At 55.8% G+C, this 69971-nt stretch overlaps 1 protein-coding gene across 1 annotated transcript; it reads left to right on the top strand.

Moving 5' to 3' along the window:
* Nucleotides 1–44802: 44802 nt before the first annotated feature.
* On the top strand, nt 44803–50879 carry TMEM18 (transmembrane protein 18). The gene is made up of 5 exons (XM_045980046.1): nt 44803–44948; nt 46041–46161; nt 47731–47785; nt 50449–50542; nt 50618–50879. The coding sequence occupies exons 1-5, from the start codon at nt 44892–44894 to the stop codon at nt 50705–50707; spliced, it is 417 nt and encodes a 138-aa protein (XP_045836002.1). The 5' UTR covers nt 44803–44891; the 3' UTR covers nt 50708–50879.
* The last annotated feature ends 19092 nt before the right edge of the window (nt 50880–69971 follow it).

Here is a 69971-nt window from a genome sequence, read left to right as displayed (position 1 = left end):
GCGCTACATAGTTTCCTATCGAAGTGATTCCAAATCACAGTGTCGTCCAATACGGAGATGAGTTTTTGAATACGATGAATCTCACCCGCTCGGCGCCGTGTCTGTCCCCGTATGTCATTAGCCGCTCTCTCCCACTTCGTCTCAGTTGCTAAAACGACGTGTTCTCTACTCGGACAAGTCTTACAGGTGTGTCTTTGCCTTCTCTCCTGCGATTACTGTTTCAGTCAGTCTCCAACTCCTTAGAGAAACACAGTGGCTTTAGGTGAATATCATCCCATCATCCTACGTGCCCATTAAGAATGTTTGACGTTATAACCACATTAACATCGAAATATAAAACACGTATCTTTAATTCGTATTACATCCAGAAAGTTGAAATAGAAAAAATTTCTGAAGCTCAAGTGATTTTTTAAATAACCCTCTGGATTTTAAATGAACTGATTTCTTTTTAAAATGCCATTTATTTAGATTACAACAGCTTTTAATTATAAAACCTGGTTCTTACTGTATTTCAAATCCTAAACACAAAATCGGTTGATGGTGACTAGAGATTTTTCTAGAGCAATCGCAGGAAGTTCTCAAAGCTCAGTTCTTCAACTTCACTGGTAGGTCATATCTTTGCAGAATTAAAAAAATGTGCCATGTTTACCTCCAAATCCTGCATTCTGTTCTTACCACCGTCACCACTGTGGTAAAATACAGAATAAAAGTTGAACAACAAAATGCTTTTTTTACGCATAGATATTCACATGGAAAATGAAGGCATCTGTCCAAGAAATGAAATATTCTACATTTCCAAGTTTATTAAACCACATATTTTATCATTTTAAACTGAAAATTGAAAATGATCCAATCTTCAATACTGAATAAAAGGTATCTTAGAAAGACAGTTCTGAGCAAATTCAAAAGAGAAAAAAGTTCTTTAAAAACTTTAGTCCTCAAGAGTTACCTGATAATCAATTTCTAGATGTATTGGTATCTTTCCCATATTTAAAACTCAATTTACACATTTAAATTTTTTAAGCAAAACCCAGCTTTAGGTGCAGAAGTTAGAAATCCGACTTACTACTTGACTGCGTTATCTGCAAGCCAGGGCCTGTGTCCACGAGCGCGTGGGGGACACCTGCCTTCTCAGGTCCAGGAACCGTCCCAGCTTGCAGGGGTGACCCAAGTTTAAAACAGGCGATTCAAGGTCAGCAGGTCTCCCTCCCAATTCCTGATTTTCAATTCCTCTTGTTTCCTTTTGTTTCATGCGAGAGGACCGTTCAAAGTCCCCGCACTGAGCGGCCTCTCTGCGGGGCGCACAGAAGGGAGGCGGATGTGGACCCCAAAGAGTGGGGTCTGGGGCAGACACCCAGGCCTGCGGCCGGCGCCGGGCAGTGCGGGACCCCCTCGGAGCGGCCACCCAGAGCACTCTGCCACGCGAGCAGTCACGTGGTTCTAATGCCGGCATCCGGGCTCCGTTCTCCTGCAAACTGTGCTCTCCACGGAAGACGCTGGCTTCCCAGGGCTACAAGCTCTATGGCTTCGAGCAAGGAGCGCGTCCTGCAGGCCGTCAGCACTGGATGAGGGCGGGTGCTCGCCTGTCTCCCGGCTCGCAGGCTCGTGGCCATGTTACCCCATCTCGGCCTCCCTGTTCACCTGCCCCCCAAACTCCCTCTCCTCCCTCACACTGGACACACGCACGTCTCCTTGGGGTCCACGCAAATAACCAGAGGGAGCTCCTCCTCTCAACACCCTTCACTCAACCCCACCGTGGCCAGATAACTTTCCAGAGGTTCTCAGGGTGTGGCGCATCTCCTGGGGAACCACGGCTCAAGCAGCGACGGGGACAGCCCAGCCAGCCGGAAGACTGCCAGCAAAACCGGACTCTGTCCAGGAACCTCCTAAGGAAACTCCTCCGAGAAATGTCCCTTGCAGTCAGTCGCCACACAGCCAACTCTCGGGGCGACGACCGTGACCTTCGGGAGAAGCTGTGCTGCGTTCCCAGCCAGGAAAGGTGGGTCGTCCCGCTGCCACGGGTGCGGCTACACGGAAACACCACGTGTCACAGGGCGCTCTGCAGCTAACCGGTCCCATGAACACAAACCCCGCAAACCGGCGCAAGACCCAAGTGTGGGCCCGATGCTCTTAAGAGAGTGATGCATTAAAAAAAATTAGAAGTTGGGATGCCTTGGTGGCTCAGTGGGTTAAAGCCTCTGCCTTCTTCTCAGGTCATGATCTCAGGGTCCTGGGATCGAGCCCCGCATCGGGCTCTCTGCTCCGCAGGGAGCCTGCTTCCCTCTCTCTCTCTGCCTGCCTCTCTGTCTGCTTGTGATCTCTGTCAAATAAATAAAATATTAAAAAAAAATTAGAAGTACAAATTGTAAAGGGCATCACCATCGTACATGGTAACGGCTCACCGTGAAGGAGACCTGCCGGACCCGGGGTGAACACGTGTGCGCAGATGTTACCAACACGCCCTGTTACACACTAACACAGTCGTGTACGCACGGGGCATCCCCAGAACCCTGTAAAGAGGCTCTGTGATTCTCCCCGCCTGAGCGGTGAGACCCGAGAAGTTCGGTTACGCACGCCCGGTGACACGGCAGTTCACACACGAGCTCCAGGCCCTCCGGGGGGCCTCCCTGTGCGGACGGGTCTGCAGCTCCCCACTGGCCACCCGGAGGCTCTCCTGCACGGGGGCCAGAGTGTTCGCACCGCGGCTCTGGAGCCTGTCTGGGGACACCGAAGTAACCAATCCTGCCAACACTCGCTACGCCCTGTGACGGGCATTTCGCTTCTCCTTCCAACAGCCGTAGGGATCCGCGATCAGGTCCTGCGTGTTTACTCCCCGCAGACCCGACAACTCGGGCCAGTCTGGGAGCACATGCACGCCGGTACCCCAGGAAGGGATGCACGACGAGCCCCAGGGAGGACTCACGTCCACGGTGGCCTGCACGGGGCTTCCTGCCCGCACCTCTCGGCTCGGTCTGCCTCTCAGGTCCCCGCTCGACACCGGCCAGTAGCTGAGTGAGTGTGCACGTGTATAACCCTCCTAAGCACACGCCCGCACCAAGTGACCCTCCATTTGCCGTTCTACCAAGTGCCTGTTCCCCAAGACAACGCTTGAGGCTGGAAAACCCCTCCCGCTGCGGAGGACAGGGGCCTGGCCAGCCTTTCTGGTGACATACCCTGGTGTTTGTCATGACACATGGTGATTCGGGAATAAAACCAGGGCTGGCTTTCTTTCACCGAGTTAACACGGACTGGGTCGACGCTGCACGCCCTTCTGAAAGGCCTGTTGCCAACGCATCGGGTTCTGAGTGTCCTCAGTTGGTGGTGTGGGAAGTAATTTTCTATTTCCCAGCACATGAAGCAAACAAGATAGTTATCAGGAGCCATTTGGTAAAGGACAATTATCTGAAGAGAGATCGTTAAGGGTAACATTCAACAGGATAGAGATGAGAAGTAGAATAAATGATATTTTCCATTAATAGTTCTGCTCATTCGTAAAAATGGTATCAGACTGTAGCTATAACAGAAATAAAGAGCGGCAATTTTATTCAAATCCAAAATAACTTAATGATAAATAGAAAATAAGTTCTCGGTATAAAAGCCAGAAACAGAACTTCCTCCCTCTTGTTCACAAAATTACATCTTTTAAGGCAGATAAATACGTATGGATTCAGCGGGTACATACATGTCAGCTGTTACGTACCACGAAGGCAACTCGCCAAGTCTTACGTCTCTTTCCGAAAGGAAGGGAAATGTTCACATCCGCTCATAAGCAGCATCACTGGAGAAGCTGCAAACATGCTCTCTCTAAAGGCAATCATGGATTGGTTCAAATGTTAACCTGATGGTAGGAATGAGGCCCATATTGCCTATGAGCACTGAAAGCCAGACCAATCTGGGGCTTTTTCGGCAGGAGAGAAGATAGGAGCGGCCATCGGGGAGGCATAGGGCTGCGACGGCAGCTAGAAATTAGCCGGGTTAACGGGAGGGAGGCTGGGACCGAGGCAAGGGTGAGGATGTATGTCAGGAAGAGGAAAACAGCATGAGCAAAGGTCCTGAGGCAACCAGAAAGATCACCAGTGCATCCGAAGTTTAAGAGAGTCAGGGCTTGGAAAACGCCATGAGCTCAGTGGATGGTGCTATTCTTTGCAGACACGTAAACACACAAAGAACCAGGTCTCAGGGCTGAGATTGTGAGACTGGTTTTGGAAATGTTAACTGAACAGCCGAGCAGGGTACAGACACAGAGGTCTGAGCTGAGTGGCTGAAGGCACAGTGCAGGGGGCTGTGTGGTGCTTAACTGGAGGAGGGTGAGGTTACCTGGAGCGTAACCGAGGGTAGGCTACCCGAAGACCCCGAGGAGGGACAAGGCTATGACATTGGAGGGAGGTGAGCCCGGAGCGAGCAGGCCGTGGTTCCAACCTGCTGCCCGAAGGAGACAGGCACACTGGGTCTGGGGATGCACGGGGCCCTCATGACTCGCGGATGGAGGCTGGGGACAGGAGGCAGCTGTGGGCAGTGACCAGGCAGAGGCAGCTCAGGTGCGTCAAACTCAGGGAAGACTTGGGAAAGGGGCTCAGGTCCCCTTTCTTCTTACAGGCTCCATTTTAGAAAGGAAAGCTGGTTTCCCTCTAAGGAATGCGCCAGAGCCCTGGTATTTCACCTCCGGAAGCTTTCTCCTCCTCCAAGGTTTTGTGTGAACGTCGCTGAACATGAACTACTTATGGTCGTGGAAGATGTTATAATTTCTGATAGGAGTGACTGACAGTCACATCATACTTCATAAGCACAGATTATGTTCCTAAACACTAGCTCAGTGAACAAAAACGTTCTAACACAGATTTCGGGTGCTGTAACTAAATGGTGTTCCTCCAAATCTCAAGTGAGTCTGGTGCCTGTCGAAACCGAGGAGAGTTGGCGTCAAGTGCCAACGTGGCAGAGTCATGTTTACTCCGTCACGAGGACAAATACGGCCGTCGCCGATCCCCAGACGATCCCCAGGCCCCAGAACAGCCCGGTGAGAGTGGACATCCCTGCGGTGCTCCTGGTCTTCGGGGAAAAGCTCTCGGTTTCCCCCCATTGAGAGTGGTACTCGCGGTGGTGTCTCCTAGAAAGCTTTTTGGATATTGAGGTATGTTCCCTCTCTTCCTCCACGGTGGAGAGTTTTTATCAAGAATGGAGGCTGTCCTTTGTCCCAGGCTCTCTGTGCATCTATCGAGATGATCACACGGCTTGGGTCTTTCTCTTGTGAAAGGGGTGCGTGGCATTGGTGGGCTTGCCGGAGGGAACGTGGGTGCGGGGTGGGCAGGAGACCTGAAGACTCTTGAGAGCTCTAAACTTCCAGTGCTAAGACAAAGAGGCCCCGGAAGCCGGAACAGTGAGTGTGGGGAATGCAGTCCGTCGTACCGGACTGTCCGAACTTGGTACGGGGACAGAGGGGGGGGACACGTCTCCCGCACAGCGCTGATGAGTGGGGACAGCCGTCGAATCACTGAGTGGCACTCCCGAAGCGCGTGTACCATGGCGTGTGGACAACCCCTCAGTGGACGTGAACGACCAGAGGCTTCCTGTAGAAATCATCGCGGGTCCGTGAACGGCGACGATACAGCCGTTCCAAAGACGCTGCATCTCCGCAGACACGAGGACGATTCCTCCCACGGTCTCCAGTGTGTGTTTAAACCATTTATTTCTTAGTTATTTGAGAGAGAGAGAGCTGAGGCGGAAGGAGGCAGAGGGAGAGGGAACCTGAGGCGGACTCCAGCGGCGTCCGGGACCCAACACGGGGTCCATCTCTCCACCCATGAGATCATGACCTGAGCCAACATCTAGAGGCAAGCCTTCACCCGACAAGCCCCCCAGGCGCCCCTCTAATGTGCTCGAGGACAAAATGCACACGGACAACCCGTGGGTTGGGAGGATACTCGTGACCCTGCCGACGAAGCAGAGGGTTGCCCCGAGGGCCCCCACATAGGAGCTCAGGATGGTGGGAGGGCACCAAGTCTCCCCTTCCCACCGTGCGTGGTACCAAGTCCCTCCCGGGCAGTGAGACCTGCAGGGTGAAGGGCTCAGTGCGGACAGAACCCCGCTGACCCGCACGGATGACACGGGACCCGCCGTGGACGGAACGGTGGCGCCCCAGGGTTCCGCCGCTGCCTGGCGCCCACTCTGCTCTGTGTCCGCAGGCAGCTGGAGACGCTCGCGCTCTCTGTTCCTGGCTCTGCCACACGTTCCCTGACGCGCTCCCCCCGCGAAACCTGTGTAGACAGCAGGCGAGGCTCCCACAGCGACAGGTCACAGGTGAGTGTGAGCTGCTCCCTGTGGGCCGCTGTGGGGCCTGCGGGCTCGGGGGGGGGGGGGGAGCGGCGCGGGCCTCCAGGGCTGTGGCTGAGATCCCCGACCTGCAAGCGCTGACCCTGAGCCGCTGCGGGCAGCCTTTCCACAGCCCCGTGGAGGGCAGGCTGCCCCCCCACGCCCCCCACCCCTGGCCTCAGCCTGGGTTCCCGCCTCCTGGGCAGGGAGCCTGCACGCCCCTCCCCTCCAGGGAGCAGAAGTCCCTCCTGCTCTCCCCTCTGCCCCTCCTGGGCCAATTCCCAAGTCCCTGCCTCCAGGCTGGCGAGCCCCTTCACACTCTTGCTGGCACGTGTTCATGTGGGGGATGTCCCCTTCACGGGCTTTTCCCTGTTGTCGCGTAAGCTTGTCACATCTCAGAGTCACCTTCGATCCCCCCCAAGCCCGCAGGGACACTCGCTGGCCGGCCGTTCCATCCAGCCTCGCGCTGCCGGCCCCGGGCTCGGGGACGCCACCCCAACCATCAGGTCAGCGGTTCCCCGGAGCCTCCCGGACCCCCGTGTGCTCCTGGGTACATGGTGAAGGGTCCGTGCTCTCAGTGTGACCGCGTGCCAGGGACAGTGGCTGGGAAGGGAGTCTGGAGGTGGGAGTGCCCCGGGGAGGCAGTGCCCACGTGGGATCCGACGGCCCAGCGCGGCCCTTGGAGCCCAAGGGTTCTCTCCACTCTGGGCTCAGACACACTGGGGATCTGCCCGCTGGGAGCACACGCCTGGTTCCCTGGAGCTTCTCATGCAGGGTCCCCTTGGGATGTTTTTGGTGGGCAGCACCATGAACGAGGACCCGGAGACCCTGATGGCCTTGGAACGGGCCAACATCCTAGCCAAGTACAATCAGGTGAGGCCCACAGGGGGCCCATGGACTCTACGGGCCCCCACTGCAGGGATGGGGCCCAGAGCCAAGGATGGGCCCGTTCAGCCCAGACAAGAACCAGAGTCCTCAGGAACACGTGCAAAGCGGGGGAGGGTCCCAGCCATGGGAAGCAGCTGAGGGTCCATCGGGGATCCTAGGGGTCCGTCGTCGATGAGGTCCAGGCAGGGATCATTGGCGGCAGGCGCTCGGGAGGCCCAAGCTGGGATCCCAGACAGCGGGAGCTCGGGGAGTCCAGGTGGGGTCCTGGGCATGTGGGAGCGGGTCTGCCCCAAAGGGAGACTTCAGCAGCGAGAGCACGTATGCCCCAGGCACAGATCAGAGCCGCAGTCCCGCAGGGGAGACCAAGGGGGTGTGGTTGGCCCTAGGAGTGGGGAAACCAGGCGGGGGCATCCCTGTTTGCCCCAGGGGCGGCGGTCAGCCTGCTCCCAGAGCCCACAGGGCCTGCCTCTCATGCTGTCCCTTTTCCCAGGGTCCTGGGCTCCCTGAGGATGCGGGGAGAGAGGAGCCCTGCTGCTCCCTCCTTGCCCCCTGCCCCTGGCTCGGACGGGACCCCCACCACGGACCCTCTCTGTTTCAGGCACGCCCAACGGGGTCTCCAGGGGACGCCCGGGAAGATGCTGACCTCTCGCTGTGCAGGCTCACGGACCATCACGGCTTTCTGCGGTGAGTCCGCGGGGCCCTCCTCCGACCAGCTCAGGGGAGGGATGCATTGACAGGAACGTCTCTCGGGGGAGGCAGGACCCGTGTCCCCAGCTCAGGGCCTCGTCTGAGGCCTGGAGTCCTTGACGGCCAGACTCTGCTCCGGCTGGAGCTGAGCGACCCGGGAGGCGGACCGAGAACGTGGCAGGAATGGAGCTGGCCTTGGGCCGGGCCCCTGGGCACCCAACGGGGGCCTCCACGCCGGCTTCGTGGGGCCCGGGGCCTGCCTCCTGCAGTCCGTCTGTGGGTGAGGTCAGTGCAGCCGGGACTGCAGCGGGCTCGGGGCTCAGGGACGGTGGCGTCCTTTCTGCGGGAGGGTGGCCTGGTCTGGGACGAGGGCCGGGGGTTACTGTCGGGGACACCCCAGGCCAGGCCTGCGCAGCTCCCAACGGATTCTGGGGGACGGCTGAGGGACCCCCGCCCAGCCCACGTGCCACAGCCGCTTCTCACGCCCCAGGCGGGATGCTGCTGCCCCGCCTGAGCCACGGGCCGCTGGCAGCCCCGCCCTCCCCGGGTCAGACTTCCCTCCTGTGTCCAGGGGGCCGTGGGGCGGGGCCGGTGCTCAGGCTCTGCTTCTCCTGCCCTCCAGGGAGAAGGAGCTGCCCCGCCTCAGCGCCCTCGAGGGCGGGACACAGTGGGTGGGCATGGGGCCAGAGGACAGCAGACCCAGTTCGCAAAGCTGTCCCCAGGGCTATGTCACCAAAGCACCTGTCCCAGGAATCCACATGCGGCCGGGAATGCGCTGAGCCCCGGAGACGCGGTCAGCGGGAGTGGCCCTGTGCCTCTCCGGCCCCTCTCAGTCTCTTCCCGCGATGGCCCCGGCCCGCAGGGCATCTGGACGCTGCCCTTGGGTCGCTCTTCCCCTCTCCGCGGCTTATCCGCTGCCCCCCTTCTCCTGTTCCAGCAACATCGCCAGGAAGCCCGCAGGGCCGACACGTGGGCGAAGATGCTGCGCAACTGGGACCACTACGGGCCCAGCGAGAAGGTGGGAGCCGCGCGCCCGCAGACGGCATCTGCCCCAACGGGGGTGGGGTAAAGCCTTGCCTCCCCCGGACCCCGACCCCACGGGAGTGCCCCTCTCTGGGGACAGTCTGCTGGCAGAGCCCCAGCCTCTCCAGGCCCAAGCGGGCAGCGGAGGGAGCGACGGGTCAGGGCACCAGTCCCCTCCTCCTCGTGGGGGACGGGGCCCAGCTCCGGGGAGACCCAGCCTCTTGGGGGACACCACGGAGCCAAAGCCAGAAGCTTCCAGATGCCTCGTGCTCCCGGGGCTCGGCAGGACAGGCCTGGTTCTGGGTCCCAGCACGGCCTTCTCCCCTGCAGATGCGTCGGCGCCTGTACAAAGGGCTCCCTCCCCAGGTGAGGGGTCAGGTGTGGGCCGTCCTGCTCCGTATTGAGAAGGTGAAGTCCACCCACCAGGGGCTCTACGAGGTAAGCCCTTGCACCCTCAGCAGAGGCGTGGCCCTTGGGGGAGGCCTGGGCAGGAGCCGAGGACACCCTGCGGACAGAGGCGAGTCGGAGCCCAGCCTGGAGTTCCACCCTGGGGGACACGGCTCCATGCGGGGAAGGCGACGACCCGCGGGCTGACCCTCGGGAGAGGCCTCAGCGCCCAGGGCTGCCAAGCACGGTCCCTGACGCGGGCAACCCGGGCACGGTGGGCTCCTGGGGGGCCCCTGCCTCAGAGACCAGGGAAGGAAGGAGGTGTCCACAGGACATGGCCCGGGGCAGCTCGGAACACTCCCTGCATCGGGGGCAGTTGGTGGCAGTTGGGGTTCCGTGTCCTGATGCTGGCTCCTCTCCCCCGGTTCTGCTCCCAGGAAATGAAGGCGCGGGCCCAGCTCTTGTCCAAGGATGTCTGGCAAACCGACCTGGACGTGAACCGGACCTTCCAGAACCACGTCATGTTCTGGGACCGCTATGGCGTCGGGTGAGTCTGGGGACGAGCAGGGCTCTGGGGACCGGGTTCTCCTCAGGGGGTCAGGCCGACCCAGGGGGCTTCTGGGCGGGGGACGCGGGGTCTCTGAGGAGAGGGGAGGATGGAAGCAGACACAGTCTGGCCGCATGGTGAACGTGGGCGGGAACCAGGGGTCACTACCTTCCCCCGGGGCTGCCGCGATGGGGAAGGCCCCGGGCCAGGCCTGGCGGGGAAGCCATGTACGTGGAACCCAAAGGTCGGCGTGGAGCTGGGATGAGGGGAGCCGGGACGAGGGGAGCCGGGCAAGAGTGGGGCCGTGGGTGGGGGCACGACGGGGGGCTGGGGGCCTGGCAGCACGGACTCGGCCGGGCGAGGACACACATGGACGATCAAGGGCGCACGGTCAAGGGGACAGTCCCTCTGGGCGTGTTTCTGCGTGGACTGGCATTGTATTCTCGACAGCGGACACTTTTGTAAAGATAGCCAGGACCATGAACACCCAAATGCCACCCGGCCCCGCCCTGGGTCCCCTGCTCACCACCCGCATCCCCTGCTGCAAGTGTCCCGCCCCGAGCCTCGCTGAAGACCGTGGGCCCCGGGGCTGCTCTCTGCTCCTCGGGGGCTCCCGTGCGGCTTGGTCAGACCAGAGCCACCCACCCTGCTCTCCCCGTCCCCAGGCAGCGAGCCCTGTTCCACGTCCTCCTGGCGTATTCGGTCTACGACCCCGTGAGTGTCCCTGCCGCTAGTCCTCCTGCCCCATGGGTGCCCTTTGTCTCCAGGATGCCTGAGCAGGCGGGACTCCCAGTTGGGACTCTGGTTCCCGTGGTCCCAGAGATGCAAGGGAGGGGCCCTGGACCCTAGGACTGAGGCCGGGCCGGGGTGCAGACCTCGGTGCAGGGCAGGGACGGCCCCTGAGTCCCTGAGCGCTGGGTGCCGGGGACTCTGGCCTGCACAGCTGTGGTGCTAACGCTCGGGGCTGGTTCCTGAAGAGCCCGTGGGAGGTCGGGACCTGGGTGGGGAGGGCGGTTCCCATTGTCCTGACCTCTGCCCAGCGAGGTGGCCCCGATCCGTGGGGTGCGGCTCTTGCAGGAGGTGGGCTACTGTCAGGGGATGAGCGACATCGTGGGAATCCTGCTGATGTACTTGGGTGAGGAAGACGCCTTCTGGGCCCTGGTGCGGCTGATGAGCTTGGACACCCACGCCATGCACGGTAGGGGGCCTGCAGGGCGCCTGGGCGGGACCTGGAACCCGGGACTCCCTCCCTGCAGGACGGCCCCAGCCAACCTGCCCCCCCATCGGCAAAGGTCACGGCCTCCTCAGGACGGCTGTAGCCATGGCCATTGGCCCCAGCATGTGCAGGCCATTCTCACCTTCCCACGGGGCCTTCAGTCCCCGATCTGTCAGCCAGCTTGCCCGCCGGGGCCCCCTGGCAGCCCACGGCCAGACGAAGCCCGGGCAGTGGCATCTCCCGCTCCTGTGGGCCCTCAGCCCGGCACCCAAGCCCAGGCGTTGGGCCTGCGCACCCCCACACCCTCCCCGTGGGAGGCACATCCCGCCCCTCAGGGCTGGTGACCCCCTTGCCCCTGCCGCGACCAGCGCAGGAAGTGTGCTGGGTCCTGGGGCCTGGTGCTCAGCCCGGGCCCCACGCAGCTGGGTCTCTGTGAGGAGGAGGTCTCTGGGCCGGCCCCCAGGCCTGGATGGCTCTGCTGCTGTTGGGGCCAAGCGGGCACAGCAGGGCGGGGGGGGCTGTGGGCACACGCTCTAGTCAGGGCATGGGAGCGGGGCCCCCGGCAGACTCAGGGCCCACCTGGTGGGGAACAAGGCCCTGATGGTGGGGCGCCTGGGGCCTTCTCAGGGTTCTTCGCTCCGGGATTCCCAAAGCTGGCCCGTTTTCAGCGGCATCATGACCGCATCATGGAGAAGGAGCTCAAAGGCCTGAAGAGACACCTGGCGAGTAGACGCTCCCCGGAGGCCCTGCCCTCCTGGCCCGGGGCAGGGGTAGGGGTCCGCAGAACCTGTCCCACGCTGCCCAGAGCCCGGTGTCCGGCTCTGTCTCCTCCTGGGCCCAGGGCGCCCTCGGGGCTGAGCGGGGCCGAGGGGACTGTGTCCACATGGCTGCACGGGCCAGGGCCAGGGAGGCAGCGGCCGCGGGCTGGCCCCGAGCACTTTGTGTCCTTCACCAGGATGAGCAAGGGATGAGCACGGGGCTGTACACCACCAAGTGGTTTCTCCAATGTTTCATCGGCCGGGTAAGGCCCCTGGCAGACCCGGTCCCAGACCTGCTCCCGGCCCCGGGCCCAGGGGAAGCCCAAACTCAGCCTCACGCTCCAGACCAGCCAGGCCCGACCCAGAGGCCCTGACCTGAGTCTCTTGGTCCAGACCCGTCCTGGAGCCCCGAACAGGGCCTCTTGAGGACGTCCTGGGGACCGGCGCTGTCCGTCTCCACCTCCCCAGGAAGGCCAGGTCAGCCTGGGAGCGGACAGGCCCTCCGCCCCTTCTGCGGCCAGCCTGGAGTCCTGTTGGGTGTGTGGGCACCGAGGGTGGGGCAGCGTCTGTGGCCCCCCAGGTCTGGGGGTCCTACTGGCCCGGGCCCTTCCCGCCCAAGCTCGTCTGGAGCCCATCTTCCCCCGGAGGAGGACACCCACGGGACGGGCTGCGGGGCCCCATCTGACGCAGCCAGGGGGCGGCAGGGGCTGGGCAGGGGGGAGACCTTCGCACAGGCGGAGAAGCCCTGGACCCCCTGAGGCGGCTCCTCCCACACCCGCTCTCCCCGCAGACCCCCTTCGCGCTCACCCTGAAGCTGTGGGACGCGTACATGCTAGACGGAGAGCGCGTCCTCACAGCTATGGCCTACACCGTCCTCCGGCTGCACCGCAGTAAGGGACCCCACGGGAGCCCAGGGGTGCCCGATGCAGGTGTGGGGGGCCGGGGAGACGGCCCCTGATCCCAGGAGTGAGGAGCAGGCAGGCCTCGGTGGAGGGACACAGGCTGGCCGGTGGCTTGGGGACCCCCTGCAGAGGAGCAGCGGGCACGGGGCCTCCCCTGCCCGGCTCTGCCCGTGGTGCTCCTGGGAACAGCGGGACGCCCAACCGCTATCCCCGGGCGGGATCTGGGGACGGTGGGGAGGCGCCCCTCCGCTCTGACGAACACCCATTACCCAGAGCGCCTCCTGAAGCTGCCCCTGGAAGGGCTGCAGGGCTTCCTTCAAGACACTATGGCCCAGCCCTGGGCCCTGGCGGACGAGGCCGTCCTCAAACACCTTCGTGCCTCCATGACCCATCTGCGACGGAGGAAGTGCGACCTGCCCCCGCCAGGTGGGCTCCGGTCCCTGTCCCTTCCCGCCTCGCCCTCCTGGGGCAGCTCACAGTGGACCCAGTCCCTGGGGACCTTCCTCCCCGTCTCTGTCCCTCTGCTCTTCTGCTCCAACCTTGGGGAAGCCAGGTCAGGCCCGGGCATCGGGGCGCTCTCTGTGGGGGCGGGGCGTCCACGGCCCGGATCAGGGATGAGGGGCAGGCCAGGGTGGACACCCAGGCAGCCGGGAGCACACCCTGCGGACCCAGCCAGCTGGGCGCAAGCAGCCGGCTGGAGACGCTCACGCAGCCTGCCTCTTTGCAGCCGGCCCTGAGGAGTTCCCCACGATGCCCCTGGGCCAGGAGCAGGTGCCCCCAGCCTCGGCGGCCCTCCTCTCTTCTCCTGCCCTGGAGACGCTCTCCGGAGCGGACGGGCTGGCCTCCCCACGCCCAGCCACACACTCTGAGCAGCCGGGACCCCTTCCTGCCCAGGCCGTGCTCAAGGCCGAGCAGCCACTGTGGGAGGGAAGGTCGACGCAGCCCTTGGCTATACCCCTGCCGCCGGGAGCCCCTGGGACCCCGGTTCTGTCACGGCTGCCCCTGCAGCATTGCAGTTCCCTCCCCAACCTCCCAGGACACCAGGGGGGTGCATGCAGGGGGCCTGTGGACATGGCCTTGAGGCCACAACCGTGGGCCCCTTTCCCTTTAGCCCCTGCCTGGGCCACCCCTGTGGGCACACCCCAGACCAGGCCCCAGAACGTCTCAGGGTCTCCTGGGACGAGGTCCCCCCAGCCCAGGAAGGAGGAGGCCGTAGGGCCCAGGACAGCCTTCCTGCCCTGGGGCCTCTGCAGCTCCTGCCCCTGCATGGGCTTGGACCAGCCCAGCCAAGACGCCTGCAGGCCAGCGCTGAGCCCGCCGTCCCCGGGCCCCGCACCTGCCCGGGCCCCTCTGACTGCCTCCTCGACGGGGAACGTTGACTCCCCTAGGCCTCTGGAGAAGAGCTTGGGGGCCGAGAGGCTCTGGGCATCCAGCACGGTGCCCTGCCTCCTCAGTCTGGACTTTTTAGAAGACGCTACCCTGGCCAGGAGGTACAAGTCACTGACCTAGGGGGACCTCCGCTGGCCTGACCGCAGGCCCGCGGGAGCCGAGACGACACGCGCTCCCCCCACCACCAACGACCAGAAGGAGAACTGATGCGATCCGAGGCCCCGTGGCCTTGGCCAGTCCTGAGTTCTGACCCAAAGCTGGTGGAGTCCACGTAGAACTCTGTGTCCGCCTGGGGCCTGGGTGTGCCCCACGGGTGCATGACTCCCACCGAGGGCAGCGCTGGGGACCAAAGGTCATCCCAGCCTGGGCGCAGCAGGGACAGGCGGGTGGCCTCCGCCATCCCCTCCCCCACAGGAAGAGGCAGGGGCCACAGAGCCCGGTTCTCCAGCAGTCACCTGGCAGCCATGGGGCAGTGGCCGAGGCCAGGCAGACGTGCCGGGACCCTGTCCGGGAAGCCCGACGCCGCACCCCGGCTCAGGTCCGCGTCCTCAGCACCTGCCTCTCAAGACCCCAACTTGGGAAACATGCTGATACCCGCAGTCAGCCCAGGAGCCAAGTGGGGGACGCTGGCGCCCAGGCCTCCGTGGGATTTCCGCATTCCCCAAAGGAGAAGCAGGTGTCCGTCCCCAGGGGAAGGCAGAACCCTTGGTTCTGAGCCCCTGGCGACTGCTGTAAAGTTCAATAAAGTGTTGTCGTGGTTGAACGCAAAGCCGGCCTGTCCTGCGGTGCCCAGACTTTCTGCGAGACGCGCCACACAGACACCCAGACAGAAGAGGGCGGCTCGGCCCAGGCCGCCTCCCCAGACCCCACGGGGCTCCCCGCAGAGGGGCCTCCAGGCAGACAGCGCTGAGCGACCCGGGGCCCTTCCCCTCTCGGCCAGACCCTGAAATAATGGACTGCGACCCAGCCTGTGCCCAAAGAGCCAGGACGGGGCTGGCGGGAGAGTGACAGCGGGTGCCAGGGGCCTGAGGTCACCACAGTCCGTGCAAAGCTCATGCTTCTTCCCCTGCCCACTCAGGCTCCCACGCAAGGGGCCCTGGCCCTGCTCACCCCAGGCCTGCGTCCACCGGGCCGCTGCTCCACAGGAGGTCCCCCCCAACCCCCTCCACACCCATGGCAGGACTGGGGTCTGGCTCCCAGCTTGAACACCCCGTGTCCCACTCCCATCTGACCTACCGACCTTGTCCCCACCAGCCCACAAAAGGGGCAGGGCCAACGAGGGCCCACATGGCTCTCTGGGGACCTAGGGACCAGGGCCCCCCAAGGTCGCGGCTCGGGCCTGACTCAGCGCAGCCCTGTCCAGGGAGCTCCCCTTCTCCCTGGAGCTGGGTCAGCCCAGACCCTGAGCCCTGGGCTTCTCTGCCACCCCGCCATCCGGGGACACTTCAGCACTAGGGGCCGCTGGGTCCCGGGGGTCCCTGTGTGTCGGAGAGGGTCTGGGAGCCGGAGTCAAAGCCAACAAGGCTGCCCTGTGTGGGAGTGGAGGGGGCGGGGAGCCCTGCTGGCCGGCAGGGGCGGGGCGGGGTGGGGCGGGTCCCTGGCTCCCTGTGGGGTGCCGAGCCGCCTCACCAGGCCCGGCTTGGCCCCGGCCTCCGTGGAGGGGACGCCACCTCTGAAGGCAAGGTCCTGCCCGCCTGGACTGCACGGAGCTCGCAGCCAGAGGACGGGCTCTGCTGGGCGGGGGAAGGGACCGACAGGACACGGATGCCGTTGGTGAGGGCGGCTGTGTGGGACCCGCGTTGTTTCACTGGTTCTCGGTGACACTATTCTTACTGGCAGTTTCTAGAAAGACAGACCACACTGAACCGGTTTTTCAAAGGACATAAAGGGTACTAAGGTTCCAGGGAACCTGGATGTGTTCACATGGGCGGGACGTTGTTGGAGACGTCACTCACGGACTCTCGCCCCGATTCCTGAGCCTCAGCGTGGCATGGACTAGGATCCAGGCTGTTAGGGGTGACTGTCTCCCGTCACACCGAATCTGCCGACCCCTTTCTTCTTGCCTCATGGAAGCCGAAAGGAGTCTTCGAGCCACCGGCCGATCCATAGCCAAGGGCTCCAAACCTCGTTCTCCCGATGACACAACAGGACGGCAGGATTTGGAGTCCCTGGGGGCCCTGCCGGTGAAACGTCTGCCTTCAGCTCAGGTCATGGTCCTGGAGTCTCAGGATGGAGCCCTGCTTTGGGCTCCCTGCTCAGCCTGCTGCCTGCTTGCCGGCCGCCCGCTTCCTCGGCAGGGTCCGTGAGTCTGTGTGCAAAAGCCCCGAAGGCCCCTAGAGCCCCTGGCGCCTCTCTGTCCCACGGTGTGACGGTCGCATGCGTGCAGACGCCTCGGGTCAGCCCGCCCTGCTTGTCTCTGCGGGGGGACGGCCTTTCCTAGGGCCTGCTGCGCTGCTCCCGAAGGCAGGAACTCACTGTCCTGTGCTGCTTTCGCCGGACGGCTTCACCGCCTCCCGGGAAATGTCTGACTCCTTGCATAGGCGCTTGGTGCCCACCTTCATTCCCCGTCAGCGGCTCGATCCCCAGTCCCGGGGGCCAGGGAGGAACACACTGTGGACGTCACAGGCCAACTCTCACGGAGGGTCGGAGCCTCCAGAACACTCAAGAGGAGGGCTTCCCGGTTGGTGAACCACATGCCGGGCCCCTGCGCCCCAAGCTCTGTGAGGCGCAAGGGACCAGGGACCCTTGCCGACCTCCCTCTCTGCATCTCTGGATCTGGCGGTTCATTCTGTTCCTCGAGCACCCTGTGGCCGAAGTCCGTAGTCAACTCTGTCCACGGGTCTCGCCGTTCCGTGAGCCGCTCTCGCCAATGAATGGACCCGGAGGAGGGGGTCGTGGTCAGCAGCAGCACGGGACACGGCCGGATCGCTGTCTCCACCGGGGGCCGTCTTCTGGGCCGGGGTCCTCCATGGTGCTCTCCTCAGGCAGGTCCAGTCAGAATGGAGTTCCTGTGGTGGGCCACATGGTCATGCCAGTGAGAACCGAGTGCATTCCTAGAAGATGTGGACACACACACACACACACACACACACACGCTAAGGAGGGTTCTAATTATCTCTTGCCTTTTGAGGTGATTGCAAGCGTGTGGCTTTGAGGAACTCTTCCACGTCCTTGGCGAGGTCCAGTTTACGCGTGTCGAGGTGTCTGCCGTTTCCCTTCTTCCTCTTTGCACGTGTTCATGCACCGGAATGATTTCCTCTCTTTCCTCATCTTGCCACATGCTGTCTCCTTTCTTTTTGTCTTTCCGTCTTGCTAGCCGTTTCTCACCGTGCTGAGAAAAAGCGACTTGTGGAAGGACATACGCAGGGCACCCTTTCTCCAGGGTTCACAACATGCAGAATAGCCTTTGCTCCCCTTGGAATGCAAACCTATGTGACCGAAAACCTGTGGGAACAAGGGGCCTTGGAGAATTCGTTGTGAGACTGTCATCCACTCCGATGGATTGGAAAAGCTTCCGAAGGATAAGGATCAATTCTTTCACGTGGGGTATAATTTCGTGTGGGGCTGACCAGTGGAGACCAGAGTTCCGGGGGAGCTTGGAAGGGGACGATGGGTGCTTGAGCCCCAGGATGCTAACCTGTCCAGTGCTGTCCTCTTGTTTGCTGGGAGAGTTTTGTCACTAGTTTCGATTTCTCTTTGTTGTGGTTGTGGGTCTATTCAGGTGTTCTCTCTCTTTTTTGGTTTCAGATTTGGAAGTTTCTATGTTTCTAGGGATGCATCCATTTCTTCCAGATGGCCTAATTGTTGGCCTATTGTTGCTCATAATATGTTCTTAGAATTGCTTGTATTTCTGTGATGCTGGTTGTGATTTCTTGTCTCTCAATCAGGACTTTATCAATTTGGGTCTTCTTCTTTCCTTTTTGATACATCTGGCTACGGTTTCATTGATCTTATGAATCCTTCCAAGAATCAGCTCTTTGTTTTGTCGATCTGTTGAACTGGGTTTGTTTGTTTGTTTGTTTGTTTTTTGGTGGGGGTGGGAGTCAACCTACTCATTTATTCCTCCAGCCTGTATTCCTGCTCTTCTCCTGCTGGGTTTCAGCTTTAGTTGCTGTTCTTCCTCTGACTCCTTTAGGTGGGAGGGGAGGTTGTGTATTTCAGAGTTTTCTTGTTTCTTCTGATAGCCTTGCATGGGTCTGTGCTTCCCTCTGAGGACGGCCTTTGCTGCACCCCAAAGGTTTGGGAGAGTTGTTTTCATTTTCATTGGTCTCCATGAATTTTTTACTGCTTCGTTCATTTTCTGCTTCATCCATTCATTCTTTACTAGGATGCTCTTCAACCTCCGACCTTTTTGTGTTCCTTCCGCATTTTCTCTTATGGTTCAGTTCAAATTTCAAAGCACTGTGGTCTGAGAAGATACAGAGGATAATCACAAACTTCTGGCCATGGCAGAGACCTGATTTGTGACCCCGTAGGGGCCTATTCTGGAGAATGTTCCATGTGCACTGGAGAACAATCTGTCTTCTGTTGCTTTAGGATGGAACGGTCTGACTCTCTCTGTGAAGTCCCTCTTCTTCAGGGTGTCATTTACAGCCCTTGTTTCCTTGTTGATCTTTTGCTTAGATGATCTCTCCATTGCCGTGAGTGGGCTCTTCAATCCCCCATGATCATGGGATATTCTCAAATTTTTTCTTTTATTTTGATATTCATGGGTTGATCTAATCAGCTGCTCTGAATGTGGAGGCGTATAGACTTACAAATTTCTCTTTGTCTCTGACAGTTGCAAGCTTCGAGGTCCTATGTTGAGGCGTTCACCTCATTATTGACTTTGAAAGGGATCTCCATGCCTCCTGGGCTTGGATGCCTGTTTCCTTCCCTATATCAGGGAAGTTCTCAGCTACAATTGCCTTAAATATCCCTCCTGTTCCCCTTGCTCTCTCCTCTTCCTCTCAGAGCCCAGTTATTCTAACATGGTTTTGCTTGATGTTACTCCTTGTCTCTCGAATTCTCCCTTCCTGTTCCGGGAGTCTGAGTCTCCAAGGAAGACATGCAAATGATTAGATTTTAGTTATTTTATTTCTCCAGAAAGGACTCTCTTGTGTCTTCTGGGATTTTCTCAAGCCCAGGTAGTCTCTTTAGAATCAGGATTCTGAATTCCAGTTCTGACACCTAACTTGTATCCACACGGATTAAGTCTCTGGCAGTAAGTACCATGCTCTCATGTAAAAATCGTAACGACACTAAATGGCAAGCTTGGCCGGCTTGTAGAAAAGAGGTCGGAAAACAAACTGGAGGACTCTGCTCTTGCTGCCAACACCCTCCACCGTACGCGCAGCACACAGGGACCCACCCGGCATGCTCTCCTGCGGCGCTGGGCTCTCTCGACAGCCTCGAGGATGTGACAGTGAGTCCACTGTGCCTGTGCCCTCAGGGGGAGGTGCCGTCCTGCTGGAGGTTCAGCGGCTCCTCTCTCAGCCCCTGTGTCTGCAGCAAGTATTTCTCACGTCACATGGCTTGGCTTTCCAACCCTTGGTGGTACTTTTTGATCAACAGATGAGCTTGATATCACCACAGTCAAGCCTGGTCATCTCGTCCTTGAAGTTTATTGATTTTCCATCTTATTTAGGGAAGATGTTTTCCTAGAGGAAGGAGGTGAAGACCATTTCTCACATCATCTTCCAACGTCCTGAGCCTTGCACCTTGCTGTGTAGACACTCCCTGTTCTAGTTTCGGAGTATGATGAAAAACATTCATCTACTCTCCTTACTTCCTGCTCAGAGAGCTTGTGCTCACAGTGACAGTTCACCAAAGCGCCCATCTATTTGCATTTTCCTACAGCATCCTTTCTCAGAAATCCATAACCTCTCCCACCCGTATTAAAGAAAGTCTTGATAGATTTTGGGGGAATGTTACAAAAATTAAAAAAAAAACACCTTTGTGATTTCTTTGCACTATAGTATATTCTTGGGGCGCCCGCTGGCTCAGTCGTGGAGCGTCAGGCTCTTGACCCGAGGGTCATGTGTTTGAGCCCCATGTTGGGTGCGGAGATGACTCAGAGGAATTAAAAAAATAAATAAGTAAAACTTTAAACGCTATTGTTGAACTATGCAGTTTGGTTTTTCAGCTCCTTTGTCGTGCATTTGGTTGGAAGAAGGCCTTCCTTGGACAATATTCCAATCCCTTCATACTTTCTTCTGTTCGTAGGGCTTTTCGCATCCTGCTTGAAGGCCCACTTCCTCCCCAAAGTCGTAACTGTCCTGTCACATAGTGCCTTCTCAAAGCTCTGGGGCTTTGCATGTCACGTGTAGACATACGATCTTCTTGGTACTGAATCTTTGTGTGGGGGACAAGAGCTGCATTGTGTTGTTTTGAAAAATGATTGATTGCTTATTATTTGAAAGAAAGAGAACATGCGGGGAGGGGCTGAAGGCAGTGGGGAGAGAGGACTGCAAGGAGACTCCCTGCTGAGCATAGAGGCTTACATGTGGCTCGGTCCCAGGATCCCGAGATCACGACCTGAGCTGAAACCAAGAGTCAGGTGCTTAACAGACCGAGCCACCCAGGCACCCCTGCATTGTGTTTTTCTCTGTGGATGCCCAGGGTCCTGGCACCATGCACAAAGAGCGTGCCCTATCTGCCTGTACTTGCTCCTTAAGCAAGTCTGGTTGAGAACCAGCGTTCCATGCATTGGTCAGGTTTTTTATGTTACCAATAACCCGCGCCGTCTCAGCCTCGGTGTCCATTGGCTGACAAAGGTATAAGTAGATGAGGTATAGATGGGGAGGACAGGGATAATGGGTGTCAGAGGGGACAAACTCATCTGAAGGCGAGCAGTCCTGCAGATCGGATGCCCAGCTTTGGGATGAGAGCCAGCGGTACTGGACCAGACGCTTCAAGGTTCCCAAGACGAGCTGCAAAGGGACCCTACATATTCACGGAAGTAGAGTTCATTAGAAATTGGAGGAAAATTTTGAAAAAAAAATTACTGTCCGCTAGTAACAGATCCAAATTGATCAAGTGTGAACATGCTTAAAACTGACACCATTTCATATCATAAAAATAAAATAGATATTACTATGCCCATTGTCTGCTATATGGAAGACTTTCCTAACTATACCTGAAAACACACACGCCATCCAATAAAAGACGGATCAGTTCAAAATATATAAAAAGGCTCTACACCCCAAGAATAATAATAATAAAAAGTGAAGCCCAACACTAATGAAGAAGGTGGGCATGTTATTGGCACGTCCGGGCACCCACTTGCAGGGAACTGTTGCCATCGCTGAACAGTGTGAGCTCTGGATCCTTTCTGGCTTGATCCCTTACGTCTGACGGCGCGGGTCAGCATCACCAGTGACTTGGGAGCGTTCACGGTCTGCTTCCCCTTCTTCCGTGGAGAAAGGTTGCTGGGATTAATGTCTTTCCTGTGTTGACGGTGACCTGTGAACTTTGGCAGAGGAGCCCTGCCCTTGGGGTTGTGCTAGGCGAGAGTTGGAAAAGAAGTGGTGGCCCTGTGTGTTCCCAGGGGTCACAACCGCACGAGGGACCTTGACCTTCAGCTCTTGTCCCAGGCTGAGCTTGTCTGCCTCCGTGATGCGTCACACTGCAGCCGCTAGCGTCCTGAGACACGGTGGCCATCCTGTTGCCACGGGGTCCAGCTTCTTGGACGGACCTGCAGCTGGATGCTGCCGGGGTCCCACAGTCCGGGTGAGTATCTTTTCGTTCTCGGGTATGAAGAGATTGCAGGGTGTCTCTACATCTGGTAGGCCCAGGGCCAGAGCCCTTCCCAGGGCACCCTTTATCTCTGTGAAGGTGGTTTCTCCTTCCTTAGTCCAGAGAGGGGGCTTCCGATCTGGACTTCCTAAGAGATCCTACAGAGTTTCTGCTATTGCTGAGAACTCTGGGATCCAGATGTGGCAGAACCCTGCAGCCCCAGGAATTCCTACAGGCCTTTTCTGGTCCAAGGCCGAGGCAAAGAGATGATGACTTTCTTTCTCTCCAGCCCTAATTCTCTCTTCCCTCGGGTAAGGAGGAAACCGAGCTATGGGGCCCTGTCCTTGGCAGATCTGCACTCTCTTCCATGAGCCCCTGAATCCCGAGCCTGTCAGGAGCTGTAGGAGCCTTCGTGCCTTCTGTGCCACCTTCTTCCGTGTCACTGGTGAGGACGAGGTCACCCACATACCGGAGGAGGGTACATCGTGTGGCCTTTCTTGGGAAGCTGGTGAGGTCTGCAGCCGGTGCTTCCCCAAAGACAGTCGGTGCATCCTTGAACCCTCGAGGGAGGCACGTCCAGGTTGTTTGCTTCTGACACCCCGTGTCGTGTCTGGTCCATTCAAAGGTAAAGATTGGCTGGCTCTGGGGAGCCAGGCGGAGACAGAAGAAGGCATCCTAGAAGTCCAGGCGAGCAAACCATCTGGCTGATCCTCGGATGTGGCTGAGGAGGGGGCATGGATTTGGGGCCATGGGGTGCAGAGACATGGTCACTGTATTGTTGGCCTGTAGGTCCTCAACTAGTCGGTGTCCCCCTTCTGGTCTCTTGGCTGGCAAGAGTGGGGTGTTCTAGGCTGAAGCACACTTGGCCAGGATGCCTACGTCTTTGAGTTCGGTCAGGTGTTCTTGGAGGCCGGTCGTAGCTTCTCACGGAAGGGGGTATTGTCTTTGTCTTTGGGGTAGTGCTCTTGGGATCAGTTTGACAAGGATAGGGGCCCAATTCTGGGCCAATCCGGATGGGCTGTCCTCGGCCCATAGTGCAGGGAAAACGAGTCTGAATTCCGGCGGGCTCTTCGGTTGGGCCTGAGCACCACGTAGCCTCCATTCTTCTACTCTGGGTGTGGTGACCGCTAGTCCCACAGACCCTGCCTCTTCTCGTCTTGGGTGTAATCGGAGGCTAGTATGCCCGGTGGGTTCAAAATGTATTTGAGGCCTGAGCTTGGGGAGTAGGTCTGGGCCCAGGGGGGTACTGGCACGATCAGGCCAATCAAGGACCTCGTGTGGGACCTTGCGGCCCCTGAGATCCCATGTCGTGTTTGGCAGAAGGGTTGCTGCATTCCTTTCCTCCCGGATGCCCCAAGGATGGTCCCTGTTCTTGTGCTGATGGGGGCCGTCGGGGAGGAGACAACAGAGAGTTCGGCCCCAATGCCAACCATCAAAGTCATTGATCAGCCCCGTACTTTCGTTCTGATCATGGGCTCACGGGCCCGAGGAGGAGGAAGCCCAGCCCCCCTCAGTCTGAATCTCTGTGTGCCAGGCCTAGGAGGTCTCTTCCTTGAGGTTCTTGGAGCGCCTGGGCTCTGGAGCCCTTCCCCGCGTGCGACGCTCGCTTTCCCAGGGCCCCTTTTCCCTACCGTAGACACATTGGTCTTTTGCCAGGGGTTCTCTGCTGACCCTTTTGCAGTGGTCAGAGGCTTCCTGCTTCTTCATCGTCCTGTTTCCTCAGGGCAGCGGCAAGGAGGCTGACTTTTTGCTTCGTTTTCTTTTTGGTTTTCCTCGTGGCTGTGACCTCCCTCTTCATGTAGACCTGAGAGCAAACTCTCTTTGTCGGGGTGGGGGGTTTCATCCCTGCAAACCCTCCAGTTTCTGGAGTTTCTTCCTGATGTCTGGGGGAGCTTGAGCCACGAAGGGGGTGTTTTCTGTGTGTCGGCCGTCCTGTGCCTCGGGGTCGAATGGAGTGTACACAAGATAGGCTCTGCCCAGTCTTTCTTAGTAGTCCGTGGGGCGCTCCCCTGGTTGTCGAGTGACGGTGGCTACCTTGGCCATGTTCATGGGTTTCTTTGCTCCTGCTCGGATTCCCCGGAGGAGGGCCTCTTGGTATCGGGGGACGGGGGCCTGTCCTTCATCGGTGGGGAGGTCCCATGTGGGGTGCTCCTCGGGTGCTGTTGTTCTCGCCCGGGCAGCAGGGTCGGTAACTCCCGCCGGTGTGTGCTTCTCTAGGTAGGAGGTAGGGCCTTTTTTCTCTCGTCCTTCTTCTCTTTGGCTCCATGTTGAACAGGGTGCAGGGCAACTGCTGGCCATCCTCCCAGGTTGGCCGATCGGTCTGGAGAAACGATTCCATAAGGTCTATCATAGCTGGTGGCTTTTCGCTGTGAGATGGGGGGGGGGGTCTATAAAGAACTCCTCAAACTCAACACACACGAAACAGATAATCACGTCACAAAATGGGCAGCAGACATGATCAGACACGTCTCCAGTGAAGACATCCAAATGGCTATCAGACTCGTGAAAAAATGTTCATCATCACCGGCCATCAGGGAGATTCACATCAAAACCACATTGATATCGAAGAGGTTACTGCCTGTGTTCTCCTCTAGGATTCTGATAGATTCCTGTCTCCCGTTGAGGTCTTTTATCCACTTCGAGTTTATCTTTGTGTACGGTGTAAGAGAATGGTCGAGTTTCATTCCTCTACATATCGCTGTCCAGTTTTCCCAGCACCATTTATTGAAGAGACTGTCTTTTTTCCATTGAATATTTTTTCCTGTTTTGTCGAAGATTATTTCACCATAGAGTTGAGGGTCCATATCTGGGCTCTCCACTCTGTTCCACTGGTCTATGTGTCTGTTTTTATGCCAGTACCACGCTGTCTTGGTGATCACAGCTTTGTAGTAAAGCTTGAAATCGGGTAACGTGATGCCGCCAGTTTTGTTTTTGTTTTTCAACATTTCCTTAGCAATTCGGTGTCTCTTCTGGTTCCATACAAATTTTAGGATCATTTGCTCCAGCTCTTTGAAAAATATCGGTGGAATTTTGATCGAAATGGCATTGAAAGCATAGATTGCTCTAGGCAGTATAGACATTTTAACAATGTTTATTCTTCCAATCCAAGAGCATGGAACGGTCTTCCATCTTTTTGTGTCTTCTTCAGTTTCTTTCATGAGTGCTCTGTAGTTCCTCGGTAGAGATCCTTTACTTCTTTGGTTAGGTTTGTTCCCAGGGATCTTATGGTTCTGGTGCTGAGAAGTGAGTTTGCTATCACGGCCACCACATACAGCCATACGTGGTGGCTCAGACCACGCAAGCGGAGGAGCCGGCGGCTGTCCAGGCCTGAAGCTGAGCTGCCCGCGGGCCCCAGGGGCCTGGGGGACAGAGCCCAGATGTCTGCAGCTGTGGGGCCGACGCAGTCACAGATGGGCGAGGGCAGACCCGGCTTCTGGAGGGCCTTCCTCCGTCTGCACGTCTCTCCTCCTGGGGATACTTGTCCCCTGTCTCTGAGGCCCTCGGAGCTGATGTGGATTCACGGGTGCCACGGCACCCCCCACCAGTACTCTGCAATGTTCTCCCATCACAGGGCCACAGCTGGAAAGCCCCTTCTGCCACGTGAGTCAGCACATTCACAGCGTCTGGAGATGGGGGCGGCCACGTCTGCGGGGCTGCGTTCCGCCTACAACACACTGCTCACACTGATTTCTACTCATTTATTCGTGAGATCTCTAGGTATGTCTTGTCGAAACCACTCTTCTTGTTCCATATTTTAAGAATACTTTCTATGAGACTATCAATATTTGTTTTTGTCTCTATCACAAGAATTTTTAATTTTTGAAAGTATTTTATTTATTTGACACAGAGAGAGAGAGCTCAAGCAGGGAGAGGAAGGCAGAGGGAGAAGCAGGCTTCCTGCTAAGCACAGAGCCTGATGTGGGTCTTGATCCCAGAACCCTGGGATCATGACCTGAGGCGAAGGCAGACACTTAACTCATTGAGCCCCCCAGGCGCCCCAATTTTTAATTTTTTTAAGTGACATGTGTTATAGTTCTTAATGACTTATTTGGTTTTATTTCACATTCAGGGAAGTCATAATCACTTAAAAGTTTTTCAGTGTTATTCTATTTTTCATAGAATTTTAATAATTCTGTTTTGTTTTTACATTTAGAGGTTTGCTCATTCTGAGACTACAGTTGTGAAAGATTTAAAGTAGAATTCTACTTTACTTTTCCCGCAGTTTTCAGGTCAAGACTGCTCCAACGAAGCACATTCCCGTAAGGACCTGTCTGTGGAACGGACCCGGCTGAAGCTGGGCTAACCAGACTGTGTCTGTAGCCCGAGGCCATGGGACTGGCCACGCTTTGTGTTAACAGCCTGATCTGTGGTGAATGTGTTTTTGACGCGGGAGTTGGGGGTCTGAGCAGCTGAGGTTAGTCTCTGAGACACTGCAACCCTAGGTGTCTGAGCCCCTGATGTGTCTTCCTAATCGAGAGTCAGAATTCAGCGTGACCCCGAGCGTCCCCTGGGAGGAGTCACCGGAGAGCTCCACCTGGTCTCTCCTGCCCTTCCCAGGCACCTGCTCCCTTTGCCGACATTAACCTTTACTCTCTGACTTGCCAAGGCTTAGCGGTGAGCATCAGGGCCATGGGGTCCTTCGGTCCTCCTGGTGAGCCATTCTCAGGGTGTCCTTGGGGACCCCAACACACGCTACATAGAGTTATCCCAGTGACACTGACTAGTAAACGAACATCCCTCAACTGATTAAACTGTCCTTTAACATACATCCCGAATTTACGCTGGATTTTTAAAATTGTGAAATGAATTTCAATTCAGTCAAAATAGAACAAAACCACCCAAATCACCAAAATTAACTAAGAATCCTGAAGCTGTGGTGATCTACAATAAGCATAAGAGAGAAAAATCACACAAAATTCCCAGGTGGGGGGTGTTGGGCACAGGGGTCTCTGCTCCCAATCACCTAGCGTTTCAGCTACAAGGGCCGTCCTGGTGCGTCCAGCCCACAGAGCCTTCCAGAAGGATCCGGGACTGTCTTGGAGCCACAGGTCATTCTAGAGCCTCCCCAGGGCTGGGTGCAGGTCAGGCTCGGGCTCCAGTCCCCTGTGTGTCTCTGACTTCTCGGCTTTGTCCACGGTAATCTGTGGTTTCAGGGTAGAAGGCTGTGTGTCTTTTATTTGGACTTACTTCCACCCGTCCGAGGCTTTTGCGTGATGAGCAGTATCTTCTAAATGTCGCCTTCTCCATGGTTCTGTTGCTAGAGTAGGAAGAGAAGCAAGTCCAGCAGCATCGAGGGATTCCCGGGCTGGTTCTGGTCCTCCATGCCCCTCGGCAGGGCTGGCGACATCTCACCTCTAGTGTGGGGTTATTTACCAGTGGGTCTTTGGGGCTGGAGTTCATGTGCACGTGTGCATTCACACCGAGATGTGTCTAGAGGATATCGTCCGACACGTGGTTTGATTGCGCTGTTTCCGTTCCCATCAGTTGTCCGTGGATTTTCGTCTACATTTTCAGAATCATCTCCACAGAGTATTTCAGAATATCCTCTCTTTACTTTTTTAATGTCTGTGGAATCTGTGGTGATGTCACTGATCTCACTGACCTCATTAATTTGTGTTTTCTCTACTCCCATTTTTAGGTTAATCCTTCAGAGGATTGATGAATTTAACTTAAAATAGTCAAATATTATTTTGTCTTGCTATTTTTAATGTTACAGACATTTTCCAATACAGGCAACTTTGAGTATAATATCACATCATACATTATACATTGTAGCAAAATACATTTGTAGTCAAATAAAAGTTAATTACAATTATAAGATAAAAAATAGTTCCTCCAGAATTATTTTTTTTCCCATTTTATTTATTTTTTCAGCGTAACAGTATTCATTCTTTTTGCACAACACCCAGTGCTCCATGCAAAACGTGCCCTCCCCATACCCACCACCTGTTCCCCCAACCTCCCACCCCTGACCCTTCAAAACCCTCAGGTTGTTTTTCAGAGTCCATAGTCTCTTATGGTTCGCCTCCCCCTTCCAAATTTTTTTTTTTAATAAACATATAATGTATTTTTATCCCCAGGGGTACAGGTCTGTGAATCGCCAGGTTTACACACTTCACAGCACTCACGATAGCACATACCCTCCCCAATGTCCATAGCCCCCTCCCTCTCTCCCAATCCCACCTCCCCCCAGCAACCCCCAGTTTGTTTTGTGAGATTAAGAGTCATTTATGGTTTGTCTCCCTCCCAATCCCATCTGGTTTCATTTATTCTTCTCCTATCCCCCTAACCCCCCATGTTGCTTCTCCATGTCCTCATATCAGGGAGATCATATGATAGTTGTCTTTCTCCGATTGACTTATTTCACTAAGCATGATACGCTCTAGTTCCATCCACGTCATCGCAAATGGCAAGATTTCATTTCTTTTGATGGCTGCATAGTATTCCATTGTGTATATATACCACATCTTCTTGATCCATTCATCTGTTGATGGACATCTAGGTTCTTTCCATAGTTTGGCTATTGTAGACATTGCTGCTATAAACATTCGGGTGCACGTGCCCCTTCGGATCACTATGTTTGTATCTTCAGGGTAAATACCCAGTAGTGCAATTGCTGGGTCATAGGGTAGTTCTATTTTCAACATTTTGAGGAACCTCCATGCTGTTTTCCAGAGTGGTTGCACCAGCTTGCATTCCCACCAACAGTGTAGGAGGGTTCCCCTTTCTCTGCATCCTCGCCAGCATCTGTCATTTCCTGACTTGTTAATTTTAGCCATTCTGACTGGTGTGAGGTGATACCTCATTGTGGTTTTGATTTGTATTTCCCTGATGCCGAGTGACGTGGAGCACTTTTTCATGGGTCTGTTGGCCATCTGGATGTCTTCTTTGCAGAAATGTCTGTTCATGTCCTCTGCCCATTTCTTGATTGGATTGTTTGTTCTTTGGGTGTTGAGTTTGCTAAGTTCCTTATAGATTTTGGATACTAGCCCTTTATCTGATATGTCGTTTGCAAATATCTTCTCCCATTCTGTCAGTTGTCTTTTGGTTTTGTTAACTGTTTCCTTTGCTGTGCAAAAGCTTTTGATCTTGATGAAATCCCAATAGTTCATGTTTGCCCTTGCTTCCCTTGCCTTTGCCGTTGTTCCTAGGAAGATGTTGCTGCGGCTGAGGTCGAAGAGGTTGCTGCCTGTGCTCTCCTCAAGGATTTTGATGGATTCCTTTCTCACATTGAGGTCCTTCATCCATTTGGAGTCTATTTTCGTGTGTGGTGTAAGGAAGTGGTCCGATTTCATTTTTCTGCATGTGGCTGTCCAATTTTCCCAGCACCATTTATTGAAGAGGCTGTCTTTTTTCCATTGGACATTCTTTCCTGCTTTGTCGAAGATTAGTTGACCATAGAGTTGAGGGTCGATTTCTGGGCTCTCCATTCTGTTCCACTGATCTATGTGTCTGTTTTTGTGCCAGTACCATGCTGTCTTGATGATGACAGCTTTGTAATAGAGCTTGAAGTCCGGAATTGTGATGCCACTAACTTTGGCTTTCTTTTTCAATATTCCTTTGGCTATTCGAGGTCTTTTCTGCTTCCATATAAATTTTAGGATTATTTGTTCCATTTCTTTGAAAAAAATGGATGGTATTTTGATAGGGATTGCATTAAATGTGTAGATTGCTTTAGGTAGCATAGACATTTTCACAATATTTATTCTTCCAATCCAGGAGCATGGAATATTTTTCCATTTTTTTGTGTCTTCCTCAATTTCTTTCATGAGTACTTTATAATTTTCTGTGTATAGATTCTTAGCCTCTTTGGTTAGGTTTATTCCTAGGTATCTTATAGTTTTGGGTACAATTGTAAATGGGATTGACTCCTTAATTTCTCTTTCTTCAGTCTTGTTGTTGGTGTACAGAAATGCAACTGATTTCTGTGCATTGATTTTATATCCTGACACTTTACTGAATTCCTGTACAAGTTCTAGCAGTTTTGGAGTGGAGTCTTTTGGGTTTTCCACATATAGTATCATATCATCTGCGAAGAGTGATAGTTTGACTTCTTCTTTACCAATTTGGATGCCTTTAATTTCCTTTTGTTGTCTGATTGCTGAGGCTAGGACTTCTAGTACTATGTTGAATAGCAGTGGTGATAATGGACATCCCTGCCGTGTTCCTGACCTTAACGGAAAAGCTTTCAGTTTTTCTCCATTGAGAATGATATTTGCGGTGGGTTTTTCATAGATGGCTTTGATAATATTGAGGTATGTGCCCTCTATCCCCACATATTGAAGAGTTTTGATCAGGAAGGGATGCTGTACTTTGTCAAATGCTTTTTCAGCATCTATTGAGAGTATCATATGGTTCTTGTTCTTTCTTTTATTAATGTGTTCTATCACATTGATTGATTTGCGGATGTTGAACCAACCCTGCAGCCCTGGAATAAATCCCACTTGATCGTGGTGAATAATCCTTTTAATGTACTGTTGAATCCTATTGGCTAGTATTTTGGCGAGAATTTTTGCGTCTGTGTTCATCAAGGATATTGGTCTGTAGTTCTCTTTTTTGGTGGGATCCTTGTCTGGTTTTGGGATCAAGGTGAGGCTGGCCTCATAAAATGAGTTTGGAAGTTTTCCTTCCATTTCTATTTTTTTGGAACAGTTTCAGGAGAATAGGAATTAGTTCTTCTTTAAATGTTTGGTAGAATTCCCCTGGGAAGCCGTCTGGCCCTGGGCTTTTGTTTGTTTGGAGATTTTTGATGACTGTTTCAATCTCCTTACTGGTTATGGGCCTGTTCAGGTTTTCTATTTCTTCCTGGTTCAGTTGTGGTAGTTTATATGTCTCTAGGAATGCATCCATTTCTTCCAGATTGTCAAATTTGTTGGCGTAGAGTTGCTCATAGTATGTTCTTATAATTGTCTGTATTTCTTTGGTGTTAGTTGTGATCTCTCCTCTTTCATTCATGATTTTATTGATTTGGGTCCTTTCTCTTTTCTTTTTGATGAGTCTGGCCAGGGGTTTATCAATCTTATTGATTCTTTCAAAGAACCAGCTCCTAGTTTCATTGATTTTTTCTATTGTTTTTTTGTTTTCTATTTCATTGATTTCTGCTCTGATCTTTATGATTTCTCTTCTCCTGCTGGGTTTAGGGTTTCTTTCTTGTTCTTTCTCCAGCTCCTTTACGTGTAGGGTTAGGTTGTGTACTTGAGACCTTTCTTGTTTCTTGAGAAAGGCTTGTACCACTATATATTTTCCTCTCAAGACTGCCTTTGCTGTGTCCCACAGATTTTGAACTGTTGTGTTTTCATTATCATTTGTTTCCATGAATTTTTTCAGTTCTTCTTTAATTTCCTGGTTGACCCATTCATTCTTTAGAAGGATGCTGTTTAGTCTCCATGTATTTGGGTTCTTTCCAGCTTTCCTCTTGTGATTGAGTTCTAGCTTCAGAGCATTGTGGTCTGAAAATATGCAGGGAATAATCCCAATCTTTTGATACCGGTTGAGATGTGATTTGTGACCCAGGATGTGATCTATTCTGGAGAAGGTTCCATGTGCACTAGAGAAGAATGTGTATTCTGTTGCTTTGGGATGAAATGTTCTGAATATATCTGTGATGTCCATCCGGTCCAGTGTGTCATTTAAGGCCTTTATTTCCTTGTTGATCTTTGGCTTGGATGATCTGTCCCTTTCAGTGAGGGGAGTGTTAAAGTCCCCTACTATTATTGTATTATTATCGATGTGTTTCTTTGATTTTGTTATTAATTGGTTGATATAGTTGGCTGCTCCCACGTTAGGGGCATAGATATTTAAAATTGTTAGATCTTCTTGTTGGACAGACCCTTTGAGTAGGATATAGTGTCCTTCCTCATCTCTTATTATAGTCTTTGGCTTAAAATCTAATTGATCTGATATAAGGATTGCCACCCCAGCTTTCTTCTGATGCCCATTAGCATGGTAAATTGTTTTCCACCCCCTCACTTTAAATCTGGAGGTGTCTTTGCGTCTAAAATGAGTTTCTTGTAGGCAACATACTGATGGGTTTTGTTTTTTTATCCATTCTGATACCCTGTGTCTTTTGATTGGGGCGTTTAGCCCATTAACATTCAGAGTAACTATTGAGAGATATGAATTTAGTGTCATTATTAGCCTGTAAGGTGACTGTTACTGTATATTGTCTCTGTACCTTTCTGATCTACTACTTTCAGGCTCTCTCTTTGCTTAGAGGACCCCTTTCAATATTTCCTGTAGAGCTGATTTGGTGTTTGCAAATTCTTTCAGTTTTTGTTTGTCCTGGAAGCTTTTTATCTCTCCTTCTATTTTCAATGATAGCCTAGCTGGATAGAGTATTCTTGACTGCATGTTTTTCTCGTTGAGTGCTCTGAATATATCATGCCAGCTCTTTCTGGCCTGCCAGGTCTCTGTGGATAAGTCTGCCGCCAATCTAATATTTTTACCATTGTATGTTACAGACTTCTTTTCTCGGGCTGCTTTCAGGATTTTCTCTTTGTCACCAAGACTTGTAAATTTTACTATTAGGTGACGGGGTGTGGACCTATTCTTGTTGACTTTGAGGGGGGTTCTCTGCATCTCCTGGATTTTGATGCTTGTTCCCTTTGCCATATTAGGGAAATTCTCTCCAATGATTCACTCCAATAGACCTTCTGCTCCCCTCTCTGTTTCTTCTTCTTCTGGAATCCCAATTATTCTAATGTTGTTTCATCTTATGGTGTCACTTATCTCTCGAATTCTCCCCTCATGGTCCAGTAGCTGTTTGTCCCTCTTTTGCTCGGCTTCCTTATTCTCTGTCATTTGGTCTTCTATATCATTAATTCTTTCTTCTGCCTCATTTATCCTCGCAGTGAGAGCCTCCATTTTTGATTGCACCTCATTAATAGCTTTTTTGATTTCAACTTGGTTAGATTTTAGTTCTTTAATTTCTCCAGAAAGGGCTTTAATATCTCCAGAGAGGGTTTCTCTAATATCTTCCATGCCTTTTTCAAGCCCGGCTAGAATGTTCAGAATCGTCATTCTGAACTCTTGATCTGACATATTACCCATGTCTGTGTTGATTAGGTCCCTAGCCTTTGGTACTGTCTCTTGTTCTTTTGTTTGTGGTGATTTTTTCCGCCTTGTCATTTTGTCCAGATAAGAGGATATGAAGGAGCAAATAACCTACTAAAAGGGTGGCATAGACCCCGGAAAAATGCGCTGTAACCAAATCAGAAGAGACCCCAAATTGTGGGGGGGAGAAAGGGGATAAAAACAGCTTCTGAAAAAAAAAGAAAAAAAAAGGAAAAAAAATTTAAAAAATAAAACAAATAAAAAAATATAAAAAAGAAAGAAAAAATATATATATTTAGATGAACTAGTCAAAAAACGTTAAAAAAGAAAAGGGTAAAAGTTTTAAAAAATTTAGCAGACGAAGAAAAAAGAAAAAAGAATTGAAAAAAGAAAAAAAAACTGAAGTAGCCACAAGACTAAAGAATCATGGGGAGAAAGCCATGTTCCGTGCTTTGCTTTCTCCTCCTCTGGAATTGCTCTGCTGTCTTAGGAATTGAACCTGCTTTCTCCTTGATAGATGAACTTCGTCCTGGCTGGATATTTTGTTGATCTTCTGGGGGAGGGGCCTGTTGTAGTGACTCTCAAGTGTCTTTGCCCGAGGCGGGATTGCACCGCCCTTACCCGCCGCCGGACTGAGTAATCGGCTCGGGTTCGCTTTTGGGAGCTTCTGTTCCCTGAACGCTTTCCGTAGAGTTCCGGAGGACGGGAATGAAAATGGCGGCCTCCCAGTCTCCGGCCCGGTGGAGCCGAGAGCCTGGGGCCCCACTCCTCAGTGCGCCCCCAGAGGACAGCACCCAATCACTCCCGTATCCCCAGCCTCTAGCCGCGCTCCGAGCTCACCCAGCCCGCGACCAGTTCAAGGTAACCCCGAGCTGAGAGTTCAGCCCTCGGCTCTGTCTTTGCAGCCGGTTTCTCCGTTCTAATACCTGCGAGCTCTCCGACACTCCGACACCCCCGATCCTTCTGTGACCCTGCGGGACCTGGGGCCACGCTGACCCCGCGTGGGCTTCACCCTGGGTTAGCCTCCGGAGCAATGTCCCTCAGTGGAACAGACTTTTAAAAGTCCTGATTTTGTGCTCCGTTGCTCCGCCGCTTGCCGGGAGCCGGCCCCTCCCCCCGCGGTCTATCTTCCCGTCGTTTTAGATTCACTTCTCCGCCAGTCCTACCTTTCAGAAAGTGGTTGATTTTCTGTTTCTAGAATTGCTGTTCTTCTTCTCTTCGCTCTCCCGTTGGATTTGTAGGTGTTTGCAATGTTTAGATAAGCTATCGAGCTGATCTCCTGCTACCTGATGTAGTCTCAGCCTGCTACTTCTCCGCCATCTTGACTCCTCCCCCCTCCTCCAGAATTATTAATGAGATGACACAATCCTGTAGATGTTCTAGTGATTTACTATTATCTTATAAACCAAATAAGTTAAGTCAGTTAGGTATTTGGTAAATACTGCTCAATACTTGAGTTGACATTTTTATGACAGAACCTTAAAGAGATCATGTTTTAACCATCAAAAATCAACTTAGGTTGAGATTTGTGCGTGTTCCATCAGACTTCACCAGGGCGCGTTGAGCGGGGTACGCGTGGACTGCCTGTCGTCGGGTCCATAACAGGTCGCATAGGAACCACACAAAGCTGGAGAGGCCGAGGTTGTGTCTTTATCCTAAAAGCCCACCCTGTGTTTGGAAAGTCTTCACTGCGTGCGTTAATATTCTGCACTCAAAATTTATTGACCTGCATTAGCCTTCGTTTCCTTTGTGTTTTCTTACTGGAATAAGAGGATATGAAACACCAATAGGTCTGTTTCAACTCTCCTTTTCAGAAGTTGATTTCTGATTGAAAAGGACGCTGACCAGCCCCTGAACCGTAGGTAGCGAGGCGCCTCGGTCCAGACCCCGGCAAGGCCATCACCGTAACTGTGAGAGGCAGCCTCTCAGTTCAATGTCAGGCCTTGAAGAGACTGTTTTCATTTGCAATTTTCAGACATTTTTGTTGTGGTGTAGCCTGTATCTGCAAGAGAACAGTGATTTACAAAATGAACGTTCATGTAGACACAGACAGAGAGCCTCCATGTCTGTCTGCCCACCCTTACGAGACCCCTGCCTGGCGTCTGAGTCAGGTGCCGCTTCTTTGTGGAAGGGGCGTGAGGGCTGGCTGCTCGCGGGGTCTGCCCTTGTGAAAGATGACTTTTGCAGATGCGTCTCCCAGGAGAAAGCTTTGGCCACAGGGGGGTGATGGTCGGCGGTGCCGAGGAGTCCAGGAAACCTCTCAGCTGGAGCGTCGGGCTGATGGAAAAGACCGTGAGCAGATGATCGTGTGTGTGACCCACAAGGCTCTCCCATCTTCGTCCTCCCATGTGATATTCTCCTGGCAAGTCCTGCCCATGTGACAGGCTGTGTTCCCAGAAGGTGTCCTGTCCTGGGCAGGCTAAGTGTCTTTCTGGACCCAGCAGCTCTTACCAGCCTTACTTCCTTCTTGTCTTTGCATGTTTCTTGGTGACAGGTGCTGGAATTTATTCATCTTCACAATGGTACCTTTCCAGGTACCATTTCCAGAGGCAAACACTAATCAAAGGATAATTACATGAATGTATAAAAATGAATATTCACAACTTTCATTGGTGGTGTCAATTTCAGGAAACAATGTAGCTCAGTTGTGAGAACCTTCCCATCCCATGGGACGGGGGACAGGCAGGAGGTGATGGTTCCCAGCATGTCTGGGCTGTTGGGCCTCGGGAGGAAAGCCCATGGTGGCAGGAACAGAGGCTGTGCTTGAACCCAATCACACAAGGTCCTTCTGCCGCCCCTAAAGGCCCCCCACTAGCATGGAGGCTGGTGGTGAGTCCTGCCTCCCCCCCACAAGGTCAGCCAGCCTCCGGAACTCTGCCCTTCCCGCGGGGACAGCCCAGGCTCCTGGCAGTAGAGGCGGGTCTCCGGACAGCGCAGGTCGGCCCACCTGGGGGCAGACGGAATGACACACAGTCGTGCTGCTCCTGCTCGCGCTTGTCCCCACGGGGCTCTGTAAGAGCCACACATGCACCTGATTTCAAAGACCATCTACGTATATAATGGATATGTTGAAGGTGACTGCATACTCAGGTGACACGTGTTTTGAAACATTGGATTAAAATATATTATTAAATTATTAAAATTATTATATATTATTAAATTATTAAAATTAATTAAATTATTAAAATTCATCCACCTGATTCTTTTGGCCTTATAAAGGTGACTATCGGAGCATTTATAATCATATGTGTGGCTTGGTTTAGATTTTTACCGGGCAAGTGTTATCCCAAGAGATACAAACACTTTGTGCCATGAAGGGGGATTGATGCCAAACAGTGCAGAGAAAGCAATATGTAAAATGCCATCTGTTTATCTGTAGTACAAGCCGTGCTGTGTGTGCGATATTATGTAACAAGCCATGCTGTATGTGCGATATTATGTAACACGCCGTGCTGTGTGTGCGATATTATGTAACACGCCGTGCTGTGTGTGCGATATTATGTAACACGCCGTGCTGTGTGTGCGATATTATGTAACACGCCGTGCTGTGTGTGCGATATTATGTAACACGCCGTGCTGTGTGTGCGATATTATGTAACAAGCCGTGCTGTATGTGCGATATTATGTAACAAGCCGTGCTGTGTGTGTGATATTATGTAACAAGCCGTGCTGTGTGTGATATTATGTAACAAGCCGTGCTGTGTGTGCGATATTATGTAACAAGCCGTGCTGTGTGTGCGATATTATGTAACAAACTGTGCTGTGTGTGCGATATTATGTAACAAGCCGAGCTGTGTGTGATATTATGTAACAAGCCGTGCTGTGTGTGCGATATTATGTAACACACCGTGCTGTGTGCGATATTATGTAACACACCGTGCTGTGTGTGATATTATGTAACAAGCCATGCTGTGTGTGCGATATTATGGAACAAGCAGTGCTGTGTGTGCGATATTATGTAACAAGCCGTGCTGTGTGTGCTATTATGTAACAAACACCTGCAATGTGGCAACATCACAGGGTCTCTCCCATCAACTCCAGTCAGAGAGGGGCTTGGGATCCAGCCCTGTGACTTTAAAAGAAAAAAAAAAGATTAAGCAAATACAATGCAAGTTACAGGTTGTTTATTTATTATTATTATTTTTTTTTAGTTTACTGTTTTTTGTTGGTTTGTTTGTTTTCTTTTCAGCGTAACAGTATTCATTGTTTTTGCACAACACCCAGTGCTCCATGCAATTCGTGCCCTCCCTATTACCCACCACTTGGTTCTCCCAACCTCCCACCCCCCACTCCTTCAAAACCCTCAGGTTGTTTTTCAGAGTCCATAGTTTCTCATGGTTCATCTCCCCTTCCACTTTCCCTCAACTCCATTCTCCTCTCCATCTCCCCATGTCCACCATGTTCTTTGTTATGCTCCACAAATAAGTGAAACCATATGATACTTGACTCTCTCTGCTTGACTTATTTCACTCAGCATAATCTCCTCCAGTCCCGTCCATGTTGCTACAAAAGTTGGGTATTCATCCTTTCTGATGGAGGCATAATACTCCATCGTGTATATGGACCACATCTTCCTTATCCATTCACTCTTGAAGGGCATCTTGGTTCTTTCCACAGTTTGGAGACCATGGCCATTGCTGCTCTGAACATTGGGGTGTATGTGCCCCTTCTTTTCACTACCTCTGTACCTTTGGGGCAAATACCCAGTAGTGCAATTGTAGAGTCATAGGGTAGCTCCATTTTTAACTTTTTGAGGAACCTCCATACTATTTTCCAAAGTGGCTGCACCAACTTGCATTCCCAACAGTATGAGAGGATTCCCCTTTCTCCACATCCTCTCCATCTTCTTGTTTCCTGCCTAGTTGATTTTGGCCATTCTAACTGGTTTAAAGTGGTATCTCCATGTGGTTTTGATTTGAATCTCTCTGCTGGCTAATGCTGATGAACATTTTTTCATGTGTCTGTTAGCCATTTGTATGTCTTCTCTGGAGAAGTGTCTGTTCATGTCTTCTGCCCATCTTTTGATGCACTTATCTGTTTTTTGGGTTATTGTTGCTTTTTAACTGGTCTTCTGTGGATTTCATCATGAAAGTTCTAAGGACCCAGGATCTTGTATGGCTTTGCTCATCCAGTCCCTTCAACTCTGCACAACCTGCTGCCCAGTCCCCAGAGGTGAGGGTCTTGCCATCAGTCTATGTCCACAGGCTCCTGTGCAGCTATGTTCAAGGACATCGTAAGACATGTTGCCGCTTGTGGGCATCACAGAGGTTTTCTATCCTTTGTGGGGAAAGTGCGAGAAGCATGATCAAAGGGGAGCGTTAGCAAAAATGCACCAATCACAAATCTGGCTATTTTCACATACTGGACATCCCTGCACCTGACACCTGAACGGGGAACCACTGGGGGAAATTCACACCGAAAGCTGAATGAAAGGTTAATGTTTTCCAGGACACATTTCAAAACCTAGCTTTCATTCAGGAAGGAGGAACAAGCCTACCAAATTAAGTGCCTTAATAAATACTTAGAAATGTCCTTTTTGAATATACCGTTTAAAACAGCTGCTTAAAATACAGCTAAGGGGGGCGCCTGGGTGGCTCAGTGGATTAAGCTGCTGCCTTCGGCTCAGGTCATGATCTCAGGGTCCTGGGATCGAGTCCCACATCGGGCTCTCTGCTCTGCGGGGAGCCTGCTTCCTCCTCTCTCTCTGCCTGCCTCTCTGCCTACTTGTGATCTCTCTCTCTGTCAAATAAATAAATAAAATCTTTAAAAAAAATAAAATAAAATACATCTAAGGGATCATTAAGTAAAATCTTTTCAAAGAGATGAATGAATGTGATCTTATGGGATAGGGGAAGAAATACCTAATTCTCCATTTGCAGTTTAAAGTCCCATATTCTGAGTTCCAGGTGTTAAAACAATTCTAAAATTTTGTTTAAAAAACAAAAAACAGAACAGATGGCCAGGCAAGAAGCACGTGATGTGGGAGAGAAATCAGCACAGGCAGGCGTGGTGGGGTCCGTGTGGACGGAGCTACCGTGAGCACCTTCGAACTCTGGGCAGTGAAAATGCCGGGGCCTAAAAAATGTCTCAAATTGCAGAAGATAAGAAAGAGTTTGACACAAATGAATCAAGTGACTGGACAATACTGTCTCCTTTTTATCGATCTGCTCAATCTTGCGTTGTAGTAAAGCCTCCCAAGAAGGATCCTGCAGTCATGCCATGAAAGTACTAGAAGGAGTAAGGGTCTCCTTTTAGCGACTTGACCGCGGGGTGCACCTGGGTCACCCACGCCCTCGGTGGCCCTGCCCCACGGTGAAGGTGTGTGTGGGATGGCGCCGAGGCTGTCCCCACAGGGCAGCGAGCAGTGGTGAGGACGCCGCATGTCCCCCGGAGCCCCGTGCCCAGACCCCAGCGACGTCAGTGCCGGCGAGCGTCAGGGCCACAGACAAGCAGGCAGGATGCGGCCGGGTCTGCCTCCAGTCCACTCCGAAATCCACGTGCACCCTGCAGAGGGTTCTGAGTTAGTCACCGTGTCCATGACAAGGGACATGTCTCCTTTCCTAGAGCAGGGACCTCTTCCAGCCACTCCTTCCTCTCCCCGTCCTGGGGGTGGTCTCTGACTGCCCTTCCCTTGAGCTAATCCAGCAGAAACTCCCTGGAGCAAATATACACATGTGCAGACAACACACACACACACACAAGCACACACACACGCACACACACACACACACACGGGCGTGCACAGGCTCATACAGAAACACACGGGCACAGCCCCCCCCCCCCCCCAGGCTGTTCTCTCCTCCCCGTGCGGCTCTGTCCTGAAAGAGGAAACAGCTGCTGCCAGAGGCGTCCGTGTCCCGAGCTGGTGACGGCTCATGTCACAGCCTCGATGTTAGAGACCGGAGAACATTGTCTCTACCATGCTTCTCCCTCTCTCTCCGCCTGCCTCTCTGCCTGCTTGTGATCTCTGTCAAATAAATAAATAAAATCTTAAAAAAAAAAAAAGACGCACTTCACTCAGTCACGGAGACGCACACTGTTGGGGGCTGAGAAGCAGCCCCACGCCACAGCCCCCGGGTCCTGGCTTCCTGTGCTCCGGTCGGAGCTGTGGGGCTGGGGGCCTGGAGGCCGCCCCTGCCAAGCCCACAAGTCTCCCTGAGCCCTGAGGTCGGGCTGGGTCTAGGCAGCCACCTGCTGTCCTTCCCAGCTCTGGCTTCCACTTCCCGACCCCCGTGTCACCAACCCTACTGCCTATGAAAGTCTCTGAACGTGTGTTTTCTTCCCTGGTGCGGCGGCGGTAAAGGGCCACCGGCTGCAACAAGTGTGTGGTGCCCGGCCAGGCTCCTCCGGGGGCATCCAGACACCAAGCGAGACCGCCAGGCGCTGGGAGGTCGTGCAGCGAAGGCCCCCCACCCCCGCCGCCATTCTTGCCCAGTCTCCTCTGCACCTCGCAAGCTCCAAGCTCTTGCTGTAATCCTGGCGTTTGGCTCCGGGCCAGAGAGAACACCCAGGTGGGCGCCGTGTGCCGTCTGCACTGCGGAGGGCAAGTGCATTGAGAGCCTCGCTTCCCAGCCCGCTCAGACCGCGCCCCTGCAGAGGTGCTTCGCTTCCCAGCCCGCTCAGACCGCGCCCCTGCAGAGGTGCTCTCACCCAACACCAGAGTCGGCGGAGGAGCTGCCCAGTGCAACTCTAGGCACGCACACCCCCTGCTCCGCTCGGGAGGCGGGCCGCACCCCCTTCTGGCACGCACCCTTCCTCCTCCCTCCTGTCCTGGCTTTAAGTCCCAAGGGTTGAGAAACAGGCTGAGACATCACTCACATGCTGGGAGGCTCCCTCTACCCTCAGAACTCCCTCTAAAGAAGTAACGCTGTGGGAGACAGGAGAGAGGGATGTGCCCCAACCCCGTATGCACGTGGCTCCGCGCCTGTAATGCGGGGCTGCAGGGACACGTTTCCAAACACACAACTCAGTGGAGAACGGGAACGTGCGGCTTTCGGGTTGTGGTCACGCATCTCCCGACAGGACACTTGCCTACGGCTGCTTCTTAACTTACATAGATGTGACGACGTAACTTACACTCCCTTCGTGATCACGTGAAAACCTCCACCTGGCTCTGTGAGTCGAGACGCACGGACGTTGTTAATACGCTTCGCTAGATTAAGAGAAAGAGAGGAGGCCCTCCGAGTGTGCGTCTGGCGACAGCAGAGCCCAGGCCAGCCTTGCCTTCGTGGCCGGCTCGGAGTGGGCCAGGGCTGGCGGAGAGGAGCGAAGTGAGACTGCGCTCGGCCGAGCCCCTCTGTTCCCCGCCATGCAGAGCGGGGCGTGTGCCCTCCTGCTCCGCAAACTTGCCGTGGAATGCGTCCTTACTTGATGGATTCTGGCCCAAAACTGCCTTGGAGCTGCCTCAAAATGCAATGTGACTTTGACCAAATGACAGACTCAGCCTCAAAAAGCCGGGAGGTTGGGACTGACCATTGCACATCCCTCTCCCAGGGTCTGGATCCTCCGCAGAAAGGGTTCAGCCGGTAATGACCACAGATACCAACGCCCCGGTCACACCCGCATGTCCCGTGGTTGGGAGACACAGCTGGACACAGCCCCTGCGTTCCGCACCCCTCCTGAGGGTGACCTCGACTGGGGTCACGTGGGAGCACCTCACAGCCCCCTTGCAGGCCCCCGGGGGCTGCTTCCCCACCAGGAAGTCAGCTGCGGTCATGGGACGGACGCCTGATGCATTTCCAGCACATGGGACACTTGATCGTGATCTGTTCTGGGGCATCACGAAGGCACAAGAAGCTCCAAGAATCACTGCGGGGACTGGGGTGTCGTAGACAGTGTCCAGGAACGGAGGGGAAGATGTGGGTCCTGACAGGTGAGGACAGAGAGAATTCGGGCCAGGGGCCACCCGCCATCTAGTGGCCGGACCTGGGGGCGGGCGACTCTGCAAGGACGGTGGGCGTCACCAGACCGGGTCCTGGAGTGGCAGAGACTCCAGTTACCAACGCAAACCTTAAGCCAGGTGCAGACAGCAAACCTAGGGGCATCAGAGAGCAAGGACAGGCTGAGGGGGACGGAATAAATAACGAGCAATCGCGCTGTGCCCCTTCTGTCTGAGCCCATGGAAGCCGGCATGACCTGTGGCGGGACGGGGCTCGGTCAGTCAGTGCATCGCGCTGGGCAAACGGGTGACCGGGATGGAGGGAGGGAAGTGCTTGCCCACCGTCACTGAGCGCTGCGGGAGGTAACCGCAGGCCCAGCAGGGCGCACGGCCGTGGCCCCGCTGACCAGACCAACACGGCCTCTTCAAGACCCAGAACGCCTCAAGATCTCCACGGTGGGGGCCATGGGCCGCCACCCCAAGGCGGGACACTTGGCATGAAGCCATGTGCAGCGGAAAAGCAATCTGGACCCTGCAAACTGAGCAAAACCCTTCACCTCCCCTTCACCTGCCTGAAGAGTTCAGACGGAGGACCCGGCCCGGGAACGGAGTGGTCACCACACGGGCATGTGAACTGGGTGTCTGGACAGGCAGGAACCTGGCCAGACCTGTGGGATCACAGTCCTCTCTGTGCCCCATTGCTCCTGAGAGGCCACGAAAACTGTTTCATCCCCCTGTGAACGGCGTCCCTTCCATCTGAAGTCCCAGAGCCCTACCCCCGCTTGTCCTGAATGACGTGTACCTCTTTCTGTCGACTGTCTTTGGAATTGCCCTATCTGTGTCCCTTTGCTTTACACAGGCTATCACGCTGGCCTTGGCCCAGTGACTGCCCTGAGCAGAAGAGAAGGCCAACCAGGAGGGGCAGGACCGCAGGGCCAGAGCGTGGCCCGAGGCCTCTGTGATCTGAGGACCCCCACGGGCCCTGTCATGCACCAGATGCTGGAGGAGACAGGAAGGACCCCACTAGAGCCCGGAGAGGGAGTGTGGCCCTGCGGCACCTTGATTTTGGACTTCTGGCCCCGCAGTCAAGAGGGAAGAGACTCGTACTGTTGTAGGAGATATTTAGGCTCTGTGGGCATGGCCTTCAATGCCTTTCTGCCCTGAGTCCAGCTTTTTTTCGTGGAGTCACTGTGTTCTGGTATTACACTCTACGTGGGTCTTGTGCCCTCCACACGCTGAGTGCAGAATGAGCAGAGGGACGACGGGTCAGTGCCCTGGGGAGGCTCAGTCAGAGAGAAAGAGAAACGGATCACCCCAAGTGGCACAATGCCACGTGTGGTGTGGCCCCGTGGTCACCACGCGGAGAGAGCACCAAGGTTGGGATCCGTTCCTGGGTTGCAGGAGACAGAGAGGAGCGGCACTTGGGCAGGCAGTCGCGGGAGCGCTGGACGGCTGGTTTCGGATCAGGTCACGACCTCAGGGTCCTGAGAGGCTGCAGCATCCCTGGGCTCCCGCTCAGCTGCCTCTCCCTCTCCCACCGTTCACGCACTCTCTCCCCGTCTCCCCCTCTCTCATGAGTAAGTGCATCTTTTCTTTTTTAAACAGAAAACATAAAGCGAGGCCGAGATACTAGAGTTGTTGGGTTTAATCCGGGAAACTTGCATGTCCCGGGATTACGGAGGTTCCCACAAGCCCACGTTGAAACGGCTGCGATTCCGCAACAGCAAAAATAGCCCAAAGTAACGGATCTGACTCCCCGTGAGGCTCGGAGAAAACATTCCTCCAACCAGGAGGAAACAGTGTAGCGAGAGCCTCTGCACCTGACACTCCCTTCGCCGCGCGTGGAACCAGGCACGAAGGGTCCCCAGGCCGGGCCGGAGGCGGGGCGCGGGCTGCCACCTGCCGGCGCCCAGCCGAGCCGCGGTTGGGGCCGAGTCGGCCCCGCGGCCCTGCCCGCCCCGCAGCTTTCCCCGGCGGCCCCGGGGCCTGATCAGCAGCTCCGGTCGGGCGCACACGGGCCCCACCTCCGGGTCCGGCTGCGCGTGGATTTTCCCCGCGGGGGAGGCAAGGCCGACCAGGGCGCCCGACCCCGGAAACGGTCCCTCGTGCGGGAAACGTGCACGACGAGGCCAGAGGGGTCGCGGGGGCGCGGGCGTGGGGCGCAGGGAGGACGCGCCAGCAGCAGGGTCAGGTGTCCAAAGCGGGGCTTTCCGCGGTCCCGGCGGGACGGAGCGCGGCAGGGGCGCGCGGGGGTCCCCGAGGGCGCAGACCCCAGGCGCCCCTGCGGCCGAGCGTCTGCTGGACGCCGCAGCCGAGCCGCCCGTCCTTCCGCCCTCCTGCCCCGCCGAGTGCCCCGGAGGCCGGGCTCCCCCCCCCGCCCCGGCGCGTCCTGCCTCCGCGGTCCCCGGACGCGGGCTGTGCCGCCCGCGGAAGCACGTGGGCCTCCGTGAGAGCCCGCAGGGGCCGCACACACGCGTCTCACCCGCCCGAGGGCGCGCGGCGGAGGTGGTCAGCCCGGGGTCCGCACTCAGTGCCGGGGTCCCGGGACGCCGGCCACGCCGGGTGCCCCGAAGGCACCTGCGAGCCGAGGCAGGGGACCCCCGGGAGCCTGTTCCCGACTGCGGCCGCCCCGGGACGACCTCGCACCTGTGCTTGCGGGACTGAACCTCCGGCCCCGCCCGGGTGCCCAGACCGCGGCCACCTAGTGCCCGTGATGTGCCTGCGCCCTCGGGCTATGTGCCAGATGGGTCCCTCCCAGACCCCGCGTGGCCCCGGAGCGCGGCCGCTGTCCCCCGCGGCCCCCCGGGTTGGGGTCGGAGGCTGGCGGGGACGCCCAGCTGCCCCTGGCTCCGCCGCCGGGTACGGGAGGCGACGCGCTCAGCCCTCCTCTCCGGCGCGGGCGGGCGAACACCCGGAAGCCTACTCTCGCGGTCAGGGGCACAGCCCTTTAAGGCCGTAGAATACCGCGAGATGTGGACGCGGAACCGGGCCCACAGGGAGATATCGCGAGATGTCTGGGAGCGGGCGCGTTTCGCGACAAGGGAAATCCCGCGAGAGGAGACGCCGGAGGCGTTCCCCGTGCGATCCGACTGGGGCGGGGACAGCGAGACGGCGGTGGTGAGGGTGGGCTTTTCCGGGCACGATGCCCTCCGCCTTCTCAGTCAGCTCTTTCCCCGTCAGCATTCCTGCCGTGATCACGGTAACTGGCTGCCTTCCTGACCATCGGTTCGGGCGATGGCACTTGGGGCCACTCGGGGTTTGCCTGCATCCGCGATCCACACCGGAAGGGGGTGGGCGGGAGGCTCGTGGGCGGGGCTTCGTGGTGAGCGGCACCTTCCGGGGCGGAGCTAGGCAGTGGGCGGGACGTCCAGGGGCGGGGCCCGGCGGTGGGCGGGGCGCTGGTGGGCGGGACGTCCCGGGGCTGTGTGGACCGAGGGCGGGTGCAGTTGGCCAGTTGTGGGGCGGTGTGAACTGCAGAAGGTGCCCTTGCCTGGTCCACGCCCTCTGCTCCGCCTTTCTCTTCCGCCCCCTCTGCGCGTTGGTGGGGAACAGGTGGTGGTGGCCAGTTTTCCGTGCACAGCGGCCGGGGACACTTAGAGTCCCGAGGGCTCTGCGGGACCGGAGGCAGGTCCGGCCTGGTCTGCTGGACAGAAGGGCAGGGCAGGGCATGGGTGTGCGCTTGCATCGGGAGGTCTGACGTTGCGGGGGGATCTGAGCACTGGGGGGACCGAGCATCCGGGCATCTGGGTGGGGGGATTGGACCCTGTCGGGTGCGGACCCTCCGAGCGTCTCTGGGTGTGGACCGGCCGGTGGTGAAGTTGAGGAAACCCCCATCCACTTGGAAGGTTGCCAGAAAGCTTGGAGAAAATAAATTGTGGAATCGGGAGCCTCCGATCTCCCAAGCCCTAAAGTGTGAGTCTGAGGGAGTTCAGAGTAGTTCTTGTTTCGCGTCTTCGGGTACCAGGGGCCTCCCCTGGATGGGACACTCGGTCTGCTCAAGTCCTCAGAAACCCACAGATGTGACTCTGTTCAGTATAGGGGCAAGCCCACGGCGCCTCCGCTGGGAGGTGCCCGCGCAGTGGACGGGGACGCTTCTCTGTCCGGCCTCTGGACCAAGGTTGCAGCGTAGTTTCCCTCCCCAACCCCCCTTCTCTAACTCCTGTTTCCGCAAGGCCGGTGGGGACGGCTCCGGTGTGAGGGGCCGCTGCCCTCCCTGACCCAGGAGGCGTGAAGCCCGGCCCCCTCATGAGCTGCGGACGACGAGGTGGTGATTCTGGTGCTTGTCTTGCAGCAGACAGACTGGACCGAGCCATGGCTCCTGGGACTGGCCGTCTTCCACGTGCTGTGCCTGCTGCTCACGTGTCTGTCCTCCCAGAGGCACAGCCTGCAGGTCGGACATTTCCTGTGCTTGGGTGAGTAGAACAAGCAACACTGCTGTGACGCCGGTCACCGTGATGTGGCCCGCGCCAGGCGGCATCTCAGCAGGAGCTTGACTTAGCACGAGTGAGGCAGCGAGTGTGTGTTGCACAAGCAGCCGTGTGCGGCGAGTGATGGGTAGAGTCCGCGCTGCCTTCCTGCCCCGGAGGGCTGCCGTCAGCTGCGGCCCCGGGCCCGGAAGAGCTTGGTGGGCAGCGCCAGCGTTCACGAAGTCCTCCCGCACCTGGTTGCCAGTGCTCCCAGCTGTGGTGAGTACGGGGGCCGACGGAGGGGCCCCGGCTGCACCGTGAAGGGCCTGGGCAGGCTGCGCAGGAGACTGACCCTGGCGTGGGCAGGGCCTGCGGCGGGAGTCACGCAGCCTGTGTGTGGCGTGGGGCCCCGGAAGAGCACTCCCTGTGGCGAGCGTGGTCTGGGCTCGGAGGAGGGTGACGGCCTGACCAGGTGCGCTGACAGGTTAGAGACAGCCTGTGACCCTAACAGCTCTGTGGGAGAGAAGAGGGCTGAGTTTGCCCCCTGTGTACAAGGGATAGGGGATGCTCTGCACGTGCATGCGTGTTCTGTGACTCCGGAGCCGTCCCACCAGCCCGACGCTATTTCGTCCCGTGCAGCATCGTTTGCCGCATTTTTATGGATGAAACACAGAGAGGTTCCCTAACTGCCCACTCAGCGCCCGGCTGGCTCAGCGGAGATCCTGGCACTGTCGGGTGTGGGAGTTGTGCTCTGCTGCATGCCTTCTGGGTCTCAGCCCGTCTCTTCCCCTCTTCTCGATCTCTTCTGGGCTCTGTTGGTGCCGCTTGGGTCCATTCATGGAGGAAAGCGTTGGGAGATTGCAAAGCCTGATGCTGTCTGCTCTGTGACTTGGGTCAAGAACAGGAAGTTTTGCACGTTAATTAGTTAATTTCTGCAAGAAATGAAAGCACTGGGCGCTCACAGCTGCTGTTCGCCGTGGTGCACCGTGTCCTGTCGTCTGGAGGTCCGTGTCTGAGCCCCATGTGCTCGGCAGGTTCTGGGTCAGGGCTGCAGCAACTGCCCGCTTCTGACCGCAGGGTTCAGGAGGGCCGTAGCCTCCGGGACCAACGGGCCGGTGTCCGCAGTCACCTCTCTGCGTCCCTGGCAGGAGGGAGCACGAGGGAGGAGAGCAGTTCACTTCGCACACTGGGTCTCACAGCCCCGGGCGTTCTGTGCAGCATCTGGATGAGGACCCAAGACCGGGCCGGTGGGAGGGCAGGCGGAGGGTCGTGCATGGGCGATGGCTGTCAGGCACCAGCCTGGGGCGCTCGCGGCTTCGCGCTGTTCCGTGGAGATGTGGAGACCGTCCTGTATCTTGAGCGTCATCTTTTCTCTGTTACAGGGATGCGTCCTACAAGTTAAATATTCTCTGAATTTGACCTCACACTCTATCTAAAATGGAAGTTATGTTTCTCATCAAGGTCTTGCTTCTCTGTGATATCTATGTTAAACGTATCATTGCAGAGAGAACGCATAATTCTGTTACGAAGAGTAATCAGTCATCCGAGTCCCGACACGTGATCTCTCTCTTCCAGTGATTTTGGTGTGTTGTGCTGAGTATATCAACGAAGTTGCGGCCATGAACTGGAGGTAGGCCAGCGCCCGCTCGTCCAGACTGCGTCGGGAACCACACTCTAGAGGGGCTCCTCCAACAGGGGCATCGCACATAGACCGCGGGAGCCAGAGAAACGAGAGAAGGCGGGTCCCCGGAGCCCCAGGCCGACCAGGGGCCTCTGCACGGATGGGTTAGGGCTGAGGAATGGCTCGTCAGCTGTGTTAGGGTTTGAAGATCGGTTAGCACCGTTCACGGCAGCGCGAGACAGGTCGGGCTTTCGTGAAGTAGCTCTAGCTGCTGCCCAGTGAAGGCAGTGGCATTTGGGGGAGCTCGGGCCACATGTGGTCGGAGCGGCCGGCGGTGTGCTGCGAGACCCCCGCGCTCTCTGGGTCGGCCATGTCTTCTGGAGGCCACAGAACGTCGTCCTGGCAGAAACCCGGGCTGCCTTTTTTTCTTTTTTTTTAAATATATTTCATTTATTTGACAGAGAGGTCACAAGCAGGCAGAGAGGCAGGCAGAGAGAGAGGAGGAAGAAGGCTCCCTGCTGAGCAGAGAGCCCGATGCGGGGCTCGATCCCCGGACCCTGAGATCATGACCTGAGCCGAAGGCAGGGAAGGAACCCACTGAGCCACCCAGGCGCCCCCCGGGCTGCCTTCTTTAGATGGCCACTGCACCCCGTGCCCATGGCCTCAGCCGGTCAGCGCCGACTGGAGCTCCTTCACCACCGCATCCAGCGCTGCTGCCCTCCCTCCGCTCCTCCTCTCCCCGGCCCTGCTTAGCCCTGCTCCAGTTCAGGCCCTGCCCCCGGTTACGGCCCCGCCCCGCGGCCACATGGGCTGTGTCTGGGACCCTCAGCCTCCCGCGCGGGCTGGGACCCTCGTGTGGGCGTCTGGAGCGCTCCACAGGCCGCGCCTGGCCGATTGTCTTTATACGACCCGTGACCTTGAAGTGCTTTTGACAGGTCTAAGTGCTGAGCTGTTTATGCTCTTAAACGTGAAGAAAAGAGAAAAAGTTGTAGACTCTGAGCAGGAAGGACTTGAAGACCTTCCCGCGGAGCCTGAACACCCAGCCGTGTCTGGGAGGGTGCCGGGCGCTGGGCTAGACGGCCGTGCCGCCCGCTGACCGCTAACAGACGGCTGTGCCTCCGCTGACTGACACCTGCTCGCCCTCCGGCCCCCGCGCCTCCTTACTCAGCCGCGGGATGAGGACACGCAAGACGCCGGACCGGACAACCTCGTCCTCCCTCTGCCTGTCCACCTGCTCCCTGCTTTGGGGTGTGGCTGCGGCCCCGGCAGCTCCTCCCCCGCCTCCCGGCTCTCCCCTTCTGAAGGCGGCTCCTCGGCCAGGCACCCCGACAGGGCTCCCACTTCTCCTTGTCGAAAGGGCCCCCTGGTCCCCCATCAGGGTCCTTCACGAGGAGACTCGAACGGGGGTCACTGTTCCCTTGGGCCCGCACCTCACCTCATAGCAGAAATGCTCTCGTTGTGACAGTGGTCTGCGTGCGGCCCAGCCCACAGTTACCCTGTGGTTACCTGACCTTGACCTCTCCCCCGTGGAACCACCGGCTCCTGTGGTTTCCTCCATGGGCCGAGGGCACCAGCCTTCCCTCCGCCTTGTCGCCCGACCATCGTTTGCGTGTCTGACGCAGGTCAGGAAAGTTGCGCTTCCCCAGACCGCCCTGCCCTGGAGCTGTCCGCAGGGCACGCGGCTCCGGCAGCCTGTCCTCTGGAACACAGGAGAGCGTGGCTTTCTCCTGTCACCACCAGGCCCCGCCCTGGCACAGATGACAGCTGCCGGCTCCCCAGCGGGTCCCAGCCGTGCTGCATCCCGGACGGACAGCAGGCGGCCTCGGCCTGGCCGCCGCAGGGTCTCGGCCACGTGCTGGCCACTCCAGGCTTCATCCCCGTGGAAGGGGAGCGCCGGGCGCCTTCTGCAGTCCGTGCTGAGACCCGCACCCTCCCTGCTGCATTCTCTCCGGAACATTGGCCGCGACATGTGTGTCTGACTGTCTCAATGACCCAACCCCTTCCTGTACCGTAAGCTGCGCGTGGCTTGTCTCGCCGGTTCACGGCCACGACCCCAGGGCCAACGGCTGGCTCCTCTGCCCTGGTCCCTGCGCTCTTGGATTGCGGGGACTTCGCATGTGCCCGTGCCGGCCATGGAGGGACGCCCGGCTGCGACCAGCCTCTGCGATTCACTGGCCCTGCCTTCAGGCAGCTTGGACAACCCCGTGTCCCTGAGCCTCCCCTGTGCGAAAGCGGCATGCGGGCGAAAGTTCCCCTGGGCGGAGAGCTGGCTCTGTCCCTGTCTTCGGTCAAGCACGGGGACGGTGCAGCCCGTGTGACCTGATGGCCCGTGGGAGCCCGGGGGCTGGTGCTGCAGCGCAGTTTGGGGGGCGTCAGGACTGCCGTCAGCCCGAGTGTGCGCGTGCTTCCTTCACCCGGACACCTCGGGTGATGGCTGTGGCTCCCGCCGCATCTCCCTGGCGCCCCGGGTTCCGGCCGCCTTCGCCGTGGGGCCGGCTGTGTGCTCCCGACGGGGGGATGGGCAGCACAGCGGGGCTGGTGGGCGGCAGTGCTCGCGGGGCAGGCGGCGGTGCCTTAGTTGACCCAAGAGCTCTCCAGGGGCCTCCGCTAGAGAAGAGCACGAACGACGTTGTTTTGCTACACCAAGTAATTTCTCTTTTTTTCTAAAACAGGTTATTTTCGAAATACCAGTATTTCGACTCACGGGGGATGTTCATCTCCATAGTGTTTTCGGCGCCGCTGCTGCTCAATGCCATGGTCATCGTGGTACGTGCGGGCCGGCCTCTGGGTCCTGGTTCTGTGTGCTTCCCACTCCTAACGTCTCACAACCATCGCTTGCAGGTGATGTGGGTCCGGAAGACTTTGGACGTCATGACTGACCTGAAAACCCTGCAGGAGAAGAGAAGAGAAAGGAAGAGAAAAGGAGAGTGACGTGGGAGGTCGTGTTGGTTTTCTTGGGGCACCGGGTTTCCTCTGCGGCGGCGTCGTGGGCCTCCCTGTTGGCGCCCCGCACATCTGCACGGAGGGTCCACGCCCCAGAGCACACCTTGCATTGCCCTTTAAATAAACGCTGCCGTCCGTGTGGGTGTGTGTTCAGCCTGGATCTGCGTACGGTGTTTGCGTCTTCCTGGCTACCGTGTGTCCGTCGGTGTCTGCACAGAGCTCCGTGGTTCGCTGAGCGGTTGGCGTCACTGTGCGATCAGTCGTAGTTACAGAGCCTTCAAGCAGCGTACAAACCTGGAACCAAGTGATAAACAGTGCTGTCCCTGTGTAGGCACCATCACACTCTGCTCCCTGGGCCGTGGCCGCGGGTGCCCCTCCATGTGGCATGTGGCCAAGTCCGTGACATTCTGGGTTGTCCCTGGAGGGCTGGAGCCCAGGGATGCTCCTGGGCTTGCTGTGGTGTCTGCGCTGGGGAGGATGTGATTCAGAACCTTAGCGGTGCCATGGTTGGGAAGCCCTGGGCTAGAGCCGCCTTACACAAGGCCCCGGCAGCAAGGTCCTGAGAAGACACGTGCCTCAGAGCATGGGGAGCCACGTCCAGGGGACGAGGCTCCCATGAACCCCACACAGCTGTCCTCGGACGGAGGGAACTTGTGGCCCCTTGGGTTCTCACAGGCGCTGCGGGTGCTGTGGTTCGAAGGCCTTGATTCCGTGGAACGTCTGTGAGTGAGTCTGGAGGGAGATTTTCAGGATGTACGATTACGAGTACAGGAACCGGCATGGGTGGGGTTTTGTAACAAGTCGCAAAATTATGTTCCTTCCTAAATTGCGTTCTTAGAGAAGTAAATTCGTGTGCTCAGGAACATGCTGTGGATTTTACTGGAAGAGATTTGCCGCTAGAGTCCCTTTCCTGGTCTGCGTCCGTGCTCCGGGCTCTGTCCGGTGTGGGCCGGAGGACCAGCGGGGAGGAGAGGTCTGGTGTGTAAGTGCACGGGGCTCCGTAGAGGGAATGCTGCTCACCTGGGCTTGAAAGACAGTGGTTTGCGAGAAGTTTTCTAAATTTTAACGAGATTTTTCTTTCTAAGTGAAACATGTTCTTCAAATTTCAAAAAGAAAAAAATGTCCTCATGAAAGTACTAACGTTTAGTAGCTCCAGAGGTGACGCCGAAAGGCCCTGAAGTCCCGACGTACGACGTGTCATGGACGCTCCTGGACTTGTGTAGAGAAACGTGAATTCCGATGGTTTTACAAGTGAGTTGGCAGAATCTTCTAGCTGGACCCGGGGTTTTTACCCCGACGCGTTTTCCAGTTCCGTCTCGGTGGGTTTTCTTAGGTGTTGAACACGGGAGACGACTCAAAGGAGCTTTCTGTGTTCAGTCCGGTCGTCAGCGTGTTGTGCCTGCAGCCCGTGCGTGGACGATCCCCTCAGGTGCGGGCTAGTGCCGTGGCACCCGGAGAGCCCCTACGGCCCAGCCCTGGGGAGAAACGGCGCGAGCACACGCGAGGCAGGTGCAGGACGGCTCGTTGCCATGGCTGGGGCAGGGGGGTCTGCGGCAGAGTCCACTCCCCATCATGATTTGGACGGTTAGAGCGCAGGACCGTCTGAATTCTGCAGTGACAGCGTCGGGAACGGGGCCTGTGCGCTGTGGACACGAGACGGGGGCCCCTTGTCTTCCACTCGCGCGTGTGGAATGTTGAGGGGGCAGTTCTATTTCGTCTTCACACACACACACAAACACCTTTTTTCCCTGTAAGTTCACGTTCAGTGGCCAGAATTCGGTGGAACAATTGTCTCTGCAGCGAGGGAAGATCCTGCAAGCCAGACTGGTCGGCAGGGCTGGGCAGCGGGAAGCGTGCAGCTTGCGGTCCGCGTGGAGGAGGCCGGGGGTGTGCGGGGCAGCGTCCGGAGGGCGTGTCCCCCTGCTGTTGAGTGAAGCACATGTTTAAGTATTTATAAACAAAGACAAGAAAAGGAGATTTATGTGGTGCCTGGGTGGCTCAGTGGGTTGAGCCGCTGCCTTCGGCTCAGGTCATGATCCCGGGGTCCTGGGATCGAGTCCCGCATCGGGCTCTCTGCTCCGCAGGGAGCCTGCTTCCTCCTCTCTCTCTGCCTGCCTCTCTGCCTACTTGTGACCTCTCTCCGTCAAATAAATAAATAAAATCTTTAAAAAAAAAAAAAAGAAGAGATTTATGATAAAAATACATTATATTCCAAATCTGTGGCACCTGCAATTTCTTGATTGGTGGGAAACAAGAGACATATTTAATAATGTACAGCATTTCCCCCCAAATGGTCCATTCACTTCGACTTTTGTGCACACGGAGCAGGAGCTCCACAACGTTGGCTCTGCTGGCGGGGCCGCTGCTTCCTGCCCCTGGTGTTGACTCCCCAAACCCAGAAACGCGGTTTGGTCAGAAAATCCGCACAGGCACAGACACGTGTTGAGTAAGAAAGCAGCGTAGAAACCTGCGTGTTCAGTGACATGCTAACATGTTCTCACCCTTTACAGAACATGCAGAGGTAAAAAAAATAATAATAATTTGGAGTATTTATTGCGTAGGGATTTAGAATACGGAATTTCAGTGGAAACGACACTGAACACAGACAACGAGCTCTGGGGGTCCGGGTCCCCCGCTGGGCCCCTGGCAGCTGCTCTGTCTTGGGAAAGTACTTCCTGTTCTGAACATCCTCCTTTCACCGCGTTTTAGAGAAAATGTTTTCAGGCCATCCTGCATCATTATCGGAAAGATGAGCAGCAGTGAGAACCCTTACCAATCCTTAAGGACAAACAGTCTTTTAAAAAGCCGTGGCTTTTTATTGTAATAAATAATATAAAGTACAATAAAGAATAAGTTAATTTTAACAAAACAAATATGAAATATAATAAATATTATTTATTAAAGAGACACTCCCAGGCAGGTTCCATGCCTGATGCAGGGCTCCATCTCCTGACCCTGAGGTCATGATCTGAGCTGGAACCGAGTTGGATGCGGAACCATCTGAGCCCGCCAGGCACCCCCAGGAGTAATGACGTCAGCAAACACTTGCACGTGCTGCCTAGCGCTGGGCTGCTCGTGGGCTGCATGACGCTCCAGGGGCCTTGGTGGGAGAAGCAGGAGCACCTTCTGTCCTCCTCAGCCCTGCTGTGGCCTCTGGTCGGCCTGGCCTGCCAGCTCCCGTCCCTGAGTGCGCGTGATGCTTGGCAGTCCGTCGTGACCATCTGCGGTGCTTCTCGGATGGACCGCTGTCTTCAGCCTGGGGGAAGCGGCAGCTGTTCTCTCGAGAGCGTCGTTGGAAAGCTCTGGTACTTCCCACCGGCCAGGCTCCAGGCTGGTAGCCCAGGAGGGACCCCCGTCTCCGTGCACACACCACGGACGCTGAGCTGGGGGAGCGGCTCCCGGAGAGCCCCGTGGGCCAAGGGAAGATGCCCAGTCCTGCACTTCTGCCCGCCAGGCGCCGCTGCACTGGTTCTGGCCGGTCCGTGCTTCCGGAATGCCTGACGATGCGTCTGTCTCCACTGTCCGTCTCGCCTAGCTCATGTTCTGGGATTCGTGTTCCCCTTCCTGGTGCCTCTTTGCAGCTCGTCGGAGCCCCAGTCCCACGTGCATGGGACCCGAGAACCTTCAATCTCCAACCGCTGACGCTGCCCACAATGGTGCGTTTTTGTCCGTGGTCTTGGCTTCCCTTTGTTTGTAATTTCCTTTCTGCCTCCTCAGCCTTGCGCCCGGCACTGACCCCTTCGGCCTCCAGCGCTGGTTCAGAGATGGTCTGGTGATGGCATTTGGGGCACCCGTTCCACTGTGCGCCCGAGTTATGGATCATCCCCAGACACAGAAGGTGACTTGACGGTCCCCACCCGTGCCCCTGCATGACCACAGCCCAGGCAGCAGGCAGACCCTCTTAAGGCTGTTTTGCTGTTTTCTCTCCCAGCCAGCTCTGGCTGTGGCCTCCTGTGGACTTCATCTGTCCCTGAGAGCTGAGCGGGTCCCCCTGGGCCTGAGCCCTTGGCCACTTGCGAGGTTTGTCACGGTCGTGAACCTTGGATGGGGGCTCCAGCCTGCCCAGGTCTTCCCTGCTCCTCTCACAGTCTCCGGTGTGTCCCGAACAGAAGATTATCCCGTGTCTATTCGATGCCCCTACGTTTTTCCTGAAAGTCAATTTCCTATTAAAAAACAGTGGAAAGTGTTTTTTCAATTCCTTTGATCAGTCCTATTTCAACATATGGCCTCATTTTCGATGACTACACAGTAGCCGAGCACGCACCTTCAGTGGCTTAGCCAGTTACCGCACTGGGGATGTGGGGTTTTTCGACTTGTTTTCCTGAGGTCGACAACACAAAAATCTCTGACCTCAGAGCTGTACCTGTGCATGTGAATGATTGACCTGGGCAATAGCAAACTGTGGAAGGAGCCGAGCTGCCCTTCAACACCCGAACGGACAAAGAAGACGCAGTCCCTCTGCACAACGGGGCATCACTGACCGTCAGAAAGAACCCCCACCATCTGCCCGGACACGGACGGAACTGGGGGGATGCTGCTGCGTGACGTACGTTAATCAAAGACAATTGCCCTGTGGTCTCACTCGTGTGTGGAGCATGAGGAAGAGCACAGAGGACCACAGGGGGAGGGAGAGAAAACTGGATGGGAAGAAATCAGAGACAAACCATGAGACTCCAACTCCGGGAGACAAACTGCGGGTTACGGAGAGGAGCCTGGTGGTGGGTGCTAAGGGGGCCCGTGCCGTGACGAGCACTGGGTGTCATATGCAACGAAAGAATCACTGAACACTACACCAAACGCTACTGATGTTCCGTATGTTGGCTAATTGAATTAAAAAAATACTGACGTGGAATAAATCTTACAAGTGAAATTAAGTCAGAACATGTAAACGTCTTACCAGCGTTGATAAACACCGTTAAGCCAGGAAGTGTCCGCACGTGTTTCTTGGACCCCTACTTTCGGTGACAACATTAGAAACACTTTCCTGATGAATGAGCACAGATTTTATCTCACCGTTTACTCCCCTTGTTTGAACTTCCGTCTAACTTCCAGCAAGGCTAACGTTTTTCAAACGATTATTGACATTTTGTGTTTTTTGTGAATATCCATATACGTCATTCTTCTTGATTGCCGTATTGCCCCTTAAAAATCCATTTCTAATTTTGCATATTGAAATGGATGACACGTGTAAGGCAAAAATGTCTTTCCAGTTTGGGGTTTTGGCCTTTGTTAAAAGAGTTTAGAACTTTGAGGAGTTCCTGTGTTGCTGTGGCGGCCGCCCCGGATGCGCAGGGCTGAGACCTTGCCCGGGTGCAAACCAGCAGGAACAGCGGCTGCTGTCTGCTGTCGCACGTGTCCTGGAGGCAGGTGACAGCTAGTAACAATGAATCAGTCCAAAGCAGTTACTCATTTTCCATTTTGCTTATTTATTTTACATAGATTTTGGCTAATGTTAAGGGTCTTGTGGTTTGCTTCGTTTGCTCACAGGAACTCGTGTTACCCGGGACGGTGACTAAGACCAGCTCTTTGCATCCTCCCTGGGAGGCGGTAGTGAGGTCAGAAAGGTTGGAGCGGAGCCGTCGGTCCAACTTGGGTTCAGGCCATGCTGAGTGAAGTTAAATGCGTTTGATTGTAAAAGCGGCAATGTTAGAAAAATAGTAAATTCAGACGGTTTGTATTCGCCACGTAAACGTTTATCCAGGGATCTCTGAACTGGTGTGTAACTGGTGTATAATATTATAAAGATTCACAGTTTTGAAATATATTTAGTGGACACGTGGGGTTTGTCTTTTCTCAGCCCGAATCCCCGCTTCCTTTGCTTCTTGCCACTGGTCGTCTGCTCTCGAGCCGTGTGAGGAAAGAGGCATGTCTTTCTGTGGCCGTTGGGGTGTGTGTGGCAGGCTGTGGGGGTTCGTGCCCCCGAGATCTCGACCGGGCAGAATCACGGACACCCTGAGGACCACAGAGGACGCACACAGCTACAGACCGGCCGGATTCCGTGTCTGCGGCGGGGAGACCTTCCTGAGCTCCCGGGTCTCCCACGGCCCGCCCTGCCCGTGAGGCGACATCTCTTGACAGCACGTTAAAAGACACACTTCGGTCCCAGAAAACTGCTGGCGCCGTTGTGGCGGAATTCCGCACACGAGCACCCAGCAACGTACAAACGGAAAACAAGGCGTTTTCTGAGACTGATGAGCACGTCTCACTGCGGACTCTGGGTGAAGACACCGCGCGGAGTCCTGCCGGGCTCCCGGCTCCACCCATGCTGGCCGCGCCTCGTTCGTCTGTAGCGTGAGCACCGCCGCGTCCTGCTCGAGAGTCGGCTCGAAAGGCCACTTTCCGGAGACCCAGAGAATCAGCACGGCTCTGGAGTAGGGTCTTACGGGAAGCGAGACCTGGACGGAGGGTGTCTCTGGGGGAGGGCGGGTCAGTTTTGATGTTCCGCTCTCAGGACTTGTTAGAGAGACAGTGTTGGCCAAATCGCTGGTTTTTTTCTGAGTTTGTTTCCCCTTGAGAAAAGTGCACGAAGGCCTGCCGTGCTCGCTTAGTCAGGCCGCAGCAGGGTCAGGGGCTGCGAAATGTGGTGGGTTTCCCCAAAGCGCACACATTAACGGTCCTGGCGGGCTGGGGACGGGGGATGTGGTGTGGATCGGGTCATGAGAGTCACACGCACACCCGGGACACCTGCAGGTGTCAGCTCAGCCGGGAGCCCAGCGGAGAGAAGGACGGATGCAGAAGGACGAGGGATGAGCTCCCCCGAGCGGCTGTTTACTCGGCAGCCCCCATCCCCCACGCTGGGAGACAGAAATGCCGAAATGCTCTGTTCTGCCAAAATGTTCTTCTCAGGGGAGGGAGCGTGTCTTTTCTCTGACACCCGCGGAGGGCACGAGGGCACCGTGTCAGGTGCCCCAGAGGCTGGCCGAGGGGAAGTGCGGTCACTGCGCAGGCGGCGGCTCTCTGCTCCCGGCTGAGACGCACCCCCTGATCCGCGGCAAACGGTCAGGGAAAGCCCGATTTCCTGTCTCCATCTGAGCTGAGCCAGCCCTGTCCGAATGATGTCGTGAAGTTAACTTCTACTTCTCCAGAAGCCGACTAACGTGTACGTGCACACACACACACACACACGCACACGTGCACACACACACGCACACACACACACGCACACACGCACACAGGAAAACCGGCAGCGGGTCCCTTCCAGCACACTCGGGACTCCCGCCCCTGCCGTGTGTGTGCCCAGGCCCTGGGCCCGGTGAGTTCATAAACGTACCTCATTTCTCAGACGCCTTTTGAAGATTGGACTTAAATAAAGGTGACGGGAAACGGGGACAGTGAGGCTGCTGTGGCAAGAGTGGCTGGCCTGGGGCTGAGGCGCACGGGGAGCTCATCACCTGCCGCCAGCATGGGAGGCGCTGACGCGTGCAGATCGGAGGCAGCCTGGCCCTCTGAGGTCTGTCTCCCAACGGCATTGTGACGATCATCGAAGGCGGGGGCTGCGGGACCAGCTCGGCGCTGGCTCCACGTCTGGGCTGAGGGCCGGCGCAGCTCCCAAGACACCGAGGAGAAGCCTGTGTGCGGGGAGAGCTCGCCTGGCCTTGGGACCCTCCCACTGCCGGAATGTCCCGCTCCATCAGGAGCACGGCGTCGGGAGCCCGCAGATGGCAGTGCAGCAAGGACACAAGGCCTCCAGCTGGGCCCCAGACCCGCTGGCGTCAGACGCAGGCTCTGCTCTGGAACTTTGCCTCCCGCCCTTGACTTACCGTCTGCTTGTGCTCGGCACCTGTCGCCTCTGCGCCAACACGCAGCGCCCCACGCACAGCAGCCACGGCTCTGTCCACTGACTGTAGGAAGGTCTGCTGCTCCCGCAGGAATTGTCACGGCTGTGACCTTCTCTCACGCAGCGATGTGCCCTGAAGCTTCCTCCGTGCCTTCTCATGGCCTGGAGCTCGTTTACGCTTAGTGCCGGAAGACGGTCGCGGTCCGGAAGGACCACGGTCTGTGTATCCGTCCCCTGCCAGGGACGTCGTGCCTGCGCCCAGCTTTGGGCAGCCGTGAACAAAGCTGCCGAGACACCCGTGTGCAGGCTTGAGTGGGGACATGAGATCTCGCCCCCTTCGCTGGACGTCGAGAGGTGTGACGGCCGGACCGCTGGTGAGAGGACGTTCGGTTCTGTCCGAATCCGCCCCGTGGACTTCCAAAGTGGCCACACCATTCCGCCTCCGCACGGGCAAGGAGAGGGCGTCCCCGCGGCCCACGTCCTCGCCGGGCGCCTGGCATCAGGGTCCCAGACCACGGCCCTCCTCACTGTGGTTGTAATCCGCATGTCCCCGAGGGCGTGGGACGCACATGTCTCTTCGTGGCTTCCTTGCCAGCCTTGTAGCTTCTCTGGTGAGGCTTGTGTTCAGACCTTTTGCCCATTTTTAAATTGGGTTGTTTGTTTTCTTAGACTTGTTTTAAGCCTCTTGTGTACTTTGGATAAAGCCCCTTGTTATTAAAAGCATCTGTAGGAGAAGCCACTGACTTGTCTTCTCATCGCCTGAAGGCGTTTCTCACGGTAGCGAGTCCGACTCACCAGCTGTCGCTCCCACAGACCGCGTGGGGTCGCGTCTACGTCGTCAGCTGCTCAGCGGCCTGCCTCCTCGCCCTCTGGTGACGGGGTCCGAGTGGGACCGGGGTGAGGAAGGAGGCTTTGGACACACAGATTCCCTTCAGGTGAGGCCCCGATTTGGCTGCTGGGTGTTGGTGTCAAGCAAACACGAGAAGGCAAGGGCAGGAGGGGACGGGGCCCGTGCACGGCCGGTCTCAGGATGGCCCCGTCTTCACTACCGGGTCCCGCGCGTTTCTTCTCCACATGCTACAGCAAATGGGCGCTCCTCTTCCTAAGGTCCTGTTTAAGTTTGCATTTCGAAGAACGGTTCGCTTTCTGGAATGTCAGTGTTTTTCTCTAGACCCTCAGAAGATTTCTCACATGGAATAAGCCAGAAGGAGGGTAAGAAATCAAATTTGAGCTGGTGGGTCTGCAGCGGCACAGGGAGTGCAGACAATGGAGGACAGAGTGTGGGTTCGAGGTGTCCTCCGTGACAAATGGCAGAGTCGTGACCACATGGGGTCAGACAAGAAAGACCCCAGGACACAAGGGCTCATCTCCGGTCCCACCAGGTGAGAGAGACGGGCGGTTGTGTGTGAATCAGGCGCTCTGGGGCAGCAGGTCCCAGCCTTGGAGTATTCCAGACGCCGGACGTCCATGGCCTCACAGCAGTCAGGCAAGGCGATGAATGACCAGAGACGTCATATATATTGGAATTGTCCCAAGACTCAACTTTAAAAAATAGAATTTGATTTGGTGGTGGTTGTCACAAGAACTACACTGAGAAAAAGAAAATGTGGGGTTTCCACACGAACGGAAGTGTGGGTAGCAACCCCAACGGCAGTTTCAAGAGAAAATAATGCTTTTCCATGGTAGCACATCAAGGCTTAGCTCCTTTTTCCCCTTGTTTCAGACTCTTTGTTGAGAACATCTCTGTGGTCTTTATTGGTTATGTAGGAGGCCAGCCTGTTCCCAGTCCTCAAAAGACTGTCTGTAAGTTCCGGAAGCTTCTCCTGGTGGAACGGGGTTGTCGTGCTCACCGAACACTCACCCCTAGGGCCACCTCCCTTCGGGGCCTTCGGGATGGTCTAGGCAAATCTGGGCTGGGGACAGCGCACAGAAGACTAAATGCATATATAGAGGACAAAGAGCTATTGTTTTCAGCATTACTACTGTATTGTTACTGTATTGTTACTATTGTTACTGTTTCGTTACTGTATTGTCACTGTACCGTTACTGTATTGTTACGGTTTTGTTACTGTATTGTTACTGTATTGTCACTGTATTGTTATAGTTTGTTACTGTATCATCACTGTATTGTTACAGCATTATTACAGCATTGTCACAGTATTGTTACTGTATTGCTACAGTATTGTCACTGTATTGTTACTGTATTGTCACTATTGTTACTATTTTGTTACTGTTTTGTTACTGTTTTATTACTGTATTGGTACTATTTTGTTACTGTATTGTTACTGTTTTGTTACTGTGCTAAGGATATTTTGATACAAGCCAAGGGGACTGAATTAAGAACAAATATATATTAAGTATTTACCTCGCGTGCCAGGAAGGTGTTCAGGCAGGTAGATTTTAACAAAGCCTTCGAGCCACCACCCAGCCTGGGAGAGGGGACCCGTGTCCTGCCTGGGGCAGGGCAGTGGGTGTTGCAGAATTCCCACGGAGAGTCTGTCCGCGTGCCCCCTTCTTGTAAAGACATGGTCATACTGCAGTAGGGCCGGCCTGGTGACCTTCTCTTAGCCTTCAGGAAGTCTGTGAGATCCCGTGTATCTAAGGTAACCTACCCCTGTGGGGGATGGTGGCACCCAGGAAGGGGCCACTGAGACGTGGACGCGCGTGAGTCTTGTGATCCTGCTGGGATCCGGCCATCAGTGGACCTACAGGAATTCTGCATTTGACTTGCTGTGCACACAGTAAAACAGCAATTACCTCAAAACCATTTTGGCATCAATGTTTTTATGTGTACTGCCATTTAGCATTTTCTGTATATTTCTACAAAAGTCAACTTTGAAGAAAAATAAGGAAACTTTAAGACTTACAGCAAGTCATGCAAGCCATGATTTGCACAATTCCAGGCAAACCCTTTGGAGAGTGACTGTTTCCTTTCCCATAATTCCTAAATAAGGAAAACATCCTATGTATGATGTGTCCACAGTCCTCTTACCTCAAATCAAGTGATAAAGGAAAATATCGGTACGGTCTTGGACCTGGGAGCAGGAAGTCCCGGTAGGTGGGCTGTGAAGTTGGAGAAGGACGTTAACACGGCCGGAGGCTCGCACCCACGTCAGGCAGCTCCACAGCGATGCCTGGACTGGTGTGCGTGCCCCCTGCCCACCCCCAGGAAGTTCAGACACGTCCACGTCCTTGCCCACGGTCGCGTTTCTCCTGACTGAGCACTTACTCCCCGGACGACATTGCCCCCCAGCCACGTCCATGACAAGGTGGATGCTGGCCGGGGAGGAGGAGAGGTTCTGGGGCAGGACTTCACTTGAGAGCAGGAGAACCTCCAGCCACGAGAGGGGAGAGAACGCGTGAGCCATCGCGGGGTCCCTGAGGGCAGGAGCCAGGCTGCGGGCAGCTCCGCGAGGCTCACGAGGGTCTGAGGGCTCCCAGCCACCCCCCACTGCCCAGCAGCTTTGCCTGGACACTGGGCTTGGACGCACAAAGCGTTGCCCGGTGATCTCTCCATAGAGATGAGCTCTCCATAGAGACTTTCTTCTCATGTAGAAACCGGCAGAACTCAAGGAAACAAAAAATAGGATCTTTGAGAGTCTCTGATCTGCCCTGAGTAGAAGGTGTGGCCAGGCCGCTGCTAAGGGGACTGTGGGGCGTCCTGGGGGGTGGCAGGCTCCCTGGGGGCAGTGGCAGGGGTCAGCTCGCTGTCCCAGAGGCTCTCACCAGGGGCGTCAGCCCCCTGCCCGGCCAGCAGGGCGCCGCTGCTGTGGTCCCTCCGTGGATCCCGAGCAGGAGCGGCCCCGGAGGACTCGGCACGGAGGCCGCATGGGTCCCCCTGGGAAGCACCGCCAACCGCCTTTGGGACCGCTCTGAGCATGAGCATCACAGCCCTAACGCGGGGTCCTGCTCCTCCGCGGTCCCCTGTTGCGTGCGGACGCCGCCTCGGTCCCGAGGACACTCCCGGTGCGTCTTCAGCCCGCATCTCCTCCCTTCACCTGTTCTGTGGTCGTTCTGAGAGGAATCCCTTTAACAGACTACGTGTCAGAAGGAAATCCCACCAAACAGCCACACCCAGGACATCAGTCCTGGAGGAGGTCCAGGGGTCCCCTCAACGCCCACGGCGTGTCCTGTGCTTCTCAGTCTGCTCTCGTGCAAACCCAGCTGCATAGAGACCTCGGGTGCCTCCCGACAGTGTGTGGTGCCTCCTGGGACGGGAGGGGGTGGGCAGCCTGTTTGCTATTCCTGTGAACCCTGAACTCCTGGTTCTTCACGGGGAGCAGGACTGAAGAGAGCGGGGTGGGGGGCGGTCTCGGGCCGCTGCAGGTGAGCCGGCCCCACCGACCGGATCGTAGCTGAGGGAGCGATGGCCCCGGGGGCTAACTCCCGCCCCCGTCCCAGAGGGAAGCGTTCTGTCCATCAGGGAGGGCCTGCACTGGCCAGCATCGCCGTTTCCTCTCTCGCCCGTTTCCATCCCGGCCTCGGAAGAGCCGTTTCTGTTCCGTGACTCCCTGGAAGAGAAAACAGAGCCTGGAGTTCGATGTGTCAAGTCTCTGTACGAGCGGCCGCACGTGGAGAAGCCTGAGCATTGGGCGCGTGGTGTTAATCTGGGCGATCACAGCTCTGTAATCCACCCGGCTTCACCAGCATGTCTGACAACCCCCACCCCACACCCCGCCGGTCGCAAACATTTTAGAATCCAGAAAATCCCTTCCCAGACTTCTGAGTACAACGGGTATTGATTCCGTTGCTTCTCCCCAATAAGTGGAATATTTTGAATACTTAAGTCTCCGGGGATTTGGTGCCACATAAACCTGAGTGGAGGCTCGGGGCAGAAGGGACTCCGCAACAGGAAAGGGACTCAGTGCAGGAACTGTTTCCCGAGACCCGTCCCTGGAAGACACAGATGTCCTTGGGGTTCACGCCCAGGGCTGTGTTGCCAGTCCCAAGCCCAGATGCTCCGTTGCACAGCCTTGGGTCGGAGGTTCAGCCAAGCCGCCTACAGCCGGGTGCACGCAGTGATGAACATGACTTGCCGTCCGTGGCCGCGGCAGGTTAAGGAGAAAACGCCCGACCAGCTCAGCAGGTGGCTGGGGCCTCAGTCAGCCCTCGGGCCCTCCGGCGGCATTCCTGCAGCAGTCACCGGCACTGTGTGCGGGATCAGCACGGCGGAGCTGGGGTCTGTGTGAGGGGCCACGCAGTCCAGCTGCCCGGGGACAGGGCTCCGCGGTCTCCTCGTCTTCGGTGAAGATGCATACTCGGGACGGCCTGGAGGCAGAGAGACTGGGCGCACCTGCCATTCCCTCAGGAATGGGTCCTCGGGCCTATCTGGAGGCCAAGCCAGCCCGAACCACCCCCCACCCCTCGACCCTGCGTTCACTGGCTGTCCCGGGAGATCTCCCCGGGGCTCTCGGAGGCCTGGGCCCTCCCTGACCCCTACCCCCGATCTCCCGCATCGCCCGTCCTTCTTCAGGCCAACTCGGCTTTCAGGACCCTGGCTGTCCAGCTGCTCTGTGCTTTTGTTTTTTTTAAAAAACATCCTGTTCTTGAATTGGAATGAAATTTCATTCATTCTTAACCTAATTCTCTATCTTGGCTCTGTTGGCTTTTTTAAACTTTGGTAAAATACTCAACCTCTCTGGCCCTGAGTTTTCATGGAAAAACGGGAGGCTGATCCCCCCACAGCGTTGCTGGAGAAATCAGAGAAGAGCAAAGACAGCGTCCGTCTTATCCCGAGTCTGGCGTATTGACCTGACTTAACGAGCATTGATATGTGTTATTGTGGTTTTAAGTGTCTCTTTAAATGCTGTTTTATCATCCGTCTAATCATGAAGGGAGGAATCAGATCACACACAAAATAAAATACTACAAAAAAATACCGTCATTCTAATGGCTTGTCGTTATTTCTGTGTCCTCCCCGCAGCGCCTGGAGTGATGTCCAGCAAATACTTACTGGGGAAGCCACGTGGCTCTTCCAGTCTGTTCTCTGGATGCGTCCGTGGAAGCGTGAAGCCTACGGGAAAACGATGAAGAGGTTTGCCCTGAACTATAAATTCTAAAGGGTCTTGCAGCAGAGCGGCAGCGGGGTTGGGCAAGAATGATTTTCTTTCTGCCAAGACAGACGTGCTTGGCGCCAAGCCCGTATTTGGGGAAAAAAAGCGACCGCGGCGGTGATTTGCCGTAACAACCCCGTGGTTTCTGAAAGCCCAAGATTGTACCTGAAGGGATGTGTTACTCTGATGGTCTGCAGGTGTGTTGTGCTTAATCCATTAAAGATGCATTTCAGAGTCATTTTGAAAATATTACCTCACTGATGTGGCAAACTGTTGCCAGGAAGTGTGATTTACACAGGCCTGAACCCACCTGATCGGCAAAACTCGAGCATCACCTGTGGTTCCTGGAGGCTTCCCCTGAGACTCGGGTGGGCCGGAGTTTTGAGTAGGAACATGTTTTAGCTCATCTGTGACCCCCTATCTGCTGAGCACCCTGGCCCCCTGGTCAGCTCAGATTGCCCCTCGAAAAAATTCTTTTGCCAAATCTCTATTTGAAAAGAAAACCACAGTTCTAGTTAGCAAACCTGTACGGAGAAATGTAGGGTTTCTTAGTCTACTTAGCTGCATTTTTCATATAGAGAAAAACACCCCAAAAACTTACGTCTGAGCTGTGTTCTGGGGTCTCTATCTGGTGTTTCTATCTGGTGTTTTGATTTGTAAATTGTTGGGCGAACTGGAGAGTTTCACTTCTTCCAGACGTAACTCTTCATGTGGCCGGCGTGGCCCGGGCCGGCACTGGCAAAGGAGCAGTCAGAACGCCGTGCCTGCCGGACCCTTGGGACAGGGTCATCCCCCACACCTAACAGGCAGGAGGGCGCTCGGATCTGTTGCAGGAGTAGAAGTGTCCTCGTGTTCTTGAATTTCTGAGCAGAAGGTGCAGTCATATCGGGATCTGACCCACTCGGGATCGATGGCCCCGTCCACGGTCACGGTGAGAACGCCTCCTGCCGTGGCTAGGGAGCCTCCCCGGGGCCGAGAAGGGCTCTCGAACTCCCCAGCAGCGTTGTTCTTAATCACTGAGTTAACTGCGGACTCATCCCACTCCCTCCGCCGCAGTTGGTGTCTGCGGGATCAGCCCAGCGGTTCCCACTAGCTGCTCTCACAAACTCACCCCTCCTTCGGGGCCTGACCCCAGTGGGAGCGTCGTTGACAACAGAACCTGTCCTTGGGCTCCTGGCTCCTAGTGGCTCCCCGTCTTCCAGGGTGTCCACATTCAGCCCGTAGGTGGGGAGAGAGCCGAGCTGCCGCTGGGCAAAGGGGAGAGACGGGCCCGAACGTGGTGTCCTTTCTGCTGACCGTTCGCTGGCCAGCATCAGCGCGGAGCCCACCCGGTGCAGGGGCGTGTGCCCTCAGGGAGAAGGGCCCGGGTGCTGGCGCTCCCCACCAGCTCGGCTCTGGAACGCACTGCGTGAGTGTACACGCTCGTCCCCAGTACTCACAGTGAATGGAGCACAATATGTATAAATACTTGTGTTCTTTTTCTCTCGGCAAAATCCTACTTGTAACATTTATGCATATGTTAATATATTATAAACATGGAAATATATTTTAAAAACATGATGCATTGAAAAATATATATATGTAGTGGTCAAAAATTTTCAGTTATAATTAGGTTTATAACTGCAAAGAACCTGGTTTAATACCGTGGTATTATGATTTACATCATAAAAAATACATATTTGGTCTTCATCTAGTTTCTGGCACAAAATTCCTAAAACTATTGCAATTTCCTAGGTGATAAGAGTTAAACGTGTCTTTGCTAGTGAAGTGACTGGGAGCTCACCTGGGGTAGGGGTGGGTGCCCTGGGGACAGTCTTGAGATTTGAGGGTTAGAACCTGTTCAGTCCCACCCTCCTGACTCAAGGGCAGGGGAAGGGGTTGGAGGTTCAATCGAGACCCAGTAATTTAATCACTCACGGTGATGAAGAAAGCCTGTATGAAGCCCCAACCAGGGACTGGGTTTGGAGAGCGTCTGGGCTGGTGAGCACCGAGGGCTGGGAGCTCCCTGCCTTTCCCCATACCTGCCCTCGGGACGTCTCTTCCATCTGCCTGTTGTGATAAAGCAAAATGCAACCTGGGGAATGAGAAGATGATTTGCTTTGCAGGAATTCGTGAATCGGGCAGCATCCCGTCTAGAAGGCAGAGGGGAGCTCAGAGGACTTGTACCACATGGAAGGTTTTAATGGGAAGGAGGGTGGGACAAGGACATTACCGGCAAAATAAAGAAAGGATTGTTTCTGGTAAGGTCACCTTCCCCTGGGGGAAGGGCACGGGGCTCTGTCTTCCTTCCGGGGCTGGAGAAGACCCAGGGGACAGAGGCCTCCCTGGTGCTGGTCAGAAAGTGGCTGTCCCACCAGTTCGGACTCATGTTTCCGGGGGAGGCTGAAGTGAGTCAGGCTGGGTATGAAAGCCCTGTTCACCGACTCAGAGCCTTTACCCGAGGGACGGATGCCACCTGGGGCTGTGGTTTCTCACTCCGTCACTGCAGTAAGCAAAGTGTCTCTCCGACTTCTGCGGGTGTGCTGGCAAATTATCCCCACCGAGCTGGGAGTCGGGGAGCCACAGGCCGCAGGGTCAGGGCTGGTGGGCAGGGAGCTCGCGTGGCAACCTAGACGCTGGGCTGGCCCCTGTCGCTGCCGGAGCGCGGGCCTGCAGGACCAAGCCCTTTGCCGCTGGGGCCTGAGGCTCTCGGGGAGGCCGTGCAGAGCCGGGCTCCAGTGTGCACGGCAGCTGGTGTGGAATTTGCTGTCAGAAATACAAGCTAGATACAAGCTAAATTCATTTTATTTTAAATGTCTATTCACATATTTAACATTCGAGTCGTTCGCTCCACGGTTTGGGGATTAGATGCTGGCCCAGGAAGGGAGCACGCGGGTGCCGAGCCTGCCTGCGGCGAGCTGGCCATGGGGCCGTGCGGTTACTGGAGGGTCAAACAAGGAAGAGACCTGGGACGGTGTTCTCGGGGAGAAGAGACAGCCAGTTTGTGCGAAGCTCAAAGGAAAGATGTTGGTGGGGAGGGAGCACACTGACTGTTTGCCCGTTTCCCCTTTGAAAGGAGATGGATTCCTGCCCACACATTTTTGGTAACTTGCCTAAAATAACAGGCACGCCAAGTAGGTTTTGATTGCCGATGACAAGGGAACCAGGACGTGGAAACCAGAGCCTCTGTGAATGAACCCTGACCGGTCTGCTGGATCCCGTCACGGCAGGTATGGACACGCGTCTCTGCCCCTTTCGCAGGATCGGGTTCGGAAATGACATATTTACATGCACTTTTGTACAAACTCACGTAAAAGTAAACTCCAGCCTTGCCCGACCCGGGACGGCGACAGGCAGAACTGTAAGGTGCCCCAACTGTGCCCTCCGTCCAAGCTGCTCCGCCGCCGGGGGCGGCTCCGAGGGCGCTCGCAGGGCCTGTGGCTGGGACTCCGAGCTCCCAGGCCGCCAGCTGGGGCCCCCAGGCCCTTAAGCCCCTCAACACGGTCTGTGTCCCAGCGTCAACCACACTGTCAGCGTCCCTGTGAGACCTGGCTGGGCAGGGCTCGAATTAAATTTAATCCAGATGAAGGTAAATGGGCAGGTTTTGGGGGTCAGTTCTGGCGACATGAACGTGCAGTCGCCTGATCTGCACGGGGGCCGGGGGTGTGAGCTTCTCTGTCCGCACGGCAGGAGAAGGGGCACTTTGTGACGGAGCTCAGCAGGTTTCCGGAGCCTGGGTCCCCCCGGGTCACGGTGACACCTGCTAGCACGTGGGCAGGGCCAGTAACCCTGACAGGTCACCTGGTCCGCCTGGGGACCGAGTCACGGACCGGGGCCTTCGTGCTGCCCCAGGGGAATGTCGCAGCAAGGCAGGAGCACAGAGGGAAGCTGGGGCGGTGCGGGCCGTCCCCCGCAGGCTGGCGGAACAGGGCGATCCCGGCCCGTGTGGACACTCCATGTGGAGAAAACCAGAGTCACGACAGCAGGGGCCTGTGGTTTCTGTGTTTGGAGCCAGATTGTCTCCGTGTGCGCAGAGCTCTCTCCTCGGGATCGACCTTGCACGTCCTCGGCCGCCACCGAGCTGTCCGGCGTGGGAGGGCTCGTGCTGTCAGTGGCCCGGCAGAGCGGTCCCTCCACGGTCACTGCGGCTGGGGGAGGCGGCCCCTCCTCGGAGAGCTGACGGTGCCGGGCCTCGGGGCCCCCGTGCGCAGCCCTAGCAGGCCCCGGACACACTCGTGGCCCAGGGTCTCACCTCTGCAGTGCAGACTAGACACGATGACCCAAGTCGGGGGTGGCCTCCGCCAGGCTGGGTGCCAGGGCAGTGGGAGCCACGGTCGGCAGAGACGTTTCCAGCAGTGACGCCGTTCGCACGACTGTCTCTGACTTTCCTGAACTCGTGTGAAAGGCTTGTCTTTTGCCGCTCAGTAATGACAGAATGCACGGAAAAAAATTTTGGTCTTTTAGGCCAATAGTTCACAAGTTAAGTTCAGTGGACTTGGTCCCATTTATTTGGGTAAACTGAGATGATTTTCCGGGACGCCTGGGTGGCTCAGCTGGTTGGTTAAGCTTCGGCTCGGGTCATGATCCCGGGAGTCCTGGAATCGAGTTCCACGTCCTCGGGCTCTGTGCTCAGCGGGGAGCTGCTTCTCCCTCTCCCTCTGCTCCTCGCCCTGCATTCTCTCTCTCACAAATAAATGAATAAAAGTCTTTAAAAAAGTGAATCAAGTGCACCTCCGTTACTCAGTTTGGCTGCAGCTGCCACTGCTCTAGCTTCTGTCTCCTGTCGTGACCGGTCCCCGGCCCTTGACCACATTCTGAGCTGCGTCTGCCGCCCCCAGGCCCCGGGCCCGTCCTTCCTCACCCCTCCCCACCCAGGTGCCCACGGCAGAAATAAGTGATGCACGTGAAATCGCTGCGTGGTTTCCTCTGCGTCTCCACAAGACACCCTTTGGGGCCCGAACTTCTCCCTGCGGTCTCCCTCCTTGCCTCAGGAAGAGCGTCGTCATCTCAGGGCTGACCCGCTCTGGCCGAGTTGGAAAGAGCTGCATGAAGGAGTCCAGGAAACCAGTTCCCTGAAAAACGACTGTTCTTGATCGAGGTGGGCTCAGAAAGCGCAGCCGAGGGGGGTGGGCTGAGCCTCTGCCTCTGGGAACTTCCCCGGGGACCCTGCAGACACTCGCGTGTTTGGGAGCGAAGAGTGATCTCAGGGCTTAGTGGGGGCCCTCAGGGTGCCCCACGGCGTGCACTCACCGGAGCCCACTGAGGTTTGCACGCCTGGGGCGCAGTGAGGTGCCCACGGAAGGCCGATGCTGGGATTGCCCCGGGAGCTGGACAGACAACAGGACGCAACCTCCCGAAATTGCTCCTTCTGTGACGAATTAAGGGTGAAGCTTGGGTGAGTGACGGGGCCCGTTCTGCTTCACGGCACGTGCTGACCTTTCCA

The sequence above is a fragment of the Meles meles genome, chromosome 15 (assembly GCF_922984935.1).
Source record: "Meles meles chromosome 15, mMelMel3.1 paternal haplotype, whole genome shotgun sequence".
In the NCBI taxonomy this organism is placed as follows: Eukaryota; Metazoa; Chordata; class Mammalia; order Carnivora; family Mustelidae; genus Meles; species Meles meles.
Note: the sequence above shows the minus strand (reverse complement) of the source record. Positions and strands in the feature narration are given on the sequence as shown.

Excerpts from the sequence above, each read along its gene's own strand:
- TMEM18 (XM_045980046.1), top strand. The coding sequence starts at position 44,892 with ATGCCCTCCGCCTTCTCAGTCAGCTCTTTCCCCGTCAGCATTCCTGCC. Across the intron at positions 46,162-47,730 it reads CGGACATTTCCTGTGCTTGG|TGATTTTGGTGTGTTGTGCT; the intron begins GTGAGTAGAACA and ends TCTCTCTTCCAG. Across the intron at positions 47,786-50,448 it reads GTTGCGGCCATGAACTGGAG|GTTATTTTCGAAATACCAGT; the intron begins GTAGGCCAGCGC and ends TTTCTAAAACAG.